Source organism: Athene noctua, chromosome 5 (genome assembly GCF_965140245.1).
Source record: "Athene noctua chromosome 5, bAthNoc1.hap1.1, whole genome shotgun sequence".
NCBI classification, from domain to species: Eukaryota; Metazoa; Chordata; class Aves; order Strigiformes; family Strigidae; genus Athene; species Athene noctua.
In genome coordinates this window covers 42687960-42760048 of record NC_134041.1, presented here as the reverse complement: position 1 = coordinate 42760048, position 72089 = coordinate 42687960, and positions in this window count along the sequence as shown.

The window sequence follows — 72089 nt, the reverse complement described above, 5'->3', positions numbered from 1 at the left end:
CTCCTCACTTGTCTGTTTTTTTCCCTTTGCTAATATAGCACCCCCCTCCCCTCCAACACCCCCCCACCCTCCACTAAAAAAGCCCAGAGCAGAAATTGTATGGTCTAGGAGATTTACATTTATCACATTTCTGCTCATGACATTTTAACTGCATGGTTTTATTATTTCATGCTAAAAAGTATTTAAAGGAAATGCTTGGAAAATGGTACTCAAAACACAGTAATACATTATCACTTTCTCTGGATTTTCTATGGAGTGGCATAGCCAAATAAAGGTTCTTAAAATGATGTTAAATGGTTCTGGATATCCCAGGAATAACTGGCTGTTAAAATGTTCAGCCTGCTTATCTGCATCAGTTTGCTATGATCAGCTCTGTGACTGAGCTGATCTCCTCTCTGGTTTGCCAATTCTGTTGGATCTTGATGAACAGGGGCAAAAGATTGAAATCAGCTCAATGCGAAGCACAAGTGTGATATACATGGAGGTATCCGTCCCCATCCTGCAACTATTTGAAGTACTCTTGCATATTATTAATGGTGGTCTCCTTAGAGCTTTTTGCCTAAATCTTAAAGGTGCTATGATACCTAATGGTGATTTATCATGTACTTTGAGAACCTTTGGTGATAACTGCTTTGGTACTGGTGGCTGTAGTGAGTCCATAATGCTAACTGTGTCTTGGTAATTATATTTCCAAAAATCTAACTATTTTTTGTTAAAGCTTTGCCTTCTGATTATTTTGCCTGAAAACCTAAATGCAAGCAAAATTGTAACACTGAAAATTCATGAATGTGAAGCTCTTACTGAAGATGCAGAAGCAGAACTATCAACAGAGCAGGTTTATGGTTTAAGTTTTGGGGAAAAAACCCAACCCACCCAAGCACCCCAAACCATGATATCAGAGTTGTATTGACTTGAATGGCTGTTTCACTTGATCCTTCTCAGCCAGATACTGAGCAACATCAGGATGCAGTGTGCTGAATGGAGCCTGGAGGTTTATTCTGTGGTAGGAGAGTAGAAGAGTGTTGATATTCAGGACACTTGAGCACCTCCTTGATTAGAAAAAAAACCCAACAAAACAGAGTAGAACTGATGGATCTACATTCAGAGCTGTTTTACAGAATAGATTTCCTAGGTGAAAGACCCACATACAAACTCCAGCAAACAGGGTCTTCAATAAGAGCTGTGAAAAATAGCAAAAACCCAAAACAAACCAACTCAAAACCCCACAAAGTCCCACAGCAGGAGTTGTACAGTCTAGATTTAGAGCCATTCCATTTATGCTCTTGACCTATTTGTGCTGATTGCTGACAGCTGTACTGCATTTCAGAAAGAATAGTGGAATAGTTAGAAAATTGCTGAAAAAGGGGCTGAATTTGTTGAGTTTACATTCATTCTGGGAATGAAATGGGAGCAGCATAAACTCTGAACTGAAGAGTAAAATGTTTTGAAAGAAAAACTGCAAGCAGCTTAAGAATAAGCATAAGTACATCTCATGGATACTTCTCTACTTGTTTTTAATAAGTTTTTAAGTTCAGTTTTTACAAGTCTGCTAGTTCTGTGTATTTTGCTGAATATTCTGAGCTATCTATGAGGTGTAGTTGCTTGTTGGCAGGATCATAAATTTCTGGCAAATGGACATGAAAGGAGTTGCGTAGTGAATTGGGTGCAGAGACTGGAAAAAACATAGTTGAAAGGAGCTCAGTACTGGCTACTGTTCCACTGTTCGACCCCATCTGAGGAGGACAAGAGGAGTAATCAGGGAGCACTTGCATAGGTAGACCTGAGGTGAAAATGTGCTATTCATGCTGTCTCCCAAGTATGGTAAAGTTGCACTGAGTGTATATCAGCTAAAGAAAGATGATGACTCTTTTACTGAAGTCACAGTTAATGCTGTTGCTGTGGCATAGAAGCCTGAGGCAGGGTCTGGCCAGGGTTTTAGAGAGATAAAGGAAGGCAAAAAATTGCATGTTTGGGCTGCACACCACAAAAAGCCGATGCATCTTTTAAGCACTTTTGTGGTAAGATTTTAGTCTTCCCAGGTACATAACCCTCAGCCAAGGTAAGCCAAAGCAGGTTCACAAGGTTCACAGCCAAGGCAGAGAACCTTCCCCATTATGCTGGAGTCGGAAGCCAGATGGCTTCCTGGCTGCTATGGAGATGACTTGTGTGTTGGTTGCAAAGCAAATACTCCAGGATATCAATCAGTAGCTGATAGTGAAGGTGACCTTGTCCAAGCTTCAGTATAAACTTCCCTGCCATAAATATTTTTCTCATATTTTATACATGCCAATAACTTTAAGCCACATCCAGACTGCCCAGGCTGTGGGTAGACTGTTGTGAGTGTAGACATGCTTTGTCCTGTTTCCAGTGCTAGCTGGGGAGTGCTGTACTACATGCACTTCTGGAGCCAGGCCAGCTGTAGCTCGGGGATCTCTATGGTTCATAATGTGTAGTGTCACTGGGCTTACTTTTTCCTGTAATATCATCAGGTGGGTTTGTTTTGTGGTTTTTGGTTGGTTGGGTGGGTTTTTTGTTGTTTTTTTTTTTTGTTTTTTTTTTTACGACTTAATTTTCTCATCTTCTGTAGTCACCCAAGTCCTTTTTCATCCCTGATCCTCCCATTCCGCTGGATAAACCAGCATTATCTAAACTGTTAATGGTTAGGAAAAACATTACTTTTGACTTTGGGAACTCTTCACACATCAGAACTGATCAGCACCATTCAGGTTCTGTTATTTGTGTTGGGTTCCAGAGACCAAAGGCCTCTCTGGTGTGTGTGTTCTGTCTTGGACATTTAGTCAAGTGTCCCCTAATAATGTCTTCCCTGTGCACTCAGCAAATGTCTGAGAAAGTTTATTTGATTATCCAAAGCACAAATTCCAAGTAGATGAAAACTTTTTTTTTGCCTTTGCGGCTTGGGAGCATTAAAGCAAGGTGAAATATCAGTTTTTCCAAGGCAAAACTAGAAAGGCCATCTCACAATATCTGACAGGTTATGTTTGCATGACTCTCTTTTCTTATGTATTTGATCCCTTTGTAAGCCTGTGCTATCAAATCAGTAGCAAGTGTAAATGAATGTAGCATTTCCGACTTTGACAGACACCTAGTAAATGATAGGACCATGCAGATAGTCTGCGCTCCAGCCTTTGCTGTTACTTAGGACTGCTCCCATTTTTGACCACCTTTAACTCTGCAATCTCTACTCATGCATGCCCATGTGTCCTAGCTAGTATCCAGTCATCATTTCCTATCATGTATTTGCCTGGGATTCTCTAACCATTCTGTTAGGACCTTTATCTTTCTTTTAAAACATATTTTGCTACTGGCTTAAGATGACTGAATAGATTTTAAGGGTAATGTGATTTGCAGCCACGCTCTGTAAAATCTCTAGAGTGATTCCTAACAACCAGTCAGAAAGCATGTCTATTTTCTCACTTCAATAGTCACTTTAAATAGCATCAGCTTCCATGAAACAATTTTAGTGAAAAGCTGTCCCCACCCTAACTTGTGCGGGTGCCTTTTCTGTTTAGAGAAATGAGCATTTTTCCACCACAAGGTCCCATGAGATCAGTATTCAGCAGTCTAGTATGGGTAGATCTTGAAATAAACAACTTGTCTTTGGTTGGCTTGCCATGCAAGAGGTTGTAAGGGAAAAAGTCATATAGCATGAATTATGTCCTTTTGAGCATCAAAAAATGTTATGACCAACTGAAAGAGACCTTCATGAAAATGGTAGAATAATTCCCTGTAGAAAAAATTTAGCTTAGATTTTTAGGATTAAAAAAGGATTCTGATTTCTGCAATATTTATACAATATTTTAAAATAAGGAAGAGCTGTTTTTTCACTGACATTCGTGTTGTCTGTTCATGGGGATTTTTTTCCTTTATTTGATATGGTGTCTCTAAGGAAAATAAACAGAAACAGAGAGAAAAGTAAAAGCTAATGGCTAGTAAAGGCCCTTGGCTTTTTTTGAGTATAAGCTTCTTTGTTCCTGTGAAGAGCAGACATTTTTACATAGTCTTGTTGGCATCATATTTGTAAAACCATACTTGCAGGAAAACCCCCATATTTACAAATATAATAACCTATCTTGCAGTTCCTGACACAAGCACCCCCTGAATACATCCGCCAGTTGCATATGTAGGTCAGACTTAAGTCAATATTGAGCCCTTGAGTAAATACATTATATTTATCTGAAACTTTTCCACACTGGCTATTTTATGACAGGAATTTCCCTCACCGGTTGGCCAGATGAAGACGGTTAGTAGTATCTGTGCTATTACAATGCAAATACTTCTTTAAATAGTAGAGACTCTAGAGGATTGTTTGCATTAATTTCACTAAATATGATAATATACTTTTTTATATTTTAATAACAGGATGTTTTTACTGTTGTAATTCTTGTGATAGAAGCACTTTATGAAAAGCTTTGGGTGATTGCTCTGTGCCTCTTCTCTCCAGGTGCAAGGGCGGTATATTTTAATGGGAAATCTCAAGATCATTTCTCTGGTGTGTGTTTTTCTGCACTTGCAACACTTCATCTGTGCTGCATGCACTGCTGACTCACTTGAAGGTTTCAGTAGTGATCTCTCATCAATCATTGAAAGAAACAAGATTACTGGGTCTAAAATGCGGAGTAATTTTTTTAAATCTTGGCAAAACCACTTGATCTTATCCAGCAATCTCTGCATTTTAGAGAGCCAGTTTGAAATAATGTGAAGAATGCAGGGCAGTTTCTAAAAACGAGCTACTATAAAATATATTGAAACTTTATTTCAGTTCAGGATGCTGAATGCGCGGTGGAGATGAAATAGGAAAAGAATGTCAGTATTTTGAATGTGTAGCTGTTAAGTGGGTACAGGTGTATATATCTGTGTTCAAGCCTGTGTCTTTGTATGTAGTGTCCTGTGGGGCTTTATCACCCACGAGTAATACAGGTCAGTGAAGCATGCAGTGCTGTGTGTTGGGCTGTGGTCACAGACGCCTCATCTCCTACCTCTTCCTTTCCTTCCTTTCTCTCCATTTAGAATAGATCTGCATCTGTCCCTCACAGATGTTTCCAAGGTGGCTAAAATGTCTCAGCAGCCTCTCGATTTTCATATTGAAACTTTTAAGGTCTGAATCAATTGCTGCATAATAATAATTTCAACAAGTAACAGCTGCAGTCTGGGGATCAAAATTTGTATTGTGAACTCCAGTGTGCCTTCGCAAATTGCAGTGAGCAAATATTGCTGTAATTGTTTTACAGTACAAACTGAAATAGAGGTAATAGAAATGGCTTACTTGGACTTATCACAAAAGGAGCTTGTGGTCATGGGTGGCAACGTACCATGTGTCCCTTTTCTTAGGCACATATTGTAACTGCAAAATTTAAAAAATTCCTCCCAATCTGCCGGCCTGATACATGTGTGACTGAGACTTAAATCTAGTTCTTTCATTCTCCTGAATAAGAAAATATAGAAGATTAACCTTGGATGGAAAGTCTTGATTCTGACTATTGAAATAATTTGATAATTTATTTCAGAGGCAGGAAGCGCCCCCTTCACACTTAAAATGAGACAATTTAGCTTGGCAAACGTCTGCTAATTATGAGGATGTTAGCTTCTGGCTGGGACTGTGCCTCTGAGCCTGTTTCTGTCCCGTGCCTGCCTCTGCTAGATATGAACTTTCTGAGCTTCCTCCTCACTATCTGCATCTCCACCATGCCTGTCCCTTGCATCTTCCACTTTGATCTGCTTGGTTCTTTCACTCTCTTTCTGCCTTTCCATTTGTTTGCTTCCACTTAACATTCCCTCCTCCTAACTGCACATTCACACAGGAAAAGAAAATTGTAAAGCTAATGTGGTATTTAAGGTCAGTGTGTAGTTTTATGTTGGAGAAAATTCTAAAGTGCCTCTTTCTTTCTTCTTTTTCATCTCTATAAGTAGCTGGTGGAATCTACAGCAATGGTCATAATAGATAATATCTTCTATTATCCATTGTTTCAAAGAAAAAGATTGGATTGTTAACCTATGAAAAGTAGCCTTAAGGTTGCCTCAGTCTTTTCCAAATATATCACTAAAGTGACTTTTATTTAATTGGTTTGTTCCAAATAATTTGGAGTAGCTAGAGAAACTACATTTATCTGAAAATGGTGAAGACTTTGAAGACTTTTTTTTTTTTTTTTTTTTTCTGGTGCATTCTCCAAAAAAACAGTTTTTAAGCACCAACTTCAATTGCTCTGAAATGCATGTAACGTTGGATTTAAGTTGAAATCAATGAGACAAATTAAAATTTAAGATGTGCTTAATCAGCATCTCAGAATGGATCATACTTTGTTTACAACTCAGAGTCAATCCTTCAAGAAAAGCATCTTCTGTAAGTGGGCTCCAATTTCAGTCTTTCACTGAGAGAGCATATAAAAGCGTACGATTGCCTTTACCTTTGATTATTTGTAAACAGAAACTCAAGATGCAAAACTGTAGACTGGGAGAATGCTACATGTTTGCAAGGGTCTGCTTAATGTTTAGTTATGTGAAAGCATTTGGTTTTTATCTTTTGGGCCCATTCTAAATTCTGATTTTCTTTTCTACTCTGTGTGCATATGTAACACAACATTACAACCTAAAGTTTAGCTTTTTTGTTTCTTTTTACTTCATAACCTTTCATAGGGCTTTGCAAATTAAATTTGGTAATTGAAACAGACAAGTTTCTTTAACACAAATTATAGCCTATCTTAGAATGCATGATCTGTTTCATAGCCATTACTGTGCCTAAGTGGGTTGTGTGGCAGGAGACTCAAGACTCTAGCTTAATAAATCATTGCCTGCTTGGTCAGTTTTAGACATGAAAGAACAAAAGCATAATATAATTTCTGGTTCAAGTAAAGGATTATCAAGAAAGATTTGTGAGTTGTGTGCAACCCCCTAACCTTCTGGGAAAGAAGGCATTCTAGGACTCACTTATCTTCCCATGAATAACTAAAACAGTCTTGCCAATTAAAAATCTTTTATTGATAACCTGCAGATTTATTTTGTGCCATAGCTAGAATGTAAGTATGACAAGACAAAGTTTACTTCAGTTGGGTAGATGTCCCAGTGGGAGGCGAGAAATGCATAAAAGAGCCCTTGCTTGCTTCGAGAACGTGAGGTCATGGAAGCTGCACACAACTTCCTGATCTGGCTAATCCTGTGATAGACTGTGAATCTATGTTAGTAAGAAAACAAATGCACAACGTACATGAGTTATCATAGAAGTCCAGTTTAGTGATTTAGAGTTTCAAAAATACAAAAGATATATGCAGCATCAAATAGGAATCTCTTTAGAGGTTAAATTAGGATCTTGAATGTATGCAGATGAATGAGGATGGTTTCGTGGTAGATGAATGAATTTTAACTTATTTAAATGGCACTCTCTGTCTCCACTTCTAATTGTACCATATGGCATCACCTAGTAAGAGCCGAGTGCACGTGCCAGTTACATCACAATATGATATATTATAAAGCAATCAAATTTGAAGTGAAGATTTATGATGGAGCTCTTCTTAGTTAAAATCAAGCAAACAAAAAAGCCATCTGATCTATTACTGTCACAATAGGCCTCTGTTTTAAAGCTCCTGTTTTGAAGACTTGTCCCTCAGTGTGCATCCTGCATCCCTAGGAAGTCTCAGAAGGGGTTAAGAGCTGAGGGAAGGATTCCAGAGGTGCCATGACCAAAATACATTACTCAGGAAGGACAAAGTGTCAAGGTCCTGAAGTGAGCTGAGGGGCTGCTCCTTGCTGGTGTGCAGCTGATGGAGCTGGAGTGCCCATTATCCTGTTGCTTCTGGTAGGTGCATTTAGGAAACTCATTTTGGGATTATCACCAATTTTATCTTCTTCCCCCCCACACCCATTATTGCATGTTAAGGAGGTAGAAGAGACCATTCTACTCCTTTAATTTTTACCCCTGCGTAGCCTATGATAGAGTTTTGTTTGTGTTGCAGGAACTAGGCTTGATCACACATGACTGTGAATATCACTAAGGAGACAGTCAATCCCAGAGACCCAAAAAGTGATGGAGAATCCTTTGCATACTTTCATCTTTGTCTAGGTAGTAACATATGGTTGTAAGAAACTTCGGAAAACTTGAAAATTAAATTAGGTGCCAGTAAGCTTCCTTAGCCTGCCTGTGTGTACATCATCATTAAAAATTAATAACTTGGTCAACAGGATAGTAGTTCTTTCCTAGATTGTCTTCTCATTATTTACATCCAGAATTCACAGCTGTATTTTAGCCCGTCACAGTAACTCCTTGACAGCTGCAAACCTGTCATTTCTTTCATTGCTATGTTATAGGACAGGTGGTGAAATTCACATTGCTTTTACTTAGCTTTTTTATGGAGCAAAAATCAGCGTAACTCTCTGTTTATTTCCTTTTTAATATCTCCAAATGATTACTGAAACTTTTAGGAATACCAGAGGTAATGGCAAAGCAGTTGTAGTTGTTCCTGTGGTCAGAGGAGAAGGCATTATAGTTAATGTTCATTTGCTTGAGTTTGTCTAAAACTCAGAATAGTAACAGTCTTGGTTTAAGAAATATCAACTTGAAAACATTTTTATTTTTCCAGTAAGTTCTAGCTTGAGTGACCTATTCATTGTACTTAAGAATTTCTCTTTAGAAAAGGCAATCTAATATTAGTTGAAACAATTAATCATTCAGTATCAAAGCAGTATTCTTCTGGAACACCGGGAGGGCATCAGCATCCATCTGCAAACAGAAGGATTCCAACAGTAATTTCTGCCATTGCTAGTTAGGGAAGCTGTAAAATAACAGTCACAAGGAATAATCTGTAGGTGAAGAAACTGCAACACATGTGCATTCTGACTGTCATTTGACCTGTGTGCAAGCATGTAAATCTCCCATTATTCCCAAACTGAATAATCCTTGGATAAAACCAAAGCCATCAAGCGGAAATAATAGTCAGAACTATGTAGCACTGACAGTACACAGAGCTCACTCTTCTTCTCTGGCTTTTGTTGTACAGCTTGCTGAGTGAGGGGTGAAATAAAACAGTTGCACGAGAGTGTGTGAATCTTCAAGTACAACAGAATGATCTGTCCAGACTAAAAATACAGGGAAAGATGAAACAGGAGGAAGATTAGGGTTGATGTACAGGGCCTGAGACAATGCAGCAACAACACTTTTCTCCTGCTGAAGAGAAGTGTATGGGTTTGATCAGATGGGTCAGACTCTGAACTGAAGGATTCCTAGTTCCTCCTTACATCTGCCTCTGGAGACCAGGATATTCACAAAGCTATTTTGTTACAAAAGTAAAGAAGTGCCCTGGCAAACTCGTGCCATACGTGACAAGAAGCAGATCCTCCTGAGTGGAACAGAGCATACATATATTTTCCTTTCAGATTTACCCAAAAAGAATTTTCATTGTTCCTAATAATTTAATCCAGGTTCCCTCCTCTCTCTGTGTGTTATTCACTAAGAAGTTCAATGTATAAACTCATTTGTCTACTTACTTTTGCTGTTAAAAAGTTTCAGGGAAATGACTGAAGAAAGTTCATCATAATTATTGTTCACATTTTGGTCTGTCTCCTGAGACTGCCCTCTCTGGGCAAATTCTCATGAGGATTTTTCTGATACCTCTCTGAGGAGACCGTCCGCTGTTGCACTTTCATTCCCTGGCCTCTCGAGGCTCCTTATACAGTCAATGGAGAGAAAGTTTTTCCAGAAAGGAAATTCAAAGCATCTAAATGATTGTCCTCTTCTAAATCACCCTCTCCAGAGACTGGTCTCTTCCACTGGTTATGGGTGGCATGTAAAACAAAACAGTGCCATTTCTCTGGGAAAATTTTGCACATCCAATGAAATTCTAGGTTTGCTCTCTGATAAGTTGATTTAGCTGCATCTTCTCAACTCTCAGAGAATGGGTGTAAGTAGCCCAAAAAAAACCCAGGGAGTTCTTTCAGGAATCTTTTTTTATTAAAATTCAGAAATCTTTTATTAGTCAGTAAGGTGATGAGTCTTTGAAAAAAACCCCATGTCCTATCACAGTGAGAAACTCCTGGAACAGCTGTATCTCATGAGAAGCCAGTGATCTACAGTTACAGTTGTTTGGTCTGTGTTTCTGTGGGGCTGTGGTTGTGCTTGTGGATGAAAGGAGGCCTGCTGCCTGAAGGAGGTCCTGCTTAAAGGACATTTGCATGACAGCTGAGTTGTACCTAATAGTCCTGCTGAAGGCGCTAACTCACCAAGAGTAAAAACTTCAAGATGTGTCCTTAAGTAAGAGGAGGACATTATTAGTTTTGTTATTTTTAACAAGAAGGGAGCTGCCAAATTCATGTTAGCAGACTCCGGTTAAATCACTCAGAGCTGATTTTTGAGGCAACTGGAGCAGATGTCCAAGCGTCACTGCAATCATGCTGTCTCCCAAACTATAACGATTGCACAATGGGCAGGACTGTGGTTTGTGGTTATCTCAGCAGACTCCTGGGCTTACAGCTGGAGGGGGTGCAGGCAACCTGTGGCTATGCAGGCCCCTGGCTTCCCATTCAGCCTTATATGCAGGATGTGTTTCAGATGCCTGAATGCTGTGCCTGCTGTATCCAGCTAGAAAGAGTCCCTGTGCCTGCAAAACCTGTATAATGAGCATTGTTCTAACTGACTGGCTTCTCCCTTCCAGCTGATTTCAAACATCTCTGGTAAAGTAATTTTCCTCTCATCACCCTTATGCTGTTCCTTACACCCACACCCTCACTGGAGCACCTTCCCATCATCTACCATGTCACCCTTATCACCAGAATGATCCTCCATCTCAGCACTCAACCCTTTCCAGCCAGCCCCTTTCCTGTGTACTACTCTGTCATCTCCCTCTAAACCTCCTGTCTGCATGCACATCTTAAAAATTTCTGCTCTTCTGTTTTGAAGGAACCTGTTATAACATTTTAAGATACAGGCAACAAATTCTGAAAGAAAGGGGATATTCAGACTTACATAACAAAGAAGATTCAAAATATAATCTGTATGTTTTGGGAAGATCCATGAGTTTTGGGTTAGTCTTGGCATGTTTTACTGGCGATAATGAATATTTCAGGAGAATCTCATTGAGTTTCTCATCTCACTCAAAATACAAATTTTTTACTATGTATATAGTTGCTATTTTTCTGCTGTTTACAACCACTAGGTATTGAAATCAATAATGTTTGGTTTTGTAGAGGACAATTTGTTTCCAAATTTGAAGTGGCGTTTTAAAATCCACTGATAGAAACTTTCTTCACAGGCAAAGCTAACAAGACAGTGACAAAGTTATTTTCCTCCCGAGAGACCAACAATGGATTATTTTTTTTCTTGACAGATATTATTCTGAATACCTGCCATTTCACCTATTTCTCTTGATGATTTTAGTTTCAAAATTACTCACCAATCCTTTCTCTACCTATCACACAACTAGAACATTTAAATTAACTGTGGCATGCTTGTCGATAGAACAGAAAATGTGGTGAGGTCTGTGTCACTGCACTACCATAAATTGTTTGAGAACTCTTTGCAGGATTTGTTGCAAATTTTTGAGGAAATTTTCCCACTATTTGATCTGGTTCTGGTCAGTATCTGAGTCATGGATAAGTACATTTTCTTTTCTTTAAACAGATGTTTTATCTGCCACATATAATGCCGATCAGATTAGGTAATTCCAGGTGATCTTGTCAGTTTGTTCTATATAAGTTTTTACTGGACAGGAAACCCTTACTGAGGCAGTGCAGGAAATTCATTTGTCTTCTGTTCATTTTCATGCTTGGCTGTCATAGAAAATAATTTTTCACAATACCATATGTGCTAGAATCATTATTCTGCTCTATGCTATATCACATTTATTTTATGTTGACTGATGCTTGGTTTTCACATTTTAGATCAAGAGGAGCACTTCCATAACAGGTTCTGAAGGTGTTTATCAAATCTGCAGCTCTCAGCACACTACGCCCCAGAGAAATGAAAATAAACACTGTTGGTGTGCAGTCTGAGACTGGGCATTACCGTTTGATACAGGCATTGCAACAGTAGTTTGTTAATTTTAGGAGAAAAAGAAGGTCTGTAAAGTGTGAAACAAATTAGTCCTCTCTATGTATTATGTGGGATGAACCAAATTCTTTGGAAAGTATGTTGGGAAGAGATAGATTGCCTGCAGTTTGCATTGACTTGAACTGCACATAGACTAGATTTTAAGGGCAGGACTTGACATGCTACCTATAGAAATGACAGGAAGATTATCTTTAAGTGTTAGCTTTCACAATGCATCACAAACACATTTTTAAGTCCTAGAAAGAGGCATTCAGCTGTTCAGGTTTCTGCACAGGCATTAATCTCACTGGGTGACTCTTCTGTGAATAGAGATTCTTACTGATCATGTGATTCAAAGTTAAGAGTTGCAGAACCAGGCCCTAAGGAGAGAAATGTTTTCAGCTGATGCTTCAAAGGATCATCCCTATACCATGTGTCACTTCATCACTGGGGGGTTTTGCCATCTTCAAATCCCATGTTAAAAAAATCTCACTTGGTTCCTGAGAACTGCTCAGGGCACAGGTAGCTAGGGTTGCTACTTGAATTTTGCTTTTGCAACACCAATTAAGCATAATTAAGATGGGAAAAAAAAAATAATCTTAGCCTCAGTATGGTTTTGAAGGGGGAAGGAAACAAAACTGGAACTCCCAGATATAACCCCTAGGGTAGGTTACCAGAGGTTGTGGGCTGTTGTGCCAGCAATGACCCTCACCCTGCTATCCCAGTGGGGACAAGGGATGGAGACATGCAGCACAACAAAGAGGTGAGGGATATTGTTGTATCAGTAACTGTGGTAATACATGTGAGAGGTCAGGCCAGACTTAGGATCTTTAAATGTGAAAAGGTGCTGGGGACACCAGCCCATCTGAAGTGCATGTATACCAATGCACACAGCATGGGTAACAAACAGGAGGGGCTTGAAGCCATGATGCAGCCGGAAAATTATGATGTAGTGGCTATCACAGAAACATGGTGGGATGTCTCTCATGACTGGAGTGCACCAGTTGATGGCTACAAGCTCTTTAGGAGGGATAGACAAGGAAGGAGAGGTGGGGGGGGGTGCTGTATGTTAGGGACTGTTATGATTGCTTCAAACACAAGTATAGTGAAGACAGGGTGGGGCATCTTTGTGTTAGAATCAGGGGGAAGGCCAACAGGGCAGATGTAGTAGGAGTCTCTGTCCTGGGTGGGTGGCCTAGAGTAGAGGTGGATGAAATATTCTATGCGTACTTAAGAGAAATCTCATGATTGCTTGCCCTTGTTCTTGTGGGAGACTTTAACCTCCCAGACATCTGCTGGAAATACAACACAGCAGAGTGGGACCAGTCCCGGAGATTCCTAGAATGTATGGGAGACAACTTCCTGACGCAGCTGGTGAGTGAACTGACCAGAGAAGGTGACCTGCCGGATCTCCTCTTTGTGAACAGAGAAGGACTGGTGAATGATGTGGTGGTTGGAGGCCAACTAGGGCATAGCGATCATGAAATAATAAAGTTCTCTATTCTTAGAGAAGCCAGGAGAGGGGGCAGCAGAACTGACATCCTGGACTTCCAAAGGGCTGACTTTGACTTGTTTAGGCACCTGCTGGATAGGATCCCTTGGGAGATGGTCCCAAAGGGTATAGGGGTCAAGGAAGGTTGGGCACTCTTTAAGAAGGAAGTGTTAATGGCACAAGAGCAGGCGGTCCCCAGGTGGTGTAAGAGAAGCCAGTGCCAGAGAAGGCCACCCTGGCTGAACAGAGAGCTTTGGCTGGAACTCAGGGAGAAAAGGAGAGTTTATAGCCTTTGGAAGAAGGGGCTAGCCATTCACAGTGATTACAAAGAGGCTGTGAGGCTGTGCAGGGCAGAAATCAGGAGGTCTAAAGTCCAGCTAGAATTAATCTGGCTTCAGCAATCAAGGATAACAAGAAATGTTTCTATAAGTACTTCAACAGCAAAAGAAAGACCAGGGAGAGCCTCCATCCCCTGCTAGATGCAGGAGGAAACATGGTAACAAGTGATGAGGAAAAGAATGAGGTGCTTAATGCCTTCTTTGCCTCAGTCTTTAATAACAAGACTAGTTGCACTGAGGGAATCCAGCCTCCTCAGCCAGAAGACAGAGACTGGGAAAACAACCCCCTCGCATTCCAGGAGGAGACAGTCAGTGACCTGCTGCATCACACAGACACACACAGATCTATGGGACCCGATGGGATACCCCAGAGAGTGCTGAAGGAGCTGGCTGGGTGCTCGCCAGGTCACTTTCCATCATTTACCAGCGGTCCTGGCTGAGCAGGGAGGTCCCAACAGATTGGAAATTGGCCAATGTGACGCCCATCTATAAGAAGGGTCGGAAGGATGATCCAGGAAATTACAGGCCTGTCAGCTTGACTTCGGTGCCCGGGAAGCTGATGGAGCAGCTCCTCCTGAGAACCATCACGCAACACATGCGGGACAACCAGATGCTCAGGCCCAGTCAGCATGAGTTTATGAAAGGCAGGTCCTGCTTCACAAACCTGATCTACAACAGGGCGACCTGCTTATGGGATGGGGGAAAGGCTGTGGATGTTGTCTACCTTGACTTTAGTAAGGCCTTTGACACCATTTCCTACAGCATTCCCCTGGCAAAACTGGCTGCTCACATCTTGGATGGGCACACGCTTTGCTGGGTAAAAAACTGGTGGATGGCTGGCCCAAAGTGTTGTGGTGAATGGAGTTAAATCCAGTTGGCAGCTGGTCACGAGTGGTGTCCCCCAGGGCTTGGTTTTGGGGCCACTCCTGTTTAACATCTTTATTGATGATCTGGACGAGGGGATCGAGTGCACCCTCAGTCAGTTTGCAGATGACACCAAGTTGGGTGGGAGTGTTGATCTGCTCGAGGGTAGGGAGGCTCTGCAGAGAGACCTGGACAGGCTGGAGCCATTGGCTGAGGCCAACTGGAGGAGTTTCAATAAGGCCAAATGCCGGGGACTGCACTTGGGCCACAACAACCCCCAGCAGCGCTACAGGCTTGGGGAGGAGTGGCTGGAGAGCTGCCAGTCAGAGAGGGACCTGGGGGTGTTGATTGACAGCCGGCTGAACATGAGCCAGCAGTGTGCCCAGGTGGCCAGGAAGGCCAATGGCATCCTGGCTTGTGTCAGCAACAGCGTGGCCAGCAGGGACAGGGAAGGGATCTTACCCCTGTACTCGGCGCTGGTGAGGCCGCACCTCGATTACTGTGTCCAGTTTTGGGCCCCTCACTACAAAAAGGACATTGAATGACTCGAGTGTGTCCAGAGAAGGTCAACGAAGCTGGTGCAGGGTCTGGAGCACAGGTTGTACGAGGAGCGGCTGAGGGAACTGGGGGTGTTTAGTCTGGAGAAGAGGAGGCTGAGGGGAGACCTCATCGCCCTCTACAGCTACCTGAAAGGAGGGTGCAGAGAGCTGGGGATGAGCCTCTTTAACCAAGCAACAAGTGATAGGCCAAGAAGTAATGGCCTCAAGTTGCTCCAGGGTAGATTTAGACTAGATATTAGGAAGCATTTCTTTACAGAAGGGGTTGTTGGGTGTTGGAATGGGCTGCCCAGGGAGGTGGTGGAGTCCCCGTCCCTGGAGGTGTTTAAGCGTGGGGTCGACACAGCGCTGAGGGATCTGGTGTAGTTGGGAATGGTCAGTGTTAGGTTAATGGTTGGACTGGATGATCTTTATGGTCTTTTCCAACCTTGATGACTTTGTGATTTTGTGTTTCTGTTCTCGATTCTTAACATTTGCACTGGATGAGCTATATGCCTTTGAAAGAGGAGCTTGTTTTGTTTTGGCATAGACTTCTGATGGCACTTCAGCAGGACAGTAGCGTCCATGCTACTCTGTCTAGTGCTATATCTGCTTTCCACAAGATTTTGTGGCTACACACTCTTTTTTGTTCCTTATGCCCTATTGTACCATTTAGAACTGCCCTTGTCCACCACCTCTGTGAGGTGCCCCAGAAGTTGATTTCAGCCTTTTGTTAGTGGTACCTCTAAGTTGTCTGCACTTCTCGATAGCTCATGTGATGGATATGAAGTAAAGCTTTCGTTTTTTGAGGTTACTAGACATTTTCAGGTTGCTGGAGGGATTTTTAAATTCCCCCCCTCCATGCTTGGGAGGTTGGGAGGGTGTCTCTGCTGTGTACAGCGATCTAAACTCCATGCAGGAATTAAGTCCTTCAAATTCTAGCAGTTGGCTGGCAATGATAGAGGCAGATGGGTTTTGATGACTTTGCAGTCCTTGTTTAGGGCAAGAGCTTGTTGACCTTCCTTCCTCTCTTCTCATGGATGTAGTTACACTGTGGGTCTCACTGCTGTGGGATGTTGTGGCTCATCTGGGCTGGCTGCCCCTACGTGGCTGCAAGAGAAACTCCTGTAAGAATCATCTGCAAAGGTGTGCAAGACAAAGTATTTCTCTGGCTTGAGAAAACCTTTGAAACCCAGTGTGCTAGAGGTTGAGAGAATACTGTGGTTCACAGTTTTTTATGTGTGTGTGTGTGCGCGCCTGTGCTTGTCTTGTGATTATGCTCTTCCTGAGGCATATGCTTTTGTCCCTTGTCAGAGAACTGCGTAAGGAGCTAAATCAGGCTTTGATCCAACTCAGCACAGCCATTCTCCTGTCCTTATGCATTACAGCAATGGACTGTGGACAGACCAGACTCCAAGCATTCTTGAGAGGAGGAACAAAGAAGAAAAGGGATCAAGCTCTGTGATAAAACCCATCAAGACCTGATGTTTTAACAGATCATTTGCTGTGGTTTTTTACTTGCTCAAGTGTTCTGTCAGCCTGCAAACTTGCAGAGGTGATCTGGGTGTTCTTGAGTGGCTTGAGAGACCATATTTTTTGTTCTTTTCCCTGGACATGACCCATTTCTGTCTAGGATGATCGCTTCATTCTGCATCAGAACATAGGCTTTTGGCTGCTGAGGTATATGTTAAATGGGACTGATTGCTTAAAGCCAAGAATAAATCCAAGAATTTATACATATGTAAGGAGCCTCTCTGCCTGGTCTGCTCAACCCTAGCAATATGATTACCTTTCCAAGCCTTTCTTTTCAAGAAGGAAGATCAGTTTTTCTTCTCCCCTCCTTCAAAAATAATACTCTTTACAGCATGAAAAACTGTCATGTATAACGAAGGGCCCAGGTGCATGCTATCAATGCTGGGTGGACTTATGCCAAAGAGAAGATATTAAGACCTGTTGCAGACAGTATAGCTGAACTTCTTATTTTCTTTTTTTTTTTTTTTTTTTTTTTAGAGAAAGGATTTTAACAATTTATTTTACAAGACCTGAACTCACCATCCTTACTGGCAAATACGAGTTTTATTGCCCAGTGTAGGAGTGTGGGTATCGTGTTAACAAACTGACCATGGCACATCTCTAGTAAAATAGCAAATGGTATGTATTACAGGAGACCTTGTGACTGGGTATTGCTTAGCAGCAAGGCATGTTTAGGTCACAAACTTGGTGACATAAATCATACTGCTGTTGAATAGGTAGTATCTGACTACATAACACAGTATTCAAAACTAATCCTTTTGCTGCCTTCTGGCAACACCATTATCTTTCTGTATTCTTTTCTTTATACAGCAGTGCTAAGAGTGAGAAATTTAACTTTTTCAGAATTTGGAGAACGGTGTTCATTCTTCTACAAAAATTTGTTCAGAAGGAATTTCTGTTCTCTGTTGTCTGGCTAAAAGTACATAGGACATTGCATAGTTATGAGTCAATGTTGCTGTCAACATCTTGACTTTTTCCTGATTATTTTTCCTTTTGGTGTATGTTTTAATGCTGTATTTTTTCATTATGATACGTATCTTGATTGGTTTGATGTTATAGAAGGAAAGTTAGATTTTAGTGTGGTTAATTGGGTTTTAAAGATCACGTCTCAAAAAGCTGGCTTTCCTGCCACTAGCATTTTAAGTCCCTTTTCAAATTAATAGGTCAGGCCTGTTTTGTGGCAGGTGTTTTCACATGATGCTTTTTTTCTGTAGTCTGAAAATTGTTTTTCTGGATGTGTTAGTTTTTCAACTCTAAATAAGCATGTACTATGTTACTTTAAATTATGTAGAAGTTCAAAAGGAGTTAAAGAATTTGTTCAGTGCTTTGTAGACAAATGCTGTAAGGATATAATCACATCCCAAGAACCAAGCATTGTGTATATCTGCAGTGATTTTTGAAAGAGAATATTGCCTAAACACTGTTTGAGTCTGCATTTGTCCCAGGATGGATATGTGTGGGGTTTGTTCTTAAGAGAACAAACAAGTAATAAAAAATACACATGACCTCAGCAACAATTTGCATTAGTTCTTTCAAAAGCCTTGAGGTATTCTTGTTCTTGGCACAGATGTAACAATACATTTTTTAAAAACAAAATTTCAACTTCTCCTTTCTAATTAAGAAAAGTGTGAGGTTACAGGGTCCATCATCTCTTTTAATATATGTGGTGTAAATATTTAGGAAATGTCATGGTTGTTTTTGGTGTCCTCTGTTTTGGAGTACTCTGTAAAACTGAGGTACTTCAGTGTGACATTTATGGCTTTTTCATGCAGTGATTTCACTTACAACTCAGGAACGGTCCTACTAGGTCTTTCAGGACAGACAACAAAGTGTGGGCTGTGGTATGCCAGGGATTAGCTGGAATTTGAATGCTCTTCCTTTCCCCTCCCATCCTCCTCTTTGTTAGACAACTGTTAAAAAGTGGTTTTAATTGGATAAAATTTTATTATTAAGCACAATTTTCATAACGGGTCGCAGGGCACTGCCCTCACCCACAAAACTGCACAGCTGTGGTTCTGAAATGGGAAATCGACTATTTCCTTACTTCACACACGTCAAAAAACAATATTAAGAGAGGTTTCATTTGGGCCGAGCTTTGTAAAGGGATTGGTATTTAAATCAGAAGGAGGGAATTGTAAACCAAATATTAGCATCTGTGTATCACGTAAAGCCATAAAAGTAACAATTTATACCTGAAACTTGTAGCTTCATTTGGAATTTGTAACTTTACCAGCTAAAATATTTCTGATTATATGCAGTGCATGAAGTGTAACTAAACTAGCAGCTCACAGTGGTGTATGTGTGAGTGAGCATTGTGAAAATGAAAACTCTTGAGACCTGCTCACTGCATTCAGGAGACAGGGCCAAACTCCAGCATGTTTTAACTCAGACAAAAGTGTCTATGTCATTAGTAGGTCTAATTAACACTCTTGATCTATGATGAAACAAGCTTAAAATATCTTGCTCTTGAAAAGAAACAGTATGTGTGTGAGTTTGTATGTGAGAATCATCCAGAGTTGTGCTTATCTGCAACTGTTGAAAAAGCAATATCTTGCTCTTCATGTATTGTCCATCATTTCAGGGTCTTAATGTTTTCCCAAGTGGTCTTGTCACAGCTATCCTCTGACACCACTGGGGAAATAAAGACAGAAAGAAGGGAGGCCATTTTTTCAGTGTCCTACAGGAAACGTGCTGGAATTGGAACCTTGGCTCCCCTGAGCCCTGCTCCTTTGTTCTGATCAAAAGATTTCTCTACCTCTCCACAGGCATCCAATGTGTGTTTCAACTGTCCCTCTCTTCTGTGGGGCACTCTCTGTTTCAGATCTAAATTTAACTCCATTTCACACACAGCTTGGCTTTTTGTGCCGCTGTTACCATAAATTACAAATCCGAAAGGCTGATTCACCCTGCGGTAAAAACTGTTATTGTTACAGCCTGGGAACACGATCCTGTTTCACAAACTGAGACTTGGTTTCTTGTAATTCAGGAGAGACTTAAACCTTTTCCGGTGTGATAAATCCCAGCACCTTATGGCCTGAATGGCTTTGTGTAACTGCTGAAATAAATGACTACTACCAAGCTGGCTTCCTATCTAGAGGTTATGGAGTTGGGGTCATGTGAAATGTAAGGGGCAAATGGATCCCAAGATTATGTCTCATTAGCATGATAATTTAAAAATTATTTTAAAAAAATTTTAAGGTCAAGAAAGTGAATTCTTTTGTGGTAAGAAGAAAAACCTACTGCCATCAATCTAGGTAGGACCTTATGGATTGCCTAGATGCAACCTGAACAAGTAAACAGTTGAACTTACTTTTTGTTGTCTGCAGAAGAGTCTCTGCATCCTCTTAAGTGTTTGTGTCTGTACAGCACGACAGAAATCCCTTCCCCCAGAAAGACACAAACCTCTCATGAAATGGATTTAGTGGAGCAGAACATGCTTTTATAGCATCCTTTGTGGTTCACACCCATTGTGTGGCTGCAGGGACTGCGTGACAACTCAGCTGTGCTGTTCCTGATTCAGTCCGCAGCCTGTATTGGCTACATGCACCTGATTCTGAAATATGGGTTGTATAAGGGCTATTAGCCTGTTGGTCTTCAAATCTCACCTGTGTTCTCAGTGGAGGGAGTAAATAACATCAGGTTCTTCTTTCCATCAAGGGCAATCCTATAGCCTTTTGCAAGGAGCCCTCCAGAGCTCCAGAGGAGGTTCACTAGCAGTCTTGTCCTTTACAATAGACATTATGGGGAGGAGCTGGGAGGGGAAGGTTTCCCCATCACATGGACTTTTTTGTCTGGCTAATGGAAGAGTATCTGTGCTGTTTGTGTGAAAATGTTGGAACAAATATCCTGAGTGCTTGGACTGAATTTAGCATGAAGACATGACTTCAGTGCTGTTGGTTGCTTTACTCTTGCATCAACTTGTCTAGAAAGTCTCTGTTTGTCTTTGTTTCCTAGTTTGTGTTGATTCCTTTATTGGATCCTACTTTACCATCTTTCATCACAGGAAACAGTGTGCATGAATTTTTAAAAATAACTAAATTATCTCAAAAAGATACCTGTTTTTATTGCTATATGTAGACATTCAGGGTGCAGGTGTCATCCCTGACACGGAACACCAGCCTAGGTCTTTCTAAATAATTCAGTGTTTGCGTTGGTGGGGAGGGTTGTGTGTGTTTAAGTGAAACAAACTGTTACATTGGGAAAGTGACAGAAAACACTGTGCTAGAGACTGGTATCTAGGCATATCAGCCTCTGGGGTGATGACTCTCTGTCCCTCATTTGGAGGCCTTTTCTCTAGATGTATTTCATAATGTGATAGTAGCAGCACACATGAGTTCAAATTAATCTTTTCCAGAACACCTTCTTGGAAAATCAGTTAGCCTGTGGAGAAGGAGCCAGCCAGAGACAGCTCTGAAACTACACATTTGATCTGAATACCTGCCTCATGCGAAGGTCAGACACAGACTACATCTGGCCACCATCTTCTGAATGAACAATTCCAATCCCTCTTTGTGTCCACACATGCTCCTGCAGGGAAAATACAGAGTTAGGTTCAATTCTGAAATTATTATCTTCTGCAAATATGAATCCTTCATCCTAAAAATCTCCAGCTTCTGAAAATCCATCTGTAACACCTGGTACTGGAATGCCTTGAAAGCCTGGCTGTGAAGCCTCATCCCACTAACCTAAGCAATCTTTTCAAGCCTCTTTTTTCTGATGGACCAAATGTGTCCAAACCTTTTGATGCTGAGAACCTTTGAATCCAAATTTACTGTTTTACTTCATTTCTAGAAATGCACTGGTTCACTAGTTGCTTCTCAGGCTAAGATCAGTGAATCCACAGCATTTTGAGGGACAGCCCTTGTACCCTCAAGGGAATGTGTGTTCATATTTCTCCAGTGTTGAGCTTCAGAAGCACATCAAGATCTTACCCACATCTAAGCTGATGCTCACAAATTTGGAATAGTTTCCAGCTAAGGGGTAAATGACTTGCAAAAACGAAATCTGGTGAAGTAACCATCATGATTTACCAGGAAGCACTCTGCTAATTGGACCTAATTTGGAACAACAGTGTCAGAAGGAAGGGAGAGGATGGTTTGTTGAGTGTGTGTGTGTGTGTGTGTGTGTGTTTGTTTGATAAATGGCTGCTTGTCCAAGTGCTGTGTTAGCAATCAGTTTCAATCTCATTAAATAATTGTGAGAAGAATACCTTGCCCCCTTCATTCAAAGTCCATTAGCAGTAAGGGAAAGCTAACTGCTTCACCATAAGACTTGCAGGTGTTGCTCTTATTCTGGCTCCTATAAATTGCATGAGTGAGGATATAGGTTCAGGTAGTGCATGGTGCAATGGAGCAGGCAAAACAATCGGAATACATCTGCAGACGATCCTCCCCTCTTTGACCTAGGAACATGTGAAGCGTGTATCTCGTAGTGATGCCAATTGAGATCAGAGCTTCAAAATGGCACCTACAGTGGAGCAGACTGATTACAGATAAGGGCACAAAGAAGTAATAAATGCATGGATGCAGGATGGTAGCTTCTGAAGCTCATTGGGGAAGACGAAAGGAGGACATGGCAATTCCACCAAGTGGTCTAGGTGACAAACTGTTTAGATTCTCAAAAAAACATTTGACTGTTACCCAGCCCTGAAGACACATAGAATCCATTGATGTTAACGTTGTCAAAGGCCCTGCAAAAGACCAAAAGAACTGGTTGATGTTGAGATTGCTGACCCATTCAAGGCCTTGCTTGTATCTAAACTCACCCAAATTCACAGAGAAGTGTTCATGTGCCTATTTACTGGACTTACATCAGTAAGCTTTCTCAGAAGACGGGTTCAAGGTAGGACTTAAACCACAGGCTGCTGGATTAAAAGGGAACATGTACTCTTCCAGCATGTGTTGGAAAAGACCACAGCCCTTCCTTGTTTCTGAAAAATGGGATTGTAATTCAAAGCTTTGTACTCAAGGCTGTGAGTTTTAAATGTCAGGTACTAAAGTCCAGGTCTGGGAGGATATCTTTCTAAATTGCAAAGAGGAATGGGAAGTCAGAAGACAGTCTCCTCTGCACTCCCTGTGGGCAAGCTCAATTTGCTCCCTGTTCAGAGTGCTGGTTTTAAGCACCCATTTTCTGTTGCTTTAGTCTCTCCACACACTATAAGCAGACATTATAACAAATACTAGAATGCAAGATTCCTGCAAGGCTGGGTCTGTCCTGCTGAGTGCTTCAATGCTCGTGCTCTCTTCCAGGATAAACAGAGGGAGCTTTACTTCTTTCAGCTGTGATTTTTACCTCTTAACATCACTAGTGCAGTAGAAAGCAAGTGACCTGGTTATAAATTAAGGTCAGAATTGCTGCATGTGTACACATGGTTTCTACCATCACATAAATACACAGATAAACATGTGGTAGCTATTTTAATTAATCATACCCTGGGAGCTTTGCCCATTGTGTTCCCAAGAACAGTGTGCAAGATGCAGCACTCTAAAGAAATTCCACACATTGTATCAAGTGACCCCTTACCAAAAGCATGGCTGAGAAAAACTGTAATTTCCTTATTAGAATCATATGTCAGCACCTTGCCAGCTACATTCTTGAATGCTCTTCAGCTTTTTTTTTTGCACTTGTTGCCCACAAACACTGTGCATAAACCCATCTACAGGGTGACTCACAGCATTATTCCATGTCAAACCTCTTTCTCTGAAAAGACTGTGCTGGAGTCATTTGATGCCATGTTTGCTAGTGCCCTGAAGGCCTCCAAGCAATCCCCAAATCAGCTGAGTTCACATTACCAGGGATGTGAGCTGACACCCGGACTGCATGCCTTCACAACTGTGACTTCAGTCATAAAGTAATTTCCCAATTTATGTGGAAATTATACATTGCTCACCAAATATAGGAAACAGGTCATGCTGCAGACAGGTGGTCTATGGCCAATTCTGGTTGTGACTCATTCATAAGTTCCCTTTGGCTTTGGTTCTTCCTAGCAGGGCTATTCACAGAAAGCAGTGTTTGTATGTGGCAGATAACCTTGTTACAAATGGGAGTAAACACTAATTATTTAAAGGATAGATAATTGCCCAGGGGAGTAATGTTTACCTTCTTTCCTTCTTTTCCTTCTTCCTCTATCCCCTCAAAGTCTGGATTTCTGCCTTGTGCAAGGAAGTTTCTCAAAGGGTTAACAAAGTAGAAAATACTAAGAGGCTCAGGGTAGAAATGGTTCCTAGATGGCACATCCAGGGCTGTTGGTTTTCAAAACCTTAAGGTCTATATTAAAGTCAGAACTTTGCAGTATGAGGCTTTTCCCTTTTTTCCCTGGACCCAAATTTACACAGCTCCCTTCATGGTTTTTGGGAGCATCGCTTCAAAGAAGCTCTAAACTGGAAAAAGTCCCTCTTAGATGAGGGATTGGAGTTCTCCAAAGTGTAGGTCTCTATCAAGACTGCTAAAAATAGGTAGCAGCAAACTATCTGAATAACAAAACTGTCTATTTAAACAGGTTCTTTTAATCTCAGCTCACTCTCAGATGATTAGCAGCAGGCTGTCTGTTGTCTGAGGATGCTGTACTGTTCTACGTGTACTTGGCCTTGCCTGCACTTTCAAGGCATGATCAACCAGAATTTCCCCTGGACCCTCGAGTGATAGGTCTCAACATGAGGAAGCAGAACAAGATCCTCCAAGGGAGTGTACTTGACAGTTCTGACCATGATGGGAGATGAAATTTTGCTGCCCAGATGAACTCTCTCCTGCTATTGGAACTCAGCTGAAAAGTTAAATGTTTAAATTTATTCTGTCTAAAAGATGCATGTAAACCATGCGTCCTTATCTCCTGAGTTTTTTTACTGATAACATGAGAGGTTTTATAATCTTAGAATTCATATTTTTTGCAGAGAGATCTTGAAATTTCTTTGGGGATTAGGGTGGTTATGTTGAGAGACACTTTTTAGGAGCATATTTGAAGACAAGAAAGTGGGACTTTGAAGACTGAGGAGCACTTTTAGACCCATAAATTAGAGCTCAGCAGGTTAGAGTCTATGATTCCAGAAAGATAAAAATCCTCTTTGCAAAAGAGAGAAAATAGAAGATTTAATCTTTTCTGTTTGGGTTTGAGGGAGAGTGCAGGCTGATCACTAGAATCTAGTCATATCTACACAGAACTTGACATATCAAGTTGCACAACTGGTCTCTACTGACTGGTGGCTGTGCCAGCACACACAGTGGTCACCAGCATGTATATTTTTGTGTCATTTCATTTGTGCACTCCAGTAATCTTTATGGACGTTAGGCTGCAATGTCAGCTCTTTAGGCCTTTTGGAAAAAAAGAAGAATGTCACAGGGATGGAACAGGAGCTCACCTTCAAGCTGGGAATCCACTTAGCACTGGAGCAGTTCAGGACACAGGAACACTGCAAAAGGGTAAAATTCAAATTGACAGATTGCTCAGCTGGAATAGCTACCACCTGCTTGAAAGCTCAGTCATTCTTTTGGAGCCACTTTAGGTCACTGCCTGTAATGTCAGTAAAGGCAGCCCAACAGTCAGTGAAATCCTCCATCAGATTAGGTTTCTATACATTTCCCTTGGTGACATCAAGAGAGAATTTGAAGAGAAAGCCAAGAGACCTATTATTATATTGGCACAAGATATGGCTGTGATCTTTCCAGGGCACCCAAAATAAGCCTCGTATTTGAAAATGAGTTGCTGTATGTCCATGGCTCAAGGGCAGCCCTGAGAGCACCCTCAGTCCTGCACAAGATACACAGAAAAAAAGCCATCGTGTGTCTCCTTCTCCTGTTAAGGAGGTTTAGTTCACTTCTGAAGCAGAACCCTACAGCCAGCATAGGAACAGAAATCCAAATTACTGAAGTTATTTTGATAATGGTATCATGTCTAGGGCAGGCTTTAAGAATGCCATGTCAAGTACTGAAGGTGTCTTGGGGACTTTTGGATCTTTTATGTTACCAGAAATTTTCTAAATTTTTCAGTTCATTTTCCTTGTGCTCTTTAAAATGAGGCCACCACAACAGAAAAGCATTATCTCCCAATAAGCATCAACACCATTCCTCTGTTTTGGTGTCGTTCTGTACATAAACAGCCACATTTTGCATTCTGCATTTTCTTGTTTAAAAAAACAGAAAAAAACAAAAAACCAAATCAAACCACTACACAAACAGATCAAAAAAACCTAACAAGGCACAAACCATCGGTGGAGCACAAAGAAGCTCTGCTGTGCCAGCTAACCAGCTAGCTTGATGAAGCATAAGGTGCAGGAAAGAAATGAATGTGGCTTGTTGTGACTGATTAAAAGGGGCAAGGAAGGAGCAGGGGGAACAATGAGGGCCTGCTGTGTGGAGTGTGCATAGTCCCAGAAAGTAAGAGAGTGAAACGCTGCTGAAATATTGATAGGGTGGATAGGATCTGGAATGATTGACGGCATGTGTGTGTGTCTTGGCAAATTTAATTGGATTTGTTGGGGTAGAGGGTGGAAGAATGTGGTGTGTTTCCTTTTATGGGTTACTTTCTTTCAGTCTCTTATTTTCTCTCCTATAGAATTGACATTCAATGCATATACTTTTCATTGTCTGCATAGAAAACCTGGTCTTTATTCCCCTAAATTTTAAGGTTGAGGAAGCTGTGTAGAGGGGACGGAAAGAGATGTAAAACAACTTTCATTGCATTTTATTTCCTACTTGTCTTCACTCTTCAGTGAATACTCATGCCTAGTGAGAGTGGTAACTTGGAGGGAAAAAGAGGAAAAAAACACCATATAATTGAATAGTGTCTAAATGAATCTCAGTATTATGATGCCAGTCCTAACAGGAATTCTGCCTTGAGGACTTGTGTATGTGCTTTGCTTAAGTATTACTATGCTTTTCTTTTTGGCTTATCATCAGTAACCAGATTTCTCTCATCTTGCCACAGGATTTGAAGCTGGGACTTTAGGCACAAAGGTGTAAGGTTATACCAAAGTGATAAACTCCAGGTCCTCCAAAATGCTGATGAGCCCAGCGCCTGTTTAGCCTCCTGACTTCCACTGAAAGAAGTAGTTATCTGTGGGGAGCCACCTCCATTGCTTTGATGGTCAAAGCCTGGATTCCCAACAAGTTGCTAGCTGTGGTGTATTTGGGCTTTCTTCTGCAAGGCTGTCTTTCAGCCTTCCCCTTTACCTCCTGCCTTTCTCCAGTGTGAGTATCCTGTGATTTTAAGCAGAACTGTTGAACCATTTGTTTTCTCCCCAAGTCTGATTTCTACTCACTCTGATTTAGACCTGCTGTCAAAGCTAGCAAACAGAAACCCACCCTGGATTTCTGATTCCTGTAAAAAGTTTTTTTGTTTCTATGTAATAAAACAAATGAACTTACTTTTGGTGAAAAGTCTCAGCATGGGGACTGCATGGATGATAGCAGTAAAAATTTTACCTGCACTTCTGGGTTTGTGTGTTGTGGTCCTGACTTGGAGGGACATGTCCATGGCAAGTAGCGAAACGGTATTTTGGCCTCCCAGTTCTTAGCCTTTCACTGTTACAGGCTAGCATGTAATCTAGTTATTTCATACAGGAATGTGGATCTGGAATAGAAATTGTCTCTGCTGTAACAGGGGAACTTCTCCAGCTCCATCTTAAAATTAGCTAAGTTTGTCACTGTGACTCCAGTTACAAAGTTACTCCCTCTTCTGACCTTTGTCTGATTTCTGTTCAGATCTTGTGTGTCAGAGAACTGATGCTGTGGATGACAGCTTCCAAGGTGTTTCAAAGAGAGAACCCCAACTGCTGCTTCTGGACTCAGTGGGAGAGAAGCCTGCCTTCTGCAGAGGTGCAAGTGTGGTAGCAGAGAATTGTGGAGGGCTTGCATTGTGTGGGGAAGATTGAGAACTACTGACAAGAGGACACTGCATTTTATCAAAGGGTAAAATTCTGTTCTTGCTCCTGCTCTGAGTTCAGCTTGATTCACTTGCCCAACCCTTGGTAATCCCTTTTCAAATTTGTGAGCTTTCCAGGCCCTTGGGCATATTCTTTAGAGCTGTTGATATTCCACCTCTTGCCTGTTCCCTTCTTTTTGCTTCACCCTGCTCCACAAGCAAATTTAACAGTCTGTCAAAACCAGTGGGTAGGTAGATATAGGGACAGGGGACTTAGCAACATGTTCAGTCATCTCTGAAGAGATGAAGCTGAACATGTGTCTGGTAGCAGAATATTTTTGAAGCAGTTTGTCCGTTTTCAAGTAACAAGCTTAATGTAATAATGTCATTACACAGCTCTAAGTTCAAGGATGTGTTTTCACTGAAACACAATGGAAACTAAGCCTTTCAGTCATATACCTCGTTTTCATTGAAGTAACAGCCAGTTTCACTAGCAGAAGTATTTCTGAATTTTCCACTCTTACTTATTTAAGGCTATTTTTGGCATGAGATAAATGTATCTTCTTGAGACTGATTAAAAGACTGCTGGGGGAAAAAAGGCAGAGTATAGGAGAAGAGTCACTGTCTGCTTGTTTGTTTGATCTCATTTGTTTTTATTAGTATGCATGTTAAATTCAATTTCTGAGAAAAATTATTGATACAAGAAACCACACATCATTTTTCTGCTCTGGATGTTGTACGTCCTTTCTTATGAAAAGTCTGAATTTCAGGATAAAAAGCAATAGAGGTAGCATTCATGAAAAGCCAACCAATGCCTTCATTATTCCACTTAATCAACAAACCTCCATTTTCTGCTTGCTGTGAATCTGCTCCTATTGCCCCAAATGTTAACTCTATGGTCAATTCTCTTTAATGTGAGCACCCTCTGCTGTGGACAGCTATAATAACATCATACTTAATCTTGGTTTATAATTTATGTGTCTCTTTTTGTACCAGAAGATCTACAAATACAACATGGCTTTTGTCAATGGAGCTGCATGTATCTGGTATGAAAAATGTATTCTCCTTCTCGTGTTAATCTGGAAAGAAGCTTTTTTCAAATGTTTGTTGAAGAAAAGATGTGTAGAACAGAGACAAAAGTTTTAAAATGTTCTAGGTTAGAGATGATCCAGAACCAAAATCTTAATCTTTGCAGCAGAGAGGTGTAGGCACACAATGATACTCGGGTCTGGAGATCACCTTGAGGTTGCATAGGCTATAAGAAAAAGTTTGTATTTGCCATGTTTTGTTCCTAAGTAACATGCACTCATCCTACCAATTCTACCTCTGGTGTCGGAATTTCTACATGAACACATGGGTTAAAATTGGCTTTGTTGGTTCTCTCTTATCCAGATGTTCTCTCTTGCCAGCACAGTCCCTAGCTAGTTCTCAAGGTCAAGGCATCCTTTGTGTCAGCACGACTGGACTAGGACATGGCCCTTTTTATTTTTTTAAAAAAAGAAGAAATAGATACCACTTTGAAAGTCGCAAAATAGTCAAGAAGTGAAGAACAAGTATACATATCTGCCTAATTTATAGAGAATTTTGCAGGGATTATACTATAAAATCAAACTTTGTTATTGTAACTTTCCAGTAACTAGTTCAATTTTTTAATCTCTAGGTGACAGGAGAGGAGTAGATTTGATTTCAGCAGAGATATAGCCTGAAAACTGACAGAAGAAACTATTCCTAGTAGGTAAGCTATGGTCAATTCTTCCACATCTGTTTACAGAGAGAAAATCTCCTTTTTCTCCTTAATGAAGCTTCTTGCCATAGATGCTCAGATGGGAACACCATTTCCAGTGGCCCTTTCTTCTTTTTCTTCTCCCTCATCTCACATTTAGAACCTTTCTCCAATTCTTGTCAGGCTTGAAGGCTAACAAGATGGCTATACCAAAAGGATGTTTTTGAAAAATACAGTAATTTCAATTAACACAAGTGGTTCTTCGTACTTTTAGTGTCTTCCTTTAAATGCTGAAGTATTTGTTATCATCATTCCTCTCATATTTTCTATATTGTCTTATAGAAAGCAGCAAATGTAGCAACAATTACAGTATGAATCAATCATTTCCCATCTCATTCCTTCAACTCCATCTGCTGATCACTCATATGAGAGCTCTAACAGCAGAGCTGCTTCTGAGGGTTGTTGAAGACATGGAACAGTGCAAGTCGTCTTGTCAAGCCTCCAAGAGCAAATAGCAGCAGAGATGATATTTTGAATACATTAGTAATAATACCGTATTGATCTCAAAACACTTTACAAACATTAACTAATTAAACTTCAAAACAGTGAAGTAAGTTTGCATTAATGAAGCCCATTTAGCAGATGAAGAAGTGGAGGTAAACAAAGGGTAAGTGAAGTGACCAGTATCAAGTGGTGGGTGAAGGGCAGAGAAAGGTGTCCTGATTTCTAGTTGTTCTGCCTTTCATACAGTCTCACTGAGAACATTTTTGCAGTTAAGCTTGCAGCCATTTCAAATCGAATAATTTGGAATATTTTACTACAGGCCTGAGCATTTCTTACAAGAATCAAGATGATATAAAACATCCAAAAGTAATAAACATTTTTAGCCTCTTAGGTCCAGCTTTGATTGACAAGGGGCCATTTCTGAATGAGTGGGAGCAGCCGCAGCTGTGCAGTTTTCTGTGTTGTGAGCCTTTCTTTTCTCATTTGTGTTGCTCTGGTGGTGTTAGCTGGATAGAAAACCACCTTAACCTGCAAAATGGGAATTCATGTGGGCTTTGACACTGATGTCATGCATCTATCCCACCCTTCCTATGGGAGGAGTAAAACCTGCTCAAGGGATTGCTCTGCTCCAGTGATCCCGGCCAGTCTGTGCAGCCTTGGGGGCTATTATACAGCAGAATGGCTTAGTCAGTGGAGCACCCCTGTCTTAAAACCAATGTGACAAAGTGGAGGATCAGGCACACAGTAAGTGAATCATGGAGAGCTGTGCTGACCCAAACAGAGGATGATGGCTTAGAACAGGTTCCTCAGAGACATTGTTATCCTTGGAAAGGTCAGTTTCAAAGCCAAGGTTTGTACTTTTTAAATGGGTTTCATTAGGAAGAAAAGAAAGGAACTGGAAAAAAAGACGTGTAGCTTAAAAGGGAACAGCTCCAGCATGGTCTAAAATTTGATCCATTTTTCAATAAAAGAAGCCAATCCTGCCTTGAAATTCATGTCCTTTCAAAGTTCAAGGAGGCCTGTATTGTTGGCCTGCTCATTCAGAATGCTCTAGCCACTTATTGTATGTGGATTGCACTCCAGGGACTGACTGAAAAAATATGATTTAGTGAAAGCTTGTACCCAAAACACATCATTGGCCTCTGATCTCTGAACATTTAAATATTTCAAGCTTACAAGCGGACTCTGTCACGAGGACAGACCCTGATCCCTAGCTGATTCTAGAACATCTGTTGAGGCATTTACCAAGTTAATAGATTAGCTATGAGAATCAGGCAGGTGTTTTTCACCAAAGCCAGAAAACATCAAAATCAGATTGCCCTCCAAGTCTTTCAGCACAGGCAATCGAGTTAGAATGACTCATAGAGTCTAACAGATAATAAAACACACATAACATTTGCTTTAAGGTACAGGTGGGGATATTTTGTACTGCGCTTAGGAGAAAGAAAAACTAACTCTATTTGGGAATAGAGTAATTGAATACAGATGGGAGGAGGCAAATGAAAGAATTTAGCAAATATCTCAGTGGAATAGCTAATGGGAACGAGACAGAATAGGAAATTAAAAATTATTTGAAGCAGATGGACCATTCTTTGAGTTTTTTAAAATTTATTAGGGCTGTGAAAAAAATGTGTCTGTTTATTTTCCACGGCCATGAAATTAATGACTTGGTGAGTTGTGCTTGTGCAATTTTATGACTGCCATGTCATTTGTCATAATTTGGGTGCTGTTTGATATGGATTTATGAATATTTCCTCCCCCCAGCATGATTTATGGGTGTTGGTCATATGTGAATTAGACTGTCACCTTTAGTATGAAAAAGTACAAATGACAGATTATAAAAAAAAAAGTGCACAAGTTCTTAGTGCTGGAAAGCAGAGTTCACAATCCCCTCCTCTGCTTCTTCATTGGAAGTTTTTGTTTGGAGTTGACAATTAAATGTTGGACTTGAGTCAAGCATATGGGAACACTGAGAGGCCTTGAATATATCTGAACTCATCTGAACTTCACCTGTGAAACTCGTCTTGAGTCATCCTTTCCTTGTACCGTGCATTGAAAAACAAAATATATACACTACTTACTATAGGAACAACTGATTTACTGTACCAGAGCAGCAGGTTAGCCTGGCAAATTTTCTGTCTTGCTTTCAGTAGTGGGTAGATCTGGGTGAAGCTTCCATGAATAGTGAAAATAATAGCACAAAATATGTCCAGTTATGCAGCACTGCATAGTTGAAGGAGTGATGTTAAAGGATGTACAAAACAGTCTGGATTTCTGTAATAATAATAATAATAATAATAATAATATCATCCTAGGTTTAGATCCAAAGCTCTAACTTTTATACTAACTGTTTTCACTTCCACCAAAACTATTAGTATTGGTTTTGCAATATGTAGCAACAGCATACACCAGTTTAGGACAGGAGAAGCACAGTTGCTCCTGGGTTTGAGCCACCTGACTTCAAGAATATAACTGAGGCATCTAAGTTAGTACCTAATCACCCAAGGCTCCCCCTTTGTTCCTGGGAAGTGATATGCACCTCCAGAGGGCAATTCAGCCCATGTGTCTCCATCCATTGACTATGTAGGCAGACTAAAACAGTACCCCTTCCTAATTTAGCTCCCCATTTTGGTGTAGAAAGTCATGTGGGAGGAATTAGAGACCAGCCTGAGATATGGCTTTAAAAAGAAGAAAAAATACACCTTGCATGACAACAAAACATTGCTGATCATCTTTCATGCTGAGCTAGCAAATGTTTCCTTTATGGGGGATGTGCCTGGTTCATTCTATGGTTCTTAGACAACTATATGCTGAAGCCCATTTACTGAGGCCCAGACAACTTTGTTTCTCCAGTGGGAGGCTGGTAATTCTTAGTAGCAAGTCTCTCTGCACTTGCGGAGAAAGGATGGATTTCCTTGAGTGTCTGGATAGCACCTATTACTTCTAAGGGTAATTGATCTTTACTTGATATAGTCATGCAAAAATCTGCATTAGCAAACCAGTGTCATGTTGTGATGGTAGCCAAGATGCTTTGCATTGGTACTATGCAGCTTCACAGAACTGGAGTTTCCTGCAAAATAAACCAGGATCACCTGTATTGAATTCAGAAGTGAGGTCCAGTGATCTTATCTGACTCATCAGGAAACCTTCACAGATATTGGAGAAAGCTCTGCTCATCAACTGCAGTATGTTGATATATATTGGAAATATCCCTCCCATTGCTTGGGCCAGTGAAACTTGTTTCCATCTAGCACATCTAATCAATCCCTTTCCAGGCTTCTAAGTTACTTCTATTGTGCAAACATAGCTGATTGTTGTCTGGCAGTTCTAAGGTGAAAATTTTTCAGAATTCAGAAAACTGAAAACATTTCAGTTTCAGTCAGGTAAAATATTTTGCTTAAATGAAAATTAAATGCTCTGCTTGGGATTTACCTACATTTAAGAAGTTTTTCTCTTACCTGAAAAATGTTTCCAAACAAGCTCCTTTTGAATTTTTTTAGAAAACTTTTTTTAAAATTACCAAGTGTGAATCATCTCAGTCCTTTTCAAGTATTTTGAGTTTTCTTCCTTTATGGAAATAACTGAGTGAAAATGAAGCAAAGTTGCAGAATCTTTTGTTTCACCAAGTCTACATTCGTCCCAATAAATGTTTTGGTCAAATTATTGTGTCTAGATTAATTCTTCTAGTAACTGTTCTATTTTTTCACTTACTGGATAGACTGCCTTATAAGTTTTGCATTATGTTTTGCCATATTTTGGAACTGGTGAATCAAATATGAAATCCTTTTCTATAAAAATAATTATATTACATTTGGGGTGAAGATAGGGGAGAATATCTGCTGTTGGATAAGAGTAGTGTTCTCCCTGAGCTTAGATCAAAGCTGTTTTGACTGTATCTGGCATTTAAAAGGCCAACCTGCTCATACCCTGTTACCATAAAGAAATTTGCCAGGAAGGCAGGTGTCTAACTATACAGGCAATCAGATTATAGAGCAAAGTAATCATGATTTCCGATTTTGAGCATAGCTTGCCACATTATCACATGTACTTTGGAAGAGAGGGAGAAGCAATCAGAGAAAGATAAGGACAAGGATGGAGATCATCTGAGCCAGTACAGTTCTAATAGGGTAGTAAATTTTAGGTAGCTTTTATTAAAGTATTTTGTTTCTTTTATATAAAAAAAAAGTCAAAACTATCTGAAAATGAGAAAATCCCTGAGTTTGCTTTCATTTGCTTTTAAGAGTTACTGAAATGTAGCAATGTGTTTCTTGGGAGACACCATTTGCACACACATGTCTACAACTCTGAGCAAGTCACAGCTGCAGAGTTTCTTTAAGGCATGCATGCTTGGCTTTGACATGCTGAGATTTATGGTGAGATTTAAGTTCTTGTACCAATGGTGACGTTTCCTGAATAGTTTTCATCCAGATGGTCTCTGAGAGGATAAGGTTTAACAAGATTTATTCACTGAGAGGGGGCAATGTGAATTAAAATTACAAGGGGTACTGTATATACACTACTTCTTTCCCATTCACTGCCTCATAAAATGTAGAAAATCCTCTCTCTCCATTCCCCCCCGCCCCGAAGTTAAATGGAGTTTCTTCTTTTAACATATCGTTCCACTCTGAGCAGATTAGGGCTCTTGGCAAACAAGTGCTATTAATTTTGTTGGGGTGGAGGAAGGGGTTACCACCCTTAATGTCTACCCTGCCACTTTGCAATGGTCTTCACCCTACTAGTGGAGGCAGCAGATGCAAGCAAGTGCCAGTTTATCAACTGTCATAGTTTGCAGACCATTGGCAGTTAAAATTAATGTGCTGGCTCTGAGCTGTATGGATGAGGGCTGGACCATGTTGCTTTCTGATGGCTCTGTTTCAGCTTCTGGTGGGGGACTGCTGCAGACAGCTGGGAGAGGTAACTCCTTAAACCATTACCACTAAATCCAGCATAACCTCTCTGACTGTGCTCCAAGTCTTCAGCCTTGGAGAGCTGTTAGGACTAACAGCACTGTTTGGGTCCTGAGGCTGTATCTTCAATGGGTTGTAAGCTCAGTTAAATTCAGTGGAGCACCAGTGGTTTGTTCAGGCTGAGGATCTAAGCATGATAATTCAGATTGTGATTGCTGAACCTAGATTTTCTGGAAATTGCATGCATTTTGCAAACAAAAGAACTGATGTTATTTAATATAAAAACCTTGTAGGTTTTTATAAGGTTATTGACACACAGTAAAACAATTAAGTATGTGCTTAACTGCTGCAAAATAAGTATCTTCACCAAAGAAAAGTAAAAGGGATTGCTCCCATGATTAAAGTTAAACTCTTTGTAAGCATTTTTTTTGAGAGTCAGAATATTTATTGTTTTCTGGGCTTGTCTTTATAAAATACTTTTTAAAAGTCACTATGGAAGTTCTGGTACTATAGGCTTATTCAAATTCTGCTTAAAAAAAAGTTGATATTAAAAGATCAGTATTGTTTATCCATTTGTTTTCCTCACTTTCAGGCTGATTCCCTGTCCCCTCCCCCCCCCCCCCCCCCCATCTTGAAGTCCTGAAAGTATCTTAACTGTTAATAATTTGGCTTCTCTAGCAGGATCAACAAGTTTCAGTTTGAATATCTTTGAATCAAGACAAAACTCCAGTGAGAGAAGGCAACGAGTTCATCCGAGGGGAGCATTTATAGAAAAATACACTGTCCTGCTTGATGACCAGAAAAAAAGCACTTTTGCTAGCATATTTCATTTAGAACTCTGAGCATGTTCAAGGTTGTTTGGGGTTTTTTAAATTATTATTTTGCTTTGCAATCTCATATTATTTGGACAAATATTTTTCATGCGTTGCCTGCTGCCAGTTGAGGTCTAACAGAAGAGATCTTCGCAACCAACAACTGATCTTGAATCCTTCAGTTTCTGAGTTGTCAACTTGGGGTTCTTTTATTTTGGAAAGGCAGCTACTCATCATTTCATAAAATCATCTGCACTTTATATTGTCTCTGTTTCATCAGCCTCAAGTATAGGTACTGAAAATCACCAGTTGCTTTTGAAATCTTGGGCTGGGTGAACAACTTCTTTTTAAAACAATGGAAAATAAGAAGTGAGAAAGACTTTGTGATTGTTCTTTATGTCTAGGAATGGACAGTCTGAGTAAAATGTAAAAGGGTTAATAATTGTAATGAAATAGGCCTCATTGTATTGTTGCGAGTTAAAAATATGCCTTTTGCTGCAGGGCTTGCATTAATATTTTTTGAGAGAAGTAGCATCAATGTACTGTAATAGACTTTTATTAATAGGCTAGTACGAGAGAGCTGAGCACGCACATGACCAATGTGATCAAGCAATGCCCGTTTAGTACAACTAAGAAAGCCCTTTTATAATGTTCTCCCGCACACGTGAGTAACATGCAGTACAAGTCCTTAAGATTGGACAGTTAACTTAGCCCGCGCTTTAAACCTTCTTATGATTGGATAAAAAGTGCCACATCAGCCTTGCCAGGCTTCCTGCCTTGTGGAACTTCCTCTTCCGTCCCAAACCCTTCCGGGGGTTGTCTGTCTTGTTGAGTTTCTCCACCCTCATTCAGAGTTATGTCCTTATCACATTCTTGCTCAGGCTGAGGCTCTTATCGGTCTTGTTCTCACGCAGGATTGCTCACATGTCCATTCTCTCACAGAAAGTCCTCTTGAATCCCAACAGGCTAGCACAGTCATCAGTCTCTGTATTGGTGTGATGGCTGAATACAGTGAACATGAGCATCCTGACAAGGAAGTAGCAAAATCTATCAATCAATCTCAGCATGAAGATGCTGTGATAATTATGTTTACAGTGGTAATAAAAGATGGATAAATAAAGTGTTCAAACCCATGGAAATTTTAGGGTCCATAGTGGATATCCTATGAAATATAAAAGACAGCATCACCATAAATTCACCTAGCTGTGTAGACTGACATCATTATTCTCTTGACCCATCTTGCTATTTTTAGAATAATTTCATGCATTTTTATTCAGCCCTGTTCAGTGGTAAAATGTCTTCAAGGCTAAAGGCCTAGGTTGCATTCTTTCCTTGCTGTAATCATGTGCAAGGATGTTTGGTGCCCTTCCTTGTGACGGTGCTGATGCCCTCGGAACAGCAGTGTGGTGGTGTTTTATAATTTGTGTTAGTGGCTTTTTCTTTCCAGTATGGGCCAGATAAAGAACAGGGCATGTCCTGCTCCCTTTCATGCTGATCCGTGTGGGTGGTTCACTCCATTTATTTCAGTAGAATTACTCTTAAGTTTATGGTATAAGGAAAAACAAACTTCCTGGTCTAGTGGCTTCTGGTGTTAATGAGTCAAAGTCTCCTAGACTGAGAAATGATCTGTCATATGATTGCTGGGAAGAAAAAAGTCCTGATTTTTTTTTTTTTTTTTCCTGTCCTAGGGCCATGTCCCTGGCAGGACAAAGGAGCTTTATGTATCTGGAATCCATTGCATTTATATCATGTTTCAATCTCTTTATAATGGCAGGTTAATCTATATTTTAGCATAAGGAAGAACATGGCCCAGTCTGAGTCACCAATCTGCCCCACTCTTAACAGCATCTGTATTTAAATTTTTTTTTTTTACTTTTAAGAAAATTAGTAAACTCAATTCCTGAAAAGGTGCTAGTTTGACAGTCTGTGATACTGATGTCTTTGTGCTCGACTGTGGCACAGCCCTGCTCAGGCAGCAGCAGAGGAGGCTTCTCTTGCCAATGTGCCTCCACCCTGGCCTGTAGTGGGGGAGAGGTAACTTTGCTTCCCATGCTTCATTTAATTCTTGGCTCTGTCTGCTGAGAATGGCAACAGAGTTGCCAGTTGTGGCATGCACATTTATTGCTAGGAAGTGAGCCAGAACCACCAATCCGTTTTGCATAGACACTGAACAGCAATGGTAAATACTTCTTGTTCATTACTAACCTAAGCCGGATTTGAACTGAAGACTTGGAGGTGAAAGACTGTCTCCCATTCCTTAATCCCTTTAACATTTCAGTCTGCCTCATAAAATTTTGTAAAACCAAATTTAAACCTTGTGTATAAAATGAAATCCAGGAGAGAAAACAAAATCCAGAGTGAAGACTGAGTCTTTTTTCTTCTGCATCAAGCTTTTTTGCTAGTAGTGACCCTGGAAAATTATTCTCTGATTATTCTCTTGAGAGATTACTCTAATTTCTTGCTGCTGTAGATGGCCATATGATCAATTGTCATCAGTCACTGCCTGATGATGGGTCATTACTTACCAGTGCATACTTGGGGGAAAAACACATGCGACTTCCATTAGGAGGCAGAGTGCACCTACATCAAATATGAAATACACAGTAAGTTTTCATTAATAACATTTCAAGACAGTCCTCCTAAAGTTCCTCGCACAGAAGCTGGCTTCACAGTGAAAGAACTGAAACTAAGAAAGATTTGCAGCTTGCAGTCAGGAAAATGAGTATTCCCATAAGTAAAAAATCTGATTTTTAGTTGAGCATTTCAATAACAGAGATTGGTTTTATTGAGAAAGAAAGGTAAAGCTCATTCTCTTCTGTTTTTTGCTTCAAGACCTCCTAGATTGAGAGAGCTTTTGTATTTTAATTAATTAATTTAATTAAATTAAGTTACAGCCAGTATAAACATTCCCTTCTTCTTCAGTTTCAAAGTTAGGAATTCATGTATAGCACCATGAAAAATGCTGCATCTCATGGGTATTGTATTGGTGAGGAAGTCTGGATGTCTTCTCAAGAACATAGAGAATAATTTTAGTGAAATTATAAAATGTATTTCTTTCATATTTTCTAAATATCAGTGATTCAAATCAAACAGACCTTCAGCTGGGTAAACTACTGAGAACTAAAAAACATAAAGCGATCACAGCCCTGCTATGCTGAGTGGCCTTTTGAATGGATTCTGCAATGACAATATTTTTCCTATAAAGGTAAAAATTTCTGTCTAAATCACAGTGATTTTCATTAAGGCTTTCAAAGCGAAATCTGGTGGACCAAGTGGGAGAAGGTTAGAAAGAGATGAAAATGGAAGAAGCAGTTGGGATTTTGTGTCCAGGCAAATGGAGGGCATTGAAATACGTAGAGATAGAATTGGATGAGATTTGGTGTCACCTAGTCACATTGCTGTGTGTTCCAGTCTCTCACTGAATGACACTGGGTCTGCTGTATACTGTTGTAAATGAATAGATAAACCCATAGCTGTTCTGTGAGTAGGATTGCTTTCTGTGCTTCCCAACCACTTATCCAAAGTCCCATGTCTGTGTGGAAGACCTCTTAAAAATAAATCTGAGGGGAAGCAAAGAAAAAGGAAGGTTCATCTTCTGACTAGTGCTTGTTGGTATCTTTTTTGCAAACTGCTGGTAAGGATATTGGTGTGTCATCACAGGCATAGATTCTTGTCCATTAAGAAAGTGAGGGTAGAGTGCGCTTTTTTTTTTTTTTTTTAATGTGAGACACCATGTAAAAATGTGCAGATTCCTGGAATAACTGCATTTGAAATGACTATCAGACCACCTGTTTAGATCACCTCAAAGTCAGCGTTGCAATTCTGTAGACATGGAAAGGGGTGGCAAGCTCAGCCCTCATGTTGTCCTCATGTGTGCAGGTGGGACCATGCTACAGTGCAAGAGAAGGCTGCAGTCCAGAAGCTTTAAACTAACTAGTTTGCTTGACTTAAATTGTTTAGCTGAGGCAGTCTGAGTCCTTACCTAAGACCCTGCTGAAACCTGCACTGCTCTCAGTATTTAAGCTAGCTAGTTTAAACTACTTGGATTATGTTCCCACCTCTGGATTACAATGGAAGTTATTGCAATGAATCACAACAGCAAACATTTTGCCTGAAGCATTTATCAGCTGAGCGTTGGCCTGCTTCTTGAACACAAATTGGCCCTGGATGGTTACTTGTAATATGCTGTTTAACACTGGAATGTACATTTTGGATGAATTTTGGGAAAGGATCTCTTTGGGTAATATCATGGTCTCTACACCTTCCAGCTTAATGCACTGTGCTCACTCATCTATATTTGTTAAGTTGTATGTGTTTAGATGGGGAATTTTATAGAGGAAATTTGAGCCACAATCCCATTGAAACACAGGGAGAGCTCAGTACTTCCTTCCCTTATGTTATAAAACTGTATGTAAAAGCCCTTTGAAAATTGTTCTGTCTGAAGTCATTTAGGGCTACATAGATACCAGGTGGGGTTACCAAGGGTTCCTAAGGCGGTCAGAGCCCTGATGTCCACTGAAAGTTAACAGGATTTAGGCTCTTTTCTGTATCATCCAGTCCCTACATTGTTTCTTCAGGCACTGAAGTGTGTTTGTAAATCTCACCAGTAGTATTCTTCAAAATCCTACCCTTTAGCTCGTGCACTTCTGCTGTAGATTAACATAACCACCCCATTGCCCAGCTATACATAAAGGAAGACTGCACAGTTACCAATGTCTGTTCCTCTCTGGCACCATCTAGTGACTCCAGAACTAGACTTTCAACCACTACTCTCTTCCCATTGGAAAGCAAGATGTATTTTCCTTTGGCAGTGGTTTAAAATTCAGTTCAGTGCAGATGGCGCTCTCATGAAATGAACTCACCCTTAGAGCAATGGTTGCAAAGCCTTTTGGGAGAAAGCTTTGTAGTATGGCTCTTGTACTAACAGTTTAGATTCGTAATTCAAGGTGCAAAACTGCCAAAGCACATAAAAAATAATGTGAATATCTTGTTACACATATTTTGTTACAGTAAGAATCAAGAATGGGTATGTGTGTGTGTGTCTGTGTCCATTTTAAGACTGTCGTAGTCTTTGAGCACCTTTTCTAGTCCTAATAAAATTGCTGAGAAAGAAATGAGCATACTTAAATTATAGAATGATTCAGGGCATCATGTTGTTAATAATGTAGAGAAATGAGATATAAAAGCTTTTACTCAAGCACACCCTAAAGCAAATTTAAGTAGAGCACACAGCTATGATGCTGATTGTTTTCACAGGTGTTGGCACCATATGAATTAAATGAAGAAAAAAATGGTGAAACATTTATGACTCATTAGAATTATGTGGTTTTCTATCCTGTCCTAACAACTGAAAAAAGGTGTAATTTACATTTGCAGCCAAATGGCGTGAAGTAACATTATACTTTACCGACATAAAAAGAGGAGACTTCCAGATGACTACTATTCTGAACTTCTCTACTTCTCAAATCCTGGATTTTCAGTTTTTCATGTGGACTTTTGAGAGTTAAAATTATTGCCTCATAAAAAACCCAAAAAGGAATATGGTAAATTTGAATCTATAGAACATGTGGTTTCAAGGAGCTAAGTGCTGTTCACTACACATAACACCTTTGCAATCAGAATATTTCTCCTTTTCATCAAAGAATACACCTGATAGATCCAAAGAGAACCATATCTGTGGGTTTTTTAAATAAATGAAACCCTGCCTCCTCCTTTTCCTCTCTCCTTTTCAGAGTTTTATTTTTTTCTATCAGAATTGTTTTGCTGTAGATCTTAAATATTTACATGAAGGGAGGTATCCTGACAGGCTGATCTATAGCAGGAAAGCAACAAATAAACAAATCCACGTCTACAGTGTTTTAGATTCTGGTTTCCTGAGCTGAGTGTTTATTTTTCCTATTGTAAAAACCTGCATTGAAATACATTCAAAATGGAGTTCACATGGCAGCTTTCAGGCAACATCTAATGTTTTAACAAAGCCATAATACAAGCCTCAGCTTCCCATACACTGCATAGTTGGCTAAAAAAGAAAGCAGCTGATTTATCAGAGCCTCTCTGCTGTAGATGAGTCTTCACAAAAGGAACATGTCGTACTTTGCAACTGAGACTTTTTTGCAAACACCTAATAAACCAGGAAAAAAAGTTTTACTGGGCTTCATGAGCACATTTTTCTCCTCTCACCACAGCACCAAACCCAGTTTGTAATCCTACTTTCATTTATTTCATCCTCCCCTGAAATTTCTCATAGCACAAACTTGCTCAATTCTGGCTGGCTAATTTGCATCTCATGGCCTGCAGTATCTCTTTAGGAGGTGAACTATTAAAAATACATTAGCCTGGTGTGGATGGTAATGGGCCAAATGCTGCTGGTTTTGAAGGCAATCTGGGAAGCCTCATGCTCTCTCTGACTCTTGATAGCTGTGCAAGTAAGTTGTTTGCATTTGCTGTTCTTGGACTTTTAAAGTTCTAGCAGCAGAAGTAGGTGAGATGATTGTTCTTCTGAAATTCTGGATTGAGAAAAGCACTTTTCTTCCTTTCCAAGCTTGCTCTAATCTTTAACATTACCCTTATTTCTCTTCTGCCAGAACCGTGTCCTATTAGCATCCAAAAATGTTACACATAACTTTGGCTTGCTTACAGAAGATGATCCAACCACTAACATTTGCCTTCTGTAGCCGAATGCTGAAAGAAAAAATAACCCACATTTGAAATGTGAGACTTTGCTGCTGTCAGGTTTTGAAGCTGATTATTAGGACCTGCGATTTTTATCTACTCACTTGTACAGTAATTAAAAGCAATTCCCTCATCAGTTATCATCTGGTGAAGCCAGCTTTTAAGCAGTGCTTGATGTACAGCTTATTAACCTAAGCCCACGTTGAAGGAAAGGTGACATAGTTTAAAAAGTAAGAATGAACGCATCTGCTCTGAAACAGAGAACTGAATGCAAAATAGATGCTTATTGTTAAACTAGCAAAAATGGCAATGGGATTTTAATTGGCAAAGTAGGAGTAATCACCTGGCTTGGGCCAGGTGTACACTTTCATTCTGTCCCCTCCCATCTGTGTTCTTTTTACGTGGATTATTTTCTGTGTGGATGTATCCTGTCATGATGGAGTAGGCGGTTAAAGACTTAAGAAGGAAATCAGAGAATCAATTACTGTGGCATGCTGAAAAGGAAGAGCTGCCTGACAACCTTTGCCACACCTTCTAGCAGATACTGAGCTTAAATGCTTATCAGTGACAGCTCCAAATCCAAGATACTTGATATTAACTGAATACTGTGCCTCTAGCCTCCAATGTTCAATGTTGTAGCTGAGGACATCTTTATTGCAGGAAAGAGATGTCAAATAATAGGCAATGAAGATCATGATATTTACCTGTGATGCCTTTTCTAGACGGTGCTGGAGACAAAATGAGGCTGAATGAAGGCAAACTGAGAGTGAGCCCAACTATGACTCTATCACATTGGACTTTTCTTGACTGCTGAAATTAGGTGGAATCTTGTGAGAATGCTCAAATATTAGAAAAAATAAGCATTTAGAGAAGAAATTGGAAGTGAAGCAGAAGTCACTAAAGCATTATACGCTTGCAAAGCACGTGAAGCACTGATATGTGAGGGTGCTTGAGAAGGGGGAGTAGAAACAGCTCTGGTGTAAAGATGCAAACTGCAAGTTTTACGGATGGAATCCTAGTATATGTAGGAAGGTGAAACAATGAGGTGAAAAGTTACTACTGACTCTGCTCCTTTTAAATGGAGCCATTCAAGGCAGTCCAACAGGAACAGCGTGGTATGTGACAGGCAGTAAAGCAATTTGCAATCCATGGTCAGCCAGAGAGAAAGGAATAAATGCCACAGGATGTTGTGCCCACCCGCAGCCACACTAGGAAGTGAATGAAAAACTGCATGGATTTTGTTTTAAATGGAACTGAACAGTAATCCCAGGAGATTTAAGAGATGAGATCATGCAGTGGATACATATTTCACACCTGAGGATAGAAACGTGCCTGAGATGAGCCAGGAAATGTACCTACAGGCCAGGTATGAATACCCAGTTGAAAGCACATATGGAACAGTGCAGGCTGTGCAAAGAATACAGTGATTGACAAGAAACGCATCGTGAAATCCCAGCTCCGCCCTGGGAAAAGGTCAGAACACACTTTCTAATGAAAGGAACTTCAGGGCCACAGTAGATTACTAACCCAGCTTTTGGAAGTTGCACAGATAAGAACAACTATCAGAAAACTGAAGACACAGATTTTGACGTGCGCTGTACCTCCCTCACTGGGACCAAGTGAGAGGTTCCTAATACCCCTCATTTTCTCATTTGAACATTTTTGGTGCCTTTGAAAACTTCTGTGTAAGATTTATGTCCCTGCACAACAGAATAGGAAGATGGCATCAGCCTTGATGGCAGCCAAGAAACTGATCGCAGTGTTAGGTAGATAATAAGGGTGTTTGGCCTGGTTATTCTGAACCTCATAAATGCTAAATGCTCTTATGGTTTAAATAGAGACATGTACTCAGACACTGGCCTTGCAGTCTAGGTAAGCATGTCTACTAAAGCCTGGGGCAAAAAGAAGTTTGTATTTTTTTCTTAACAGTTCTTAGGAAAGTAAGCAAGCACAAAGGACCCAAAATCTAGAGGTTACTCTATGCAGGAAGGTGAAATTAACCATGAAGTTATTAGAAAAAGTAACAGCAAAAAAGTTGTTATTGGGTGAAGGATGTGAAATGGGTTGAATGAGCAGGAAAAATTAAGTTCAAGACACCATGCTGTGACTGGAATCAAAGATAGTGCCAGGGGATCATAGTCTGTTAGGTTAATGTAAGCAAGACAAAAAGGATGTGAGGTGTGTGATCAACACAGAGGATCAATATGGTTGATCCTTTCAAGTTCCCTCAATAACAACAGAAAACAGGGAAGTTGAACAGTAGGGAGAGAACTTGGTAGCTTCGTCAGGGGCATCCGATGGTGTTTTAGCTATTACAGAGTAGCCTGCCTGGCAGCCATTTGCTACCCTGGTGGAGTGTCAGTCTGCTTTAGGTCCTGCATCATATCTACTATTCCCGTGCAGATGTCTTGGATGCCTTAGGGCCTCTCAAATGGCACCGGGCACCTGTGCATTGGACAGAGAATCCTGGCCTTCACTTTACAAAGCAGCAGGCTCTTGAAGAGGCACAACAGCGTGGTAATAGCCACAGCCAAGTATGGCAGAAATGAGCAAGTTGGAGAAATTTTTAAACAGGTGAGTCTGTGCAATAATTATCTTCGTTTGGGTCTTTTAAGGTTGGCTGTGAGCTTAGTCCTGCAGCTTCCTGCCTTGGCCAAGAATGAATTGCCTGTGGGGAGTTGTAATTCCCAGAGCAGATGGGAACTGTCGGGTTCACAGTCAGAAATGATGGAAAGGGATACAACATGTAACAGCTCCCTTTGGGCAGGAGATATTGGGGGTACAGGTGGGTCTCTCCAGCCAAAGAGAGGAGGATATCACAGATAAGGATGCTTTAACAGGCGGTCAGGTGCCTATGTAAAATACGCAGAGGAGAAAGCAATTAAAAGAGCTCTAGTTGGTTTTTCTTTAAAAAAAAATGTTGAAGAAAATGGAGTTAGTCTAAGAATGAACTTAATCAGCCGTTGAAGTGTATCAGACCACCTAGAGATGCAATATCCTAGACAGGCACTGAGTTCTCAGAAATACCCTTCATGTAATCTTTTTTTAATTATTTTTCCCTACCCTAGAAAGATTGAAGTGTTTTGGTTTGGTTTGGTTGGAAGACTGAACTAGCTTGCCAGAGGGAATTCAGAGGAAACCAGAACATTTTTCCAAAGAGAAGGTAAGGCCCAGCCACACCTTGCAACATGAAATCTTTAATCATGTACCTGCCTGTATAGTAACAGCAATATTCAGTGTTTCTGTAACATCATTCATGCAAGAATTTCAAAGCACTTCATAAGCACTAATTAATCAAACCTCACAAACACTCAGCAAGCAGCAACTTTGCCCACCAATGAAGCGTAATCATTTCTAAAATGGAACACGATGGCAGTTTGATATCGCATAACGTGACGCAGCAGGTCAAGGCAAGTAGAACAGGAGCAATCAAGGGCACTTGGGAACTACCCGTCCTTAAACAGCTTTTCAGATACAGTGCTTCTGTTATGCCGAATATGCTTTGTGGAAATAGTTGGTAAAAATATTTTTGTGAAAAAGCAATTTTTGTATTGCACCCAAAAGAGCAATTTGAAATATACTTTTTAATTCCTAGTAGAGCTCCTGATGCTAAAGGCAAATATCTACAGTTTGTGGGGGGCAATCCATCAGAATGCTTTCCTCTCATTGTGGGACCTATTGTTTCTATCTCTCTAGCCAGTGGCACCTGCAGTCCTACAGATCATGAAATAAACCACTCTTGCATTGTTTTTGACCCCCAGGTCTGCCAGCTGTGATTCCCCAATGGGAGAAGGAAGCTGTGTCAGAGACTGCAGGCTCTACTTTCAGTTCCTCTGTGTTTTGAGGGATCGCCTGGCACGTATTTAGTGCTTTACCCCCTAGATGTATCTCACAAAGCTGTGATCCTCAGCCGCAAAACCTGCTCCAGTGCAGAGGCCACAGGGCCTAAATTAGGGCCTTCTCATGGCCTGGTTAAAGCTGTCAACATTCCAGTTGACTACAATGGGAGAAAGATTGGGCTGGCCCAGTTTTCTTATATTTCTGCCAATCCAATCTTGAGGCATGGACTAATTCAGATGTGTATATGTTGCTAATACTCTGAGCGTGTATCTTCCCAATTAAGCACGTGTTGAACAACCTCGAGCTTTTCCTGTCTATAGGCAAAACATCCATGTAGCTCAGGTCTCCTAGCCCATTACTACTCATTTCTCTTGGAAGCAAATGGGACACGGATTTTTTTTGACATCATACAATAAAATTATATTGTACTTGTGTTAAAACAATGTGCAAACCATTAAGTAGAATAATGAAATGCTGGAAGTTAAAACAGTAAGCTTGGATGATTTAAACCTTGCTACATTTTAAATGTGCAATATGTTTGCAAGAATGAAATTGCTCTTTGGGGCTGAATACAGATATCCAGCCCATTTTGGAAAGAACAAGTAATACCTAGGATCATAATTTAAACCAGTGGTGTAATTAGCTGGTCATTTTGCATTACTAGAGTTCTGGTCTTGTTGTTTGGCTTTATAAATGACCCATATAGTCATCTTCTAATTATACATAGTATGTTTAAAAAAGAAAAGCAACAAAACCCACCAAGCTGTTTGAATGAAAATCTTTCCTTTGGCAGAATCGTGAAGAGTAAATTATTTAGATGGATTATGTGGTACACTCCCCATTAATATGCCTTGCAAACATTTAAAAACCAAAGATCTGGAGGCTCCTTTAACCATACCTTCAGGACATCATATTCTTCCTGACTTCACTTCCTGATCATGAAGCAACACAGTATTTTCAGTCAAAACTCATCTCACTGTACATCTAACTGATAAATAATGGATATTGCTGTGAATACAAAAAGATGGCTTAGTTCCCAATTATGGTAGAAACTGTAGAAGCAGAAACTCTATGATAAAAATGCATTCAAACTTGTGCAGGACTATACTGAGAAGCTAGGAGGACTGAACTTTTCATTGAGACTTGTCTTCTGTTTGCAGCACAGGGTGTGAAAATCTTTCTGACTTTCACACTGGGGCAACCATATTTCATGCCAATATTGAGATGGAAATCAGAACTGTCTTAAGGCTGCTCTTAGTTACCATTACCTTCTTAACACCCTTAAGAAATCATTTCAGTTCATGGGATCAGGGAGAGAGAATGTTGCTAGTCTCGGTTCCCTTATAACTCACCTGTAGCAGATTAGTAAGTGATATGCTGCAGGAGAAGGCATTGTAAAACTGCCATGTGAGCTTTTAATTTTGTTTTCCAAATCCAGCATTCTCCCAACAGAGCATGAAGGTGCAGATACTTCGTTAAACTGACTTTTTGTCTGTTTTGTTCTTGCCAATTGCTGGAAAGCAGCTACTGCAGGTGGTCGGCATCTGGCCCCAAATTTGAGTTCTATGCAATAGAGTGAGGATTCTTTAGTAGGCTGAATTATGTCATTAATATGAGCATGTCTGCAAATGTAACACCTCAGTGAAATAGTTTCTAGGGAGAATCTAGATTGTGAATTGTGATGCTGTATTGTGAAATTTTGGCAGTGTTGTGAAATTTTGGCCGGAGTAGCTGTTTTGTAAAAGGCTATCTGAACTCATAGATTTTAGTCCTCTAACTAGCCCCTTTTCACCAACCTAAAAATTAAGAAAGTAATCTTTCATGTATTTACCTCTTTTTTTATCCTCTTGGCTTTACAACTTGACTGAAAATCTACACTAATTATAGATTTGCTTCAATAAAAAAATACTTTGTGTCTATTCATATACATACACTAGAAATTAAAAGTTGGGGGTGAGAAATGAAAAATTCATAGCCTTGGATGCTGAGAAAGTCAGACCTGCTGTCTCCCCTTGAAGTCACCTAGGTGAGGCTTTTTGACATAACAGAAGCATCAATGAACTGCTCTTGATTAAAAGTTTGACAGGTTGACACTATCCCCCTGAACAGGAAGACTGTGGTTGAAAGAAAATTTTAATACAAACAGAATTTCATTAATACCACAGTTTGCTATAATGGGGGTCTTTTTTTTTCCCCACTGTTATTTTTGCTTAGATGGTTGTCATTACCTTTTAAAGGGGAAAGACACTATGGTTAAGCTTTGTCTCAGAAGCAATGTCATACTAATGGAATGGGAGCTTTCAAGTAAAATCTGAAACAAACTGCCTGGAACAGTACTGATTTTCCAGGCACAAACAAAACCAGTTTTAATAGGGTGGTTCCTTTAAATTCAGGCTCTATTCATTGAGCCAACATTTATTTTTTAGGGAGAGTACAGAAATTCATTAAACAATATAAAATAATCGATATAAAGAGAAAATCAGAATGGCCTTACATCTCCAAAGATCCAAAAATATAGCCTCACTTCACTTTATTTACCTTCTGCGAGCTTTTTTTCTAATGTGGTAACTGTTAGACTCTATCTGCTCTGCTCAGTGTTAGGGCTGTCATGATGAAAGTGCATAAACAATATAAATAATAGTTGTTGGCACATGAAAGGAACTCTGAGTGGATTGTTCTTTTGGAATCTAACAGTCAGGGGTTTTGTTTGACTCTCAGGGATTTTTTTATTATTTTTTTTGTTTAATCCAAAAATTCTTATAATCTTAAATTGATTATTTGAAAAACCATCATTCTTTTAATATTTACATTGCAATTTAATATTTATAGCTTGATGCCAAGCAATTCTTATACAATTTAGTAAATATTTATTAAATCAGACTTGTTTTTAAAGACATAGAGTTTTGTAACCACTCTCTAGAGTTAATACTCTTTGAAGCGGAATGTCAGCCTGCACAAGTCAGTTTCTATATTGTCTTTCCATTCCTTGTCTGCAGTGATCCTTCTTGACTTCTTTTCACTGCTGAATAGTTAAATAGTTTAATCTCTTTCAGATCCTTGATATTATCAGGTTATATAACCTCCCACTCCATTCCCACTCATCATCTCTGCAATGTAATATTTGCACGTGGATTTTTGACTTCTCATTTGAGATTTACAGAGGCCTTTAAAGCATTGTTTGAAACCACAACATCTCTCCTTGTGATCTATTTTTAATTTCTCATTTACAGGCAAGTCAATTGACTTACTGTGAGATTACAGTTAATATTTTTCTGATATAATTTAATTGCAAGTGTTCAGTTTTCAGATGCACAGCTTGAGACATTTACCCACCTTACTTGCAGACTCATTCTAACTTTTTTTTTTGAAAATGATAAGTGTTGAAATACTGACTCACATTGTAAAGCAAACTGCGCACATCATCTCAGTTTGGAAACCTAAAACTGAGCCATCTAAATCAATGAACTTGATACAATGCTATAAACAACTTACCCAACAGAGTCACTAATATAACTTGGGCACCCACTTCACATTTTCTTGTTCTCTTGCTATGCCATTCCTCTCTTCTTAAACCATCAGTGACAAATTAAGTAAAAGTGGACATGTGAGGAGTATGGGGAAGAGAATGTTGAAAACAAAGCCATTCAGATCGTTTTGTCCTTTCTATCCAACTCAATGGCAGGTGTTCTACATCCTATTACAGCCTTGATAGTGTGTTATGTTGCATCATTTCAGCATACTTCCTTTCAGACTGGATGACTAAATGTCAGTTCAGATAGCAGTTATCCACTCCAAATGAACCACAGTTGGATGGCAGCAGGTGAACAGAGGAGTGTCCAGTTCAGGAGCCTACCCTATCACACCATACATGGAAGGCTGCAGATATTCCAGATTTTATTAGTGGAAAGAAGCAGATGTAAACTAGGAAATATTTTCCTGTGATTTTACAGTTCTTTCATGATTGATTATGGGTCTACACATGATGGAGAAGAGAGCCTTTCAGAATAAATATGAACAGTTCTGATTATCCGTCTTGCCATTTATTGACACAAAATGGGCAATAGACAATGTGTTATAAGCAAAAAATATTTCACTACATTAGGAACCATTTCTTTGCTAAAACCCATGAAATCAGCCTCTTGACACATTCCCTAGGAAGTTAATCTGATCGTGATTGGCTCTGAGTGAAATGGAAATGAGAAAATTCCAATAAGCATGTGAACATACAAACTGATTTTCAACCCATTTTAAACACAGGTTGGCTGAAGACATGACTTGTATAGGCAAGTAAGTGAAAAGCTGAAGTGCTTCTGAATGTAAAAGCCAAAATCAATTTGATTTTAAATGATTTTCAACTGATTTTAAAAAGCAATGGTGTGGAACTTATGTGTAAGGTTAAAAGGCTTCAATTTTATTCCCTTCAGACTAAAGCAAGCTTATTTTTTCTCCTTTATTCAATTTGTTATTTTTTTTTTTAATCCCACTACTGTTTTCAAGGGCCTGCATATCACTTTACCAGTTTTAGTCAGAATTATTGGACCAACAATGCAAAGTGTTTTTATACACAGAACTGAACACCAGATGGGACTCCGTGAATATTATATTATTCATGGCCATTGAATTAGACAAGCCTTAAAAAAAAATCTAGCCTGCTGTTGTATGGTCTCAGCTTTATTCTAGCTGCAGGTTTCTTTTAGTTACATACATTGAGTAACCCGATGGACTCTGATCAAAATTCCCTTTGAAAATAGCAAGAGCTCTTCCTGTTGAATTCAGTAAGCTCCTGGTGAGACTGTGATTACCATTCATTCACTGAGCAAAATGCTTTTGTGATACAGGATCCATAATGAGTCTGAAGAAAACTGGACTCAATTTTTGTCCTTGTTTTGCCCAGTTTGGCAATCTTGGGCAAAACATTTATTCTGTCAGCCTTTGTTTCCTAAACTATAAAGTGAGTGTAATAATTTTTCCCTTTTTTTTGTATTTTGTTATCTGTCAATTTAGACTTCACTGTTTTTGGCAAGGGAATTGACTTTTATTGCATGTGGAGCAGCAGCAACCTCTGTTTCTCCCATTTGAAAAGTAGCTTCTTATAGTACTTGGAATGTTGTGGTGCTAATTAACCTAGAATTCCAGAAATATTTTGATCAAACAGTGGCAAGGAAACATAAGGTACTACAGCTCTGCGGGTTGGATGGACAGACACTAGCCGAAGAACTTAAATTGTTCTAAGTGATTGCTGCTTGTGCTTTGGAAGATGCTTCTGAATACAGATATGATAAGGAGCCAGATTTGTGGTCAAACACAGATTTAAATTATCTGGAGAGTTATTCTATAACAGAGCTGAGCAGGATTTAAATGAGTTTAAATTGGAGCAGAATAGAGCTTGCTGAAATCTTTACACAAATATCCATGATTAAGGATGATGACAAATGTGTCTGTGCTATATTAATTGTAGAATCCTGTATCATAAAGGATTCAAGAAACATAATCCATTTGTCTGGCAGTATTTTAAATGAGGAGTAAATAAGCTAATTTCTGAGTCTTCTTTACATCACTGTAAATTGAAGTAGAATTTTCTCCAGAAATTAGACTGTGTAAGTGTCATGAGATCATTTGTATTCTCTCTCTCTTTCTGCATTCTAGTCCTTATGGCTTCTTACCCTGTGATTTAGTTTTCTGTTTGTATTTATAAGGGGGTTTATTGCTAATGTTTTTGCACAGTGTAATTAAAAAGCAGCTTCCTTACTGAATGCAAGGACTTTGAGTCAGTTCCCCATATTTGATACACCCCTTGCAAAGCAATTATGATAACTCTTATATATGAAAAGACTAAGGATAAAGCCTTCAGAAAGGATAAAATTAACATTAGACTTTTTCCGTATTTATCTGTTTTTCAGTGAAAGTGCTTAAGTTCTCAGCACTTTGAACCGACTAAAGTATCTGATGGTCTGAAATCTCCGTTGATGCATTTATCCCTTCACTTCCATTTAAAGATTCTTTGTGGCACAAAATGTCAGATTTCCAATCTGTGTATTTACTGATTGTGTAGTTTTTACTACCATTTTAAACTATTAATTATTTTTAAAGCTTTTGTCTCTGCAACATTAAAAACTTAGTGATATAAATAGGATACTAAAATGGACATTTATCTAATCCAGCTTCCTTAGAGTAATACAATCACATTAATAATTTAACAATTTCCTTTTTGAAAACATTCAAACTATTCTGGAAAAATATTTGCTAACCTGAATTTTTCTCAAGAATTTAGTGTAAAATTTAGTGAAAAAAAAAAAAGAATTTGTTGGAAATGCTGTGAAGATTTTGTGCACATGTATTTTTGTGTGCCAAACTACTGCTGTTAAGTTGGTGAGCAATTACAGGTTTTTTTACTTCTGTATACTTACACAGATTCACAATTGCAAAAAATTATTGGACAATACTGAGTATGAAGTGTGTGATGTGAATCTATAACAGGTTCAGAGCTTCACAACAGTACATATTTCTTGTCCTTGACTCAGAAAGACCCTACATACAAGATTTAGAAAAGATAACATCATTGAGCCAATTTCTGGAAAGGTTTCCGTATGAGAAAAGGCCAAATAGAATGAGTTTAGAAAAGAGTTCTGAGGGCTGCGTAATTCTTCTTGGTAGAATCTTAAGTTGTATGAAGAAGTAATAGGGAATGCTTAGTCTCTAATTCCTAAAGTTTAATAGTGCTTAAACAAATGAAAGTGCTTTTCCACATAAAAAACATTAAAGTGCAGAACTCTTTGCCACAGGATGTCATAAAAGCCAAAATATAATTAGATTAAGAAAGCGATTATCTAGACTTGTGAAGGGTATGCTTGTCCTTGCAGTTAAAAAACAAAATCCTTACTACTGAAAACAAAGCTTTTGATACAGTCTCAGCTCAGGAAGTCTGGGAAAGCTGAAGTACAGGATACATATCATAGATAGAAGCCCTCTGTGTTATATAATGCTGAAGCACTGCTTTCCAAGAAGTTTTTGGTTTTGTGTTTCTATATTCCACAACAAAATTCGATGAAATGTAGGAAACTCTTTACAGCAGTGTTATGCCATCACAATTGTTTCACTAATTTAAACCTGTCACATAGGCACACTGCATCAACATCAAATACAGCTTCTTTCATTTCCAAGTGTGCCGATAATGTACTCTCTCGCTCTGATACATATCAACTTTATTTCCTGTCCACATTTCATACCCTAGATAATACCCTGTGTATTCTCTAAAATAAATGTGGAGGCTATAGCAAGTTCTAAAAGAAATTAATCTGTTCACATGGGCAAATGGGCAAGATTTTGAACTTGAGTCCCAGTAGCATATGCATGCACCTACATGCAAATGTGGAAAAAAAGCAAGAATGCCTAACCTGAGGCCTACAGACTCACTCCAAATATACCAGAGTTCAGCCCTGGACTGTATTCATCTTAATGAGGGACTGAAATCCACAGTAAGACCTAACATCCCAGAATTCGAGTCATCCATCTTACATTGAAAAGCATGTTGTGACCAGTGATGATTTTTTTTTTTTTTTTTTTCCCCTCAAGAGCTAATCTGGCACATAAAGGATGAGAACATTAGACATTTGCTGCTTTTTATTGCAAAGTAGTAGCTGTTTTTTGACAGGACAAAAGTTGAGTCACTCTCAGGAGGATTGTGCTACCAATGTACTTTTCTTATTGCTTATATTGTCTCAATAAAGCAGAGCCTACTGTTATCCACTACTTTCTCTTATAGAGCTGCTCTGGATTAGCCAGGCAAGTCACTAGCTGCTTAGCATTTTTGCGCACTACCAGCAGAAACAGTCCCTACAAGCAACTCAGCCTGACAGAGATGGCTATGTGTTTTTTCCAACTATTTCTTTATTACAGTTTGACTGTTCATGCACTGAAAGTGCTGACTGAGCCCATGGCTAGAATTCCCTATGGTTTGGCAGTGTGTTGCACACTTCAGGAAAGAACTCAGTCTTTTTATTATTATCTGTGCATGAAGCTGTATTGTTAGAGTCTGGACATACTTCGTGAACTCGCTGACTTCCATTGTGCCAGATGGCTGTGAATGGAGTTGCTGCATGGTAGAGAATGGTGAATGAAGCTGGGTTTTGTTGGGGGTTTTTAGTGTTGTGTCTTCTAAAAGTAAAAAACTACATTTTCTGGCTGATTTCCCCCTCCCCAATCCACACACAACCATTCTGGTTAGCTCAAGTAACTCCACTGAAATGTTTCTTTCTTCTAGCTAGAGTGGCAATAACACATGAAATGTCTTTGAGCTCATGTGTCGTCAGGGAGAGAGAGCTCACCCACCAAAAGGTGAGCAGCAGCCAACTTTCTTGCTTCACATTCAAGTGCCCCTATGCTGCATGCATGCACCTGTAGAGGCTAAAATCACCTGAAAGTGATTGCCTGGATAACCAGCACTGGTGAGTTTGGGGCTTTGAAAGGTGGGGGAGGGGGAAAGTTTGGGTGCATAAATAAGCTGAAAAAATCCTCACTGTCAAATGAAATGTTCCTCTGCTTTATCACCATTATTTTTAGTGAGATTTTGCATTATGGTACCTTGAGTTTTAAATTAAATGTCAAATATAATTTGGCACTACAAAGAATGAATTATGTGACTGCCCTTAGAGAAAATCAGAAGGCTTAGCTCTGTGAGTTAAATTGGTATCTGCCTTATACTGAGCTGATGTGGGCTAATTGATTAGGATCTGACAGGATACCATATTGCAAATTCAGCACAATCTCTTTCATTAAAAAAAAAATAGACCTAAGGTACCTTTAGGGAAAAGCAAAAAATCTTCTGTAAAACAGAATGGGGAGAGGAAAAGAGTATCTTCAAGGACTCTCTTTTTGCACTGATGGTTTAGATTCCCCAGAAGCCCACACTTCTTAAGGGTATGATATGTATGTTAATGTGCCCCAGGTCACTTTGGAAGCAGATTTGCAATCAGGTTTCAGGTTTTTCTGGCCTAATTTTAAACAGCAGCAAAATATTTTCTCAGATAGCTGACTAAATCTATCTCCATAAGAACTAAGATGACAAAGTGCCACTTTAGATCATTAAAGGAGAGTAATACATTTTAATCAGCAATTACATGAGGAAGGACAAACCAAATGCTGTAGCAGAGGGTCATTTTATATATTCAGTACTTGTGGCCCTCTCCCTTTCAAAATCATGATGCTATTTCCTGGAAACATCAGTCTTAAAAAACTATTGTCAAGTAAACAATCCTTGTGTTTCTCACAGCCTTCATGTCTGTATAGTCTGGGTTTAATTTTCTGTTAAGTACGGGTAGTGTTGGAGGGGGAGGACTAAGTTTGAAGTTCTAATGTAGTCAGGCTGGAATCTGTCACTCAGCTTATTGCATGTTGATGACTCAGTGCAGTTTCAGCTGTAAGCAGACCATGATTTATGGACACCAAGTGAACTCCTGCGGCAAAAACCAGCCATGAGATCAGAGCAGCAATAGGGCCCTTTTTTGGCAGGAGACAGCGCCTGCATTTTTCTCATTCATGCCAAACTGCTTTGCACGGCAATTAGCTCTGTCCTCATTTAGTCTCCAGTCCCAAAGGGTAATGAAAGTCATATATCATCTTCAAGGCTGCTAATTATCCAGCTCAGTTACAGGTAGGCTTTGTAACTGTGAGAAGGGCCTGTCTGCTTGATATTTATTGCTCTTCCAATAAGCAAGCAAAGGAGAAGGGGGAAAAAACTTTCTTGAAAGCTTGCCCATACCCCTTGCCTCAGATCCTTGACATACCTTCTGCAAATGTGCTAGTCAAAGGGGAAATGTCTTCATTCCACATATCCATTTTTCATGCTGTAACTAAACATTCAGTAAGAACAGAGAGCAAGTGCTTGAAACATGAGAGAACATACATTTGGGGTGAGCTTGTCTCTAGTCGTTTGCTTGTGGAAAGACAATCCTCTGAATACACAGCCATGAAAACAGGTAGAAGGGCGATAGGAAAGTAGTGAGGAACTTCTTTCTCCTCCACCACTCCTTTCGCCTCCCAGCCCTTCAACACACACCACAGCAGCATCTTGGGAAAGCAGTAGGGTTAAAGAACTGCGATAGTTTTACTGAAGACATACCAGAGAAAGCCTAGAGCCCTATATTTGAACCCTCTCACTATCAGCCCTGAAATACAGTAAAATTAAAGTCTCTATCCAGAGTTTGGGTCCTGCCTGACTCTGTAGCAGGCTGAACCAGATGCTTGATAATTTCAGTTGTTTTGAATGCTGGTATTAGTAGAGTCACGTCTTGCAACTAGGAGCCATCTTTTGCTGTTGTCAATATATTGGCTAAATCAACAGTACAGGTATTTGAGTCCTTACTCTGCTAAGGAATGAACTTCTTCCTAAACTTGGATGAAATCTTGCTGTGTTTTGAAAAGGTTTGATTTGCTTTTGACCTCTGTGTTTCACTTGTATTTTACCTCTTTCTTTCATACTTACTTTGTTCAGTAGGCCTGAAGTCTGCAAGGTCCAAGATTAAGCAGACTGTTGTAGTGCCAGTATGGAGTCATCTCCAAATTCTGTCAGCCAGTAAAGGAATTGCCGGATGTCCTCTGGAAATGCCCAGTTTCTTGTCACACTTCCTATGAAAAGCTCACAAAAAAGCTTTCTCCGTTATTTCACATCAGCTGGGTGCTTTTTCAACACTGGTAGCTGTGGCTGCTAGGAAAAAAGCTACTGTGCATATGCAGGAAAGTAATTTTGCTAGCTCCAGCACAGGGCACATCAGTGCTTATGTTATGCGGCTGACCTGTGAGTGCAGAGCAGGCATGGAATGACATTGCATCTCAAGGCATGACATCTGATCTCTCTGGCATTATCAAGGCTCCCATTTACTACAGGGTCCATTGTCTCAAAAATCCTCAAGACAATCTTGTTGTGTAGAAAGGCAGCTATCAAAATAAGCATATGGAAAGGGGGAGCTGGGGCACAAGCAGTCAGTAAAGCTTAGGAAATAAAGAGCTTTCGCTGGCACTGACCTGCAGCTGGAGGTACAATGGGCAGGAGGAGCAGAGATACTCATGGTTTGTGCACAGTGAGAGCAGTATGTGTGACTGTACTGGTAGAAGGCAGAGAAGATATGGACCTATTGTCACAGAGACACCCCGAGAAGAGACTATGCTGCTAAGTATATGGCTCTTTGGATGGGGAGCTGAACTGCAGTATGGTGGGAGTTCTGCAGCCTTTCAAGTCTTTGAACTGCTGTGTGGCACTGGGAGGGGCTCAGCACTGCTCTGGTACCTCCTGGATATCTCCACTGGGTTCATCCAGCCCTGACTTTCATTTCTGTCAGCAGCAGAAAAGCATTTAGAGGGCGGGGATGTGAAAGAAGGGGAGGAAGTTCCTTATTCATTTTTACAGCTCCTCTTCCTGTCTTCACTGTTGTGCAAAAATGGAAGATCAACTTTCATGATCAAATGTGAATTTATTTTTCTTTGGGTTGAGAATGGCAGAACGTTTTGCATGGTTTTCATCTTCTTGGCCTGGAGGAAGCACTAGAAATTTGGATGAGATCCAAGCAGTTCAGATACCAAGATTCAGAGGAGCATTGCAAAGCAGCGAGTGCTCATCTGTCATGTATTGGCAGCTTCCCTTGAACTGAACGGTACTCATCTGACTTACACCAGTCACAGAGGTGCCCTGCAAACCTTACTTGTCTGTGCTGTCTTTGCCAAGTTTCCAAACCTGTTGACTTGAACTTTCAGTAGTTACATTCCAAGTGCTCTCACTCCACCTTTCCTGGAAATAGGTATCCATGCAGCTCTTCCTGACAGCTGTGGGAACCACTGTTGTATATCCTACTACAGAACAGAGTGCTGGTGTCTGTACCCTGCTTTCTCACAGAATTAAGGTTGGAGGCACCTTGAGACTGGTGGTGATATGAAGGGCAGTGAGTTGGATAGAAGTTGTTCAGGATCAAAGTGGTGATCTATCTAATCTGATATCTTGGCACTGATAATGGATAGTGCTAACTACTGTAGAGGAAGCTGTCCCTTTTTCTCCTATTATGTAATTTTTTCTCTGATATGGGTTTAAATTACTTTTTTCTCAATAGTAAGAATTTCTGTTTCTAAAAAAAAAAAAAGTTAATTTTGCACTATTCATTCTGTAGTCCCTAGACTTTACTCTTTTTACACCTCGTGAAGTTTTTCTGCAGTCTTCCTTGTGAAATTAGCAGAGTGGGAGAGGGATAATAGAAAGAAACAAATGTTTAAAGGCTTCATCCAAATCCTGCTGAAGCCACTAGTATATTGCCTTTTCCACCATTTGGTTTAGATCTGCCTCCTAAGCCAGCTTTTCATGTAGTGCTCATTAACATGACACCAATATTAAATATAGTTTTGGAAGTAATATTCTCTGAGATGAAGATGAGAAAGTAATGAAAAATGAATGTTCAAGCCTTACAGTTCTCTGTCCACAAACCCTTCTCTTAGAATTTAATTTTACTTGGTTTAATTTTTCCATTTATTGTTCCATCTCTTGATACAAACATTTGTCTGACTTCTAGCAGTTTCCATTTTTATTAACAATGGCCATGGTATCACAAAGGCTGGTTCAGCTAGGATAGGGTTAAGTTTCCCCAGCAGAGAGGGGGAAGGGACCTCCAGCCGGGTTATTCATACCATGCTGAGGTCAGGTCCGGGCGCGGGAGTGCGGGGAACATTTTCCTTGGTAGCTTTGGTCGCGGGAAGCACATGGCGGGTTTGTGTGGTATTGAGGTATTTCTCTGTATATCTTTTGTCATGTTCACTGTTATTGCTGTTTATTGTTGTTATCATTGCTATTGTTGTTGTTCAGATTGTTTATCACACTGTTGCATTAAATTTCTTCTTATTTTAACCCGGGGTTTGTGCCTCACTTCCAGCCTGACCGGCTGAGAGTGGGGGAGGGGCAACGGCAACGTGGTCTCCAGTCCTGGCTGGGCCTAAACCAACACAGGCAGATATTCCAAATGCTTATTCTTTATCAGTAATGTGATTTGTTGTTGTGCAGCAAATAACATGGGAATCTGTTGTTTCCTTCCATCACCAAAAAAGGGTGAAACTTGAGTGTAGTTTTGTATCAGCTATGGCTAATCTATTTCTAAACTGTTGAAAAGGTAGTGAAAGGGTGAGTGTCTGTCCTCTGTCCTTGCTGTTGTGTCAGCAGCAGCACTCATCCAGCTGTGCAGGCAGATGCACTGGGGAGCAGATCTGACTGACTGCTGAGGCATGCAACCACATGTGCTGACACAAAGCATGGAGGAGAGACAGGCGAGGTGGTGGAAAGAAAGTTCTGTCCCTTTCAGTAGCATTTCAAAATTCAACTAGATGAAGCTGACCATAAAATCACATTCTTACTGTAGCTGCATCTATGCTTGCTCTGTTTAGGCCTCAGTTTGTTAGATGGCTTCTTCAGCAGGTGAGGAAAAATAGAAACATATAGACATGCTTAATGTGTATAAAAACATAAAAAGACACCTTTTTTTTTTACCCCATCCATTGGAACAGTTAAAGTTTTTCCTGTAAATATTGCTGCTGCTTTACATTCCCAATATACCAGATTGGTGCTGCTGCAAATGGAAACTAAAAGACTGTTGTTGACATTGTGTGCTTTGGATTCATTACACAGGGATGTTCTGAAAAGATATGCTGAAGGAGTATTTCTAAGGAGTTTAATTCTAAAATAGGTGTGATTGAGAGGCCATGTCAGAGGAGCATGAGAAAGACACAAATATCAAAAGTCTTTGATCAAGTTTTACCTCTACCTTGTCCTTGTTATATGGACGCTACACAAGATTCAACTGCTCTCAGAGTGTCTAAACACAGCCTAAAAAGACAGCTGCTGTGAGATAATTTTACTCTTCCCTTTGAGATGAAGCTGAAAAAAAAATGTGGGGAAAACTCTATTTGTGGCAATTGAACTTTGGATTTTCAAAATTGTTCTTGAGCGTGTGTTCAGTAAACTGCTATGGGAACCTTGCTCTGCTCATTCCTTGTGGCAAACTGTTATGATAAGTCTCTGTTGAACAGTTTGGACTGCAAGAAAACTTGACTTCGTTATTCAGCATTGAATAAAAATTCACCCTAAGAATTCAGGTCTTCAAAATTTTTTTACTAAAACTTTTCTGTGTATAAAATTGACAGGAAAGAATAGGCATGGTGTGCATTTTGTCATCCTTTAAATCTTGTTTTCATGGAGTAATTACTAAAGATTAAGAAACGGGCTGTACAAAGCACCAATCAATACATGTGATAAGGAAAAATCATGCAAAAGAGAGGTCTGAAGTGTGAGGTACAGGATATGAGATTGTTACTTCCCTCTTATGATGAAGAGGTTTTTTCTTCCAACTTATGTTTTTATGCTCAACAGTAAATGTATGGCTTCTCTTCCTTTTGTAACAGGCAATCATTCCAAGTTTGATCAACTTCAATAGGGAAGGCATCAATCAGGTCTTATCTGGTAAATGTTAAAGCTCAGTGTCAGGACTACAAAATCTTTGGCATGTCTATGTATATGCTTCTGTATTTGCTCTGTATATGCTTGTGTATTATGGTAATTTCTCTGATATCATCTGCATGTCATTCTGCTTTATGGCCAAGCAAGCAAGGTCAAAGAGATGTGCTGACGCAGAAGTCCCGGACACAACTGAGACACACTATGTACATAGAGCAAAAGATGATAATGTTTCTGTTGTAACTGATAATGTTACTTAGCTTTTCTAGAAATTTGTTATTCATTTCATAAAGAAGTCTTGAAGAGCTCACAAGAGATCCCATCTCTTGTGTAGATGATCTCTGGCCTTTCTATGAAGTATCCTATTGGGACAGAGGGCTGTAATTGATCATTATGGTCTTCATTCTGGGTGTATATCTAAGTAAGCTGGAAAAAAAAATTAATATCAGTTTGAAATTTTATGAAAAGTCATTGTAGGTACAGAACAAAGGTAGCATGCTGACTACAACTGATGAAACATACAGATGCACCCTTTTATGGGAACCAACTAGCCTCTTATGAACTCCCATGAGAATCAAATAAGCAATACACAGTAGCTGGCTAGAATCAGGGAATTAAACATGGGTTTATTCTACACTGATTTTTTTACTACTGAGTTTTTAAGGGAATTATGGAAGGCTCTTCCTCAAATTAAATATTGTGTGTCTCAGCCAGATAGGGTACCTGTTGTTCATGGGTCTCTTTCTTAATCCAAGAAAATCACCATCCCTGGGCTCCTCTGCTTCAACACAGAGAGAATCCTGGCACCTCTGTGCCTTTCCTGCTTGGGCAATACTGGCAGGATAAAGATGGTGAGTAAAGGCCAAGTTCCTTCTGTTTGAGAAAGCTTCCTGAATATGCAAGATTTTTTTCAAGTAAATAGGGTGTTATTTCACGATTGCTGTTCTTTACTGCTCAGACTATTTGAAGCTATTCCTATCAACAGTCATAGTGTTTCTGTACCTGTTAACACCACAAAAGTAAGCGTGGCCATGCATAATTCTTGCCTAATAGTGTTTCTAAGCTATAGTTTTATGTGATTAATTAACATGCTTATGAAGCAAGAAGAAAGTTTTGTTTACTAATACAGTAAATGAACTACCAACATATGTACATTTAGTGAACCATCAGTGACAGTGGTTGTTTCAAGATTCAAAAATTAATTTCCACATTCAGTAAGTATATTCAGAAGCAATCATTTTATTCCTGTCTTGCTTCATGTAACTGAACTCATGTTTATATGGTTTTCAGTCTCCAATCCAAGGCAACTATCCAGTTGTCCTCATTCAAACTGAAATATAATTTTCTTTTAACAAGTCCCTTGCAGTATTTATTAAATCTCGGCTATTTCAGTATCATTAAGAAACAGACAAGCAAGGAACATCTCTTCCTCTAGCTGGTCCTGCAAGCAGTGCTGTAATATTGTATCATAGCTTTGGCCTGGCTGCTAGGAACAGAGATTGGAGAATACACTAATCCTGGTGTCTCTGCAGTACAATAATTACCATCTGATTTGGGGCAGGGCTCAATTATGGCTTGCGGTAGGTAGCTGTCCAAGAAGAGAGTGAGAATTGTAGGAGCTCTTTCTCTTTCATGGCTTCCTGAGTGCACTCCTACCACTCTGATTTCTGCTTTCCCAGCTCCTGACACCTCATATATATCTGTGTCCCAGTTAAGACTTATTGGCAGAGGAATGCAATCTGAGCTTGCTTTCCAGCTTTCAGTGTGGTTCCCAGAGGCCTGTATGCCTTGCAGGCAAGATACTTTTTGTGCTTATTACTGATACAGATATTTTCATCCCATTTATGGGTAGATCAACACTAAAAGTGCTGAGACACACAAGCTGGCTCAGCATGAGAAAGTCGGGAACTAGGAATACTGGGGAAGGACAGTAGATGTATCCATTCTTGCTTTGTAGAACATTGCTCAGTCTAAGAAACAGTGTGGCTGTGCAAACACAGCCAAACATCCTCTAGATCTAAGCTCTTATCTCTGCACATCATCACATGGACTAACCATTCAGTTTGCATCCTGGAATTAGATCCTCAAGTGTTCAGTGAGGGAAAATTCTCATTGGAGTCTGGCAGAAGGAGCATGTAATTTTGTCCAAAAACACTGAATATGCAGTAGCAGCTGTGGGTTGTCAAATCCAGCATAGGATTATACCCCACATCATATGCTTCAGCATTTTATACAGACTATGTTTAAATTAATTTTTAATTAGCTCATTATACAGATAGAAGATCTGCACATCTCAGGTTTCATAACCACAACTTTGCCTGCAGGTCTCTCTATCAGACAGTTGGATGATGCCAACACCCAATTTGAGCTGGAAGTGCTCAAACCCCACAGCAATGAGACTAATATTAAAAGCCCTGATAGTATCAGGCACCACCCTCCATTATATCACAATTCCCTTTCCATCTTCATGCCCAGCCTTCTTATATACTGTAAAGAGCTTGTGGAGGGTGGGGGTTTGTGACTGCTGGAAAACCTCCATGCCGTGGAGAGCCAAAGATACCTGACTGTGCATAATGGTGCTACCCATAATCTCTGCATAGGTTTTGATGATTAAATGCAAGTTCAGCCCACCCAGAGTGATTCATAATCAGTTGTTGGTCCAGACATTGTGAACCACAGATCTCCCTCTTCTGGTTGAAGAAGGTTATGTAGACGTACATGCCTAATGAAATGTGACAGTGCCAGTTGCTTGTAATAGCATTACCTGCTTTGGAAATACCTTCTGTCCCCTGTTGTGAGAGACACCATACATGTATTTAGCTTGCAGCATAAACAGACATGACTGAGAAAGTACTAGCTTTACAGCACTGGAATTAAGGTATGTATAAAGCCATTTGTTCAGGTTTGTACGGGAAATATGTGGCACATTGAGGAACAGGACGCAGATTGCTGAAGGTCCATGAATTGTCCTTAACCAGAGATCATCCCTATCCCCATGGTACCTATATGTTAACAGTTAGAGGTTTTTAGTGCCATTAGCATATTATTCTTGGAGCTTCCAACCCACTCCAGTGTGACAAGTTATATTGAGATTATTTGGAAAATTTGTTTTTTATTTTTTGTTTCCTTGTATTTGCTATCAGAAATGCCCTCAGAAAATGTATTTTCCTGAGACCAGGAGGGAAAGGATGTTTCATATGCTTTAGTATGACTTAAGAATAGCTGCACCACAGGAGACTAGCTTCAGTCTGATCAGATGGAATTAAAGACTGTCAACTTAGCTTGACACAAACTATAAATGTGCCTCAAAAATTCTTATTAGAAAAAGTTTTGTTCTTTATGCTGCAGCAAATCTTTTTGGAAGTATATTCAACCTCAGTTTAATTTCTATGAAATCCTGTTCTTGGCCTGTGTGAAACCATGCTACACTTCATTGATGGGAATTAATCCAGCTGCAAAGACTCCTTAAGCTATTGTCCAGCCATTTGCACCTCTGGAATTTCATAATAAATGAATCAACTGAACACATGGAGGAGGGGTGTGGGGAGTGTAGAGACTGAACAGATCTGAATGAGTGGTGAAACCAATGACTTGTCTTAGTCTCTAATTTCATTCCTGTTCAGATTGTTTATCTAGGAAGAACAGGGCAGGGAATGTGTAAGGATATATGTGCTGTTTATTTAGATCTGTATTTAGATCTGTAGTAGGAAGGTAATTTCTAAGCAGAAGCTCTGAAGCAGAGAGAGAGAGAGACTGTGTTGCTATAGGGCTATCATGAATTTATTTTAATAACATTTCTTGTCTTTTGTTTTATGTGTAACAAAAGAAGATAGTGACTTTCTTCAAAGTCCATCTGTTTGAGATCCTTCATTGTTACTGATTTCCATTCAACCCCTTCCAGCTTCTCTATGAGTTGATGGCATTCAATGGCCAAAGCTTTGTGATATATTTGCTGTGGATTTATCAGTGCCATAGAAAGCCTCATCTCTCCTCTAGTTCTTGACTGTGGCAAGCCTGAGGATGGAAAACTAAGCTGCACTGAAGCATTTCAATATCCTATTTCACTGCAAACTCACATTAAATTTGCTATTCTCTTTGAAGTCAGCAGAAAAGCCCTGACTGACATCAACTGAATATCTGGTTCTGTGTTTCTGACAACTTTACTGCTTGTCTGGTATAGCAGTCCCTGTGGCCGCTGAGAGTGAAAAGTAGCTGAGGCAGTTTCTCAGAGGTTGGGAATGCTAAGAGCCTGGATAATTCACTCTCTAACTAACCTGGTATCCCCTTCTCCTGTTCTTTTCAACTTGTTCTAACCTGTTAATACCACTGCCACTGTGTCACAGGACTGTGCTGAATTGTCAGTAAGCATACAAATGGGGAGATGGAGGTAATGGTTGGGCATGAAAAGGGGGAGGTAAGCAAATATTTTGCTTGCCCAAGAGTGTGAATGTGCTTTTGATGAACCTGGCTATTTCTCTGAATATGGATGTGGCAGAGGATTTTCTGTAAGAGAGAGGCATCCTACCTCCAAAAATAACTTGTGCCTGATCTTTCAAAACCTTGTATCTTGCCAGTTATATGTTGCTGAGCAGGAGGGTTGAGAGGATTATTTCAGCTGTGGCAATCAGTTTACACCTTGAACCACAAGATCGGATTACTTTTGGTATTTAATTTTGAAATATTTCCCCCAGATGTACTGTACCTTTGCATGTTTCCCGGATGAGTTTCATTTTGTTATTTCCTGCTCTTATTTCTAAGCTTTCTCAGGTCCTCTGTGTTATTTCTCTGTCTTCACTTATGTTTGCAACACTTCCTAATTTAGTATCATCTGAAAATTTAATTATTATATCAGCTCTTTATATCACCTGATCAGTGGTTTTAAAATATTACTGAAATATTACAAACTTGAGTTTAACACAGTCTCTGCAAATTTCCCAAGGGCCAGTTCCCTCAAATAATTTATTCTTGGGGGGTTTGAGTATGGTTAGTGTATATGACATTGTGAATGTGCATAAGACTACTCAATAGAAATTGCTGACATCAATTAATGCTTTCTTTTCTCTGAAACAGTCTGCAGACATCTCAAAGCTGTGAAATAGCGTAAGTAGGGACTGGGGACATTATCGTACAATTGAATATATGAGTTTTCTATGGGAAGCCTCTAGCAAAAGTGAATTCAAAGCTGTCACAAACATACTTCATGTCATAGGTGAAAAAATAGACTATAGAAGGAAAAGAAGACTTAGATAGTCCAAACAAGCTGATAGTTCTTTTAAGGAGCAGGAATAGTGAAAGAAGTAGTACAGAAAGAAGTGCAAGGGGGGTGTTTTGTGGTGCTCTAAAATGTTGTTTTGAACTTTATTTATAGTAAGTGGAAACCAAGGAACTGAAAAGGAAAAGCATGAAAAGAGAAAAATTTGAAATGGCTATTGAAACAAAGGGAGTAAGAGAGCTGTGAGACCAAAAAGAAAATGGTATGTTGATGTAACTAAGGCAGCAGATTACTAATGCATGAACTCTAAGCAGTAGAAAAAAAGAAAAGGTAGAATTTTTAAAGGTTTTAGACCCAGTTTTATGCTAGCATCTAAACAAACATAGTTGAATATTTCAGGTGACTTTCCATTAAATGATTTACTAACTGATGATTTACTAAAATTATTTTACTAATGTAAAGTATCATATATTGATCCATTTAAAAAAAAAAATTTAACCATTTGGCAGTTTAGTAAGAGTTTGGCAATTTCCTTATGCATCCTTTTGATTCTTGCAGGTTATTTTTTTCCTGTACTTTGACTTGGTGGAGATTTCTTACTGGGCTGACACATCTTTATGATTTGCTTGCTCTCCCTTACCTTTTGTAGTGCCTGTATTCTTACTACAGAAGAAAGAACATAACGAGAAGTTTTGTTTATTGTTTTTCTTTTTACACAACGCAAGTTGTCTTTCGCATTCTGAGAGGAATTTTTATTCAGTGGATTTTAGATTATTATTTAATAGCTATATCCCAAATATAATGGATCATATTTCTCAATTACAGCTACTTTGTATTTTAGATACTTTACTAGGCCTAATTGTGAACCAGGTGCTAGGAGCTGAGCAAACAAACACAAAGTGAAAGTGTGGGCTTTGTCCCCGTAGAATTTGGAGCTTACTGAGTGTTGTTACACTTTCAGCTGTTCTGGTGTTTGGAACAGATAACATCATGTTTTGAGCATTGTTAGTGTTCTAAAACTTAGTCTTCACCAAATTGGAGATTTTAATGAATAAGCTTTGGCAGAATGAAACTGGAGAGGTTACTTGGGTTCCCTGATTGTATTTTTAAACCAAAGTCTAATTTCCAATACCACAGGAATGTGAAAAAATATTTAAACCAAAAGGGTGCTCTTTGTACAAGAGCTCTCTTGATACCCAAAGATTTTTGTCCAGGGTACTCAGTATTCACATAGTCAGACTTCAGGCATCTAGCCTGCTTGTACAAGCAAGGTGTTTAGGCTCTTCGTATACTCAATATAGAGAGATAGGTACCTTCATTGTCCTCTGGAAGTTCCACTTTCACAGAAAACCTCCTAGCCTAAGGATCAAAAGGAAGACTCTGTCACTGTCCCACTGTGTAGCCACAGTGCTATCTCCAAGCAGGGGTCTAAAAAGGCAGTCTTGGTAGTGAACAATTGTTGGGTTTTTTTAAGAGGTATATCACTGAATCTAGAGCAATTGTCTACAGCTGTAATCCCAGATATGCTTAGGAATCAGTTTTACTGGGAGGGAGGCAATAAAGAAAGGAGATCAACTTGTAGTTTACACAGAAAAAGAGTCTCTGTTGGAGAGAGTCAGATCAGGAGCTCACCTGTAAATGAAAGCCCTGCCTTCAGCAGGCTACAGTCCAGTGAAAAAACAAAAATGGCTCAGTGCAGTTCTCTGGTAGCCTCACTTATTAGGCAATTTTAATATAGCTGTAACACATTCCCTTTAAGCCAGACCTTGGGGTAAAGCCTTAGAAATGCTCAGCTGTGCCATGTGGCTTGTAACAAATATCACAAAGTATTGATTTATTCCAAAACCATTCCATGCCATGTGTTATGTAAATAATGATGTTTGATAGAGTGTGTGGTTCTTCGTGCTGTAATGCATAGGTCTTGGGGAGGGCTTGAGTCAAAAGATGAAAGACCAACTGCCTCCAGTTGTCCTCGAGATGTGGGCATGACACAGCAGCTGCACACACATGCACCAAGCCCTTTTCTTTTGAGTGCATTTTAGAATGATGATTTTAATTATTTGCCTGATTCTCATCTGATGTGTATGATCTTCTAATTGCATAACTTTTAATTTTCTCAGGTTGTCTCCATCTTTAACACTGTTAGTAATTCTTTCACTGAAAAAACTAAATTCATGGTGCTTTCACTGCGTATGTTCATATCTGTATGGATTTAACCTAGAAAGAAACATACAGTCTGAAAACACCATTAATTGTACTTCAGCTTGTAGGCTGCAGAGCAGCCTCTTTCTGTTTTCCCACAGCCAAGAGAAGGCCTCAAGGCCAAAATGTCACCTCAGATTTCTTTTGATCTCAACTTATATTTTATTAACCCTTTTAACTTCACTGAGGGTGTGCAAGGAAACATGTATATTCCTTTTCATATAAAACCATCATTGTCCTTACATCTTGTGTGCAAATGTAGGGACAGTTTTTCATACAAAGGATTATTTAGATGTAATCTATATGCCTTGTGAGTTACAGATAAGAAGGGGCAGGCAGCATTTATTCTGCAATGTTTATGATTTATTCCCCTTTTATTTTCTCTCTTTAACTCCATCCAAAATATTTCTGAGAGTCTTAGTGAAATATAATACTAGAAGCCTTTAATGGCACCTTTTCATCTCTCAATTGCAGAGTGCTTTTCAGGGCTTAATTAAATTTTACAGCATGCCTTTCAGGTGAGTGTAATTTGAATGCATCCATTCCTGTTTGTGAGGAAACTGAGGCAGGGAGTGGTGATTAACTCAAGGCTGTGAGCCAAATAAAATGTCAAAGTGAGAATTATGGCCCAGGAGATTTGATTAGTATCATATAATTCCAGCACAATTTGGTTCTTAAAAATTTCATCAAACAGACAACACAAAGGATGGCCGCCTGATCTGGCAGAGGAGTCAAATAGCTTCTCCAGACTCTTCCTTTCCTTAGCCTTTGTGATGACTAGTGGTTTATGCCTCAGTCCAGTTTTGAGGCCTCTCAAATCTTTGGGTATGCCAGATGTTTACTCAACCCTCCAGCAGAATCAGAAGAAAGTGAATGGATGGTTACATTGTACCTTGGTCGTCTTCTCAGCATATGGTGCAGGCTTTTCATCCCTTTCCACTGACAGTCCTCTTAGGGTGGGATCTGAATGCATCTATCAACTCCTAAAGCCATGGCCTTCTACAAGACAAACTCTCTAACGTTAGTTGTGAAAGACATGAGGCTCCTTGCCAGTGGTGAAGGGGGAGTTTTTCATCCCTCTCTTCACTGAAAAGTATTGAAAGCAGCCTGTCTTCTTCTGCAGGTAGACAGGTGGAAGGGAAGAAAGCTGCTGGGAAGAAAGCGTTCATTTACTCTGCACATTTATCTTACAAAGATCCTCTGTATATTCAATCATCAGGAGTTAGTACCCAAACACAGTTACTGATGATGCTGTAGGATAGGCCATAAAGCATCATATGGGAGTGGATTAGGAAAGTGGGAAGATATACTTTCTGAGCCCTCAGTGATCAGGGGTTGAAAATTGTACCTGCTTTGACCAGAGCCTGACTGTGAGGGGAATGGAGCTCTATGTCTCATGCGCACCTGGCTCCCCACTCTGTGCTCCTGTCTGCAGAGGGGATGTTATTATCTAGCCTGTCTGGCAGACCTGGAACTGATGTACACTGGAATTTAAGAAGTGAGGTATGGCCATTTCTTTGAAGGTATATGAAACAATGAAATCAAGCACATGAGAGATCACACAGATACAGTGTGCAGGATGAAAGTGCCCTTCCCTTTATCACAGCCATCTTGTTGAGAAAAGGTCTTCTGGTTGTGAGACAGACTTGTAATAAGCAGAGCAGCAGTTTTAATGAGTTAAGGAATCTGTCTTTAGGAAATCAGTGGTGTGAATTAACTTTTCATTCTCTCATCAGAGAAGCCAAAGATTGAATGATGTCCCTCTGTCACGAGAAACCAGTCTCAGAACTAGAGGAAAGAGAGAGGACGCTCTTCATGTTGAATGCACAGTCCTTCTCTGCCTGGCTCTGCTGGAGCCTCAGCCTGCACTGGGCAAGCACTACCACATCTGGGCTTTCCAAAGCCTGAGCAGGATTTAGCAATCATGATATCTGACTCCAGTCCCTCCAGAGAGCATATGCCATGTGGTACACAGTATGTTTTCAGTGTGCTGTAAAGCAGTCAGTCAGTAGCCACTACGCAGCTATAACAGAGGCAAACAGAACTTTTCTATTTCAAGTGTTGTCAGCCTGGTCTCTTAAAAGTATTTGCCTGAGAGTGAAATGGCTCCTCAGGGTCCTGCAGAGGCCAGTTTTTTGCTGCTGTTTTATGAAACGGGCACTGCATGGTTTGTCTTTTTATCAGAATATATAATCAGAGTACAAATGAGGCCATGCGATTGCTGAACAATTTTTGTCACTTACTGTTGATCATCTTTCTAATACCTTTCTTTTCTCCTTCATGCTGACCTCTTCTAATAGTGAAGTCAACAGCTGTGGCCACATGCTTGGGACATACTTTGACAGCAGCAGGACCCAGCTGACAGACTCTGGAATATATTATTTCAGCGGTGTCATCTGGGTCTGTAGCTGACTCTTCTGTAATGGTATTGAAGGTTTTTTTCTCCTTTTCATCTTCTTTCCACTACACGAGCATTGCAGAGGGACCTTAAAGTATGCGTAGGAGAACAGGCCTTGGGGACAGGCTTTACTTCAGGGTTAGAAACCCAGCTTTTTTTAATTTACAAGTGCTTGGTTCTGTGTAAATCTGTTTCACTACCCTAACTTCACATCAAAGTATTTGAGCTGTGCTGTACTCGATGAGAGCAGGAGTTTGTCATTACATAAGCAAAACAGAACTACCTTGGGGAACAGGGAAACAGAGGCCTAAGCACAGCACACCTTAGAGGATTTACTGCTAATTTCAGTGACAGAAGGGTTTTTTTTACATTACAAGTATTCATCCAGATTAAAACCTCTGCAACAAATGCTGTTTTGAACCTCATTTATGACTGAGGCTATTTCACAAGGGTGCTTAGGCTTCTTCAAAACCTCTGTGTGGGGTTGAACTAGTGGCTTGGGAGACTAGAGGCCACCAGGAAGGAGTGTAGAAAGTGCCCAGAAGCCTAATTTGCCTCTCACAGAGCACAGACCACTCCCGTTGACCCCACTGCCTGAACCCCTCAGCTGTCAGGAGAGCCATGGCAAGAAGTCAGTCATGTGTATCAGGAGGAATTTCTGCCGATTCCATGCTGGGTAACGCAAGAGGAATTCACTGTGAGCAGAGGGAGTGTGCTCGAGATCAGGATGCCTCCCAGATCTTTGGTTAGAATGATTCCAGAGGGGCATTTAAGTGTTTAGTTTTCAGGAAGATTAGCTGCACCTTTCATTTGTCCTTTGAAGATTATTTTTGCTCTATAAAAGGATTTTAAAAATGGCAAACCAGTGCACAGGCCCATACAAAAAAAGAAGAAAACACAAGGTTATGGGAAGAAGCTGAGATTCTATCTGTTTTATTGAATGATCCTGGAATACAGTAACAAGGGGACAGTTGCATGCTTAATCATCTCACTCTTACAAGTGGAAATGATGCTTGACAACAGAGTGCACTGATACGAATGTAAGAGTTGGGGAAAGGAAAAAAAAAACCTAAGGAACAACATAACCATAAAATGTAAACAAAATTCTGCTAGGAGTATTTGTAGTGACAGATGCTTTGGTAGATAGGGAAAAAAATATATTCCTTTCTCCTAAAGGGAAATAGGTGGAAGTCCATCAAATAAACTTTGTCCTGGCATATTTTATTTTTGCATGGAGGAAAAGGAAAAGATCTTTTTTGATGTAGGCTTGCTTTTTTTTTTTCCCCCTTCTGCTGTTTTTTCCCTTTCTGCTCTATGAGAAAAAAAAAAAAAAAGATCATGGAAGATAAGCCAGGCAGAAGAAAAAGGAAAAAAAAATAGAGGGGAGGGAGGGGGGGGGGAAAGGTTACTCTGAGTATCAGAGAGGGGGGCTAATTGTCAAGGTTATATCTCCAAAGATGATTGATGTGAGGCTGGGTTTTTCTGTCAGCCTGTCACAAAGCAGGAATGTTTAATGTTCTCATTATTGGTTACGCTGTTGTGTATATTTCTCTGTCAGCACTGCGGACCCATCTGAACTGCCAAGGCACTTCAAAGCCCTGCAGGTCATTTATCATCCTCCTGACGCTGCGAATGTTCAGCCTCAGCTGAGTGCCAGGGATTTGTTATGACTTGAGAGCCAGCTGACAGACAGGTCT